The sequence below is a fragment of the Labeo rohita genome, chromosome 8 (assembly GCF_022985175.1).
Source record: "Labeo rohita strain BAU-BD-2019 chromosome 8, IGBB_LRoh.1.0, whole genome shotgun sequence".
NCBI classification, from domain to species: Eukaryota; Metazoa; Chordata; class Actinopteri; order Cypriniformes; family Cyprinidae; genus Labeo; species Labeo rohita.
The window spans coordinates 37305724-37377812 of record NC_066876.1 but is presented as its reverse complement, the minus strand read 5'-3'; the positions used below and the strand labels follow the sequence as shown (position 1 = coordinate 37377812).

General features: G+C 34.0%; 2 protein-coding genes across 5 annotated transcripts in view; both read right to left on the bottom strand.

The window, feature by feature from the left end:
* The window catches only part of abcd1 (ATP-binding cassette, sub-family D (ALD), member 1), a 32002-nt gene extending 22290 nt beyond the window's left edge, over positions 1-9712 (bottom strand). For both annotated transcript variants that reach the window (XM_051117162.1, XM_051117163.1), the window contains exons 1-4: positions 7885-9712; positions 5653-5833; positions 3863-4005; positions 3389-3560 (exon numbers count right to left, since the gene is read on the bottom strand). In XM_051117162.1, the coding sequence (XP_050973119.1) occupies positions 3389-3560; positions 3863-4005; positions 5653-5833; positions 7885-8808 (1420 nt within the window). In that variant the 5' untranslated portion in view covers positions 8809-9712. The remainder of the gene's footprint in view (positions 1-3388; positions 3561-3862; positions 4006-5652; positions 5834-7884) is intronic.
* A 9172-nt stretch (positions 9713-18884) lies between these two features.
* On the bottom strand, positions 18885-62965 carry ccdc120a (coiled-coil domain containing 120a). 3 transcript variants are annotated; one of them, XM_051117030.1, is made up of 12 exons: positions 62666-62965; positions 38929-39079; positions 38750-38831; positions 38575-38614; positions 36776-36906; positions 34432-34548; positions 34211-34334; positions 31253-31309; positions 30880-31021; positions 29130-29231; positions 25475-26530; positions 18885-23128 (listed from the first exon to the last, which is right to left on the bottom strand). In XM_051117030.1, the coding sequence occupies exons 5-12, from the start codon at positions 36890-36892 to the stop codon at positions 23023-23025; spliced, it is 1821 nt and encodes a 606-aa protein (XP_050972987.1). In that variant the 5' UTR covers positions 36893-36906; positions 38575-38614; positions 38750-38831; positions 38929-39079; positions 62666-62965; the 3' UTR covers positions 18885-23022. The 3 variants fall into 3 exon arrangements, with proteins under 3 accessions (XP_050972987.1, XP_050972985.1, XP_050972986.1); XM_051117028.1 differs by lacking the exon at positions 38575-38614; XM_051117029.1 differs by lacking the exon at positions 38575-38614 and having other exon boundaries at positions 38937-39079.
* Positions 62966-72089: the final 9124 nt, after the last annotated feature.

Here is a 72089-nt window from a genome sequence, read left to right as displayed (position 1 = left end):
TTTTTTCAGGAAAATCATTGTAAAATATTTTTGTTCAATAATATTTTTTGATTATTATTTAGAATTTTGAGGGGATTTTATGACAATATGCAATATTTATACAATTTTAATGAGCTATTTTTCTCATTAGAATTAATATATATTTATTTATATAATTCTTTTAAATTATTTCTCAATAAATGCAACATTTCACATTAAAACAGTGACTTGTGCCATTTGGTGTCATTAAAAAATAAAAACTTGTAATGTCATGTAAGCTCCTGTATATCTCCCTATACACATATTATACATATATACAGAGGCTTTTGGATTACCATTGTTTTTTTGACATATTTTATTAGGTTTTGCTTTTAGATATACATTTAGACATTCTGAAAGACTACTTTTTGTCAAGGTTTAGATATTTTTGGTTAGATAATTATCAGTTTGCATTATGATTACAATCAAACATTAAAATACAAGAAAATTGCTCTCCCCATAATCATAATCTCAAAATTTGCTGTTACAGTTTTACCAGTTAATTTCTGTGTGTGTGTGTGTGTGAGAGAGAGAAACTCTTTTGTATTTTTCCATTTATTCATTTTATTTCACATCTTCTCAAAATTTGCTCTGCTGCATTTCTGTCAGTTAATTTCTATGTGTTTTTGTGTTTTTTTTTTGCACTCTTGATATTTTAGTGTCACCCCTTGATTGCTGTGCACACTTTTTCTGCACAGCGTCTGATTTGTAGTTGGTACCATCAAAAGACTCTCTGAGTTTTCGTATTTGTTTGTTTTTCCTATTCATTTCCTATGTCAGTCATTTTTGACCGCGAAGGAGTCAAGTGTGACTCTTTTTTTGTGACCCTTTAACATATCCCAATCATGTCCATGATTTTTTTTTTGTGTGTTCACAAAGCTAATGCAACAAAAGTCACCAAGTTTCATCTCATTCCGACGAAGCTACAATTTTTAAAATTTCAAAATATAATTTTTTTTCGGTCAAAAATGACCAGAGAGGCCCAGACGGTTAATATTCAAAAGTTTGGGAGTGATGAGATTTTAGTCGCTAACGGTGCCTTTCCACTACAGCGTCAAATCTGCGCTTGGTGCCGCCGGCAACACCACTGCTTTGGGGCGTGTGAAATTTAGGGCAGAGCACGCCTCAATGTTCACACCCTGTTTGCGTTTTATATCCTTCTATTTACGGATGTTTGCAATCTAAACACTTCATTGGTGCCATCCAGGACGCCATAGCAAATACAGAAAGCATGCAAGAAGTGCATTTGCCTGTGCATGACTTGTTCAATGACAACCGGCAAACACTCGGAAACATATGTCAAAACCTTGCCTTTCTGCTTTTCAGTGCAATTGCTTGTCGCCCAGCGTTTTGCACTCGAGATTTGCATAAAGTTGGGGAATGCCCATCCTCTTTAACGTTTTCTCTGCGCCACTTTCAATCCCATAATGCACCCCGTGAGCGTTTATGCTCAACTTCCATAGGAATGAATGGAAAACGCTCGCTACGTGCCAGCGGAAATGCGCCGTTAGTCTCTGCTTACAAAAGGTGCATTGATTATTACAATTTAAAATAACACTTGTAAATTTATGTTTTAAAATGTAATTTGTTCCTGTGATGCAAAGCTGAATTTTCAGCATCTTTACTCCAGCCTTCAGAAATCATTCTAATATGCTGATTTGATGGACATTAAACATTTCTTATTATTATCAATGTTAAAAACAACAGTTTTGCACAGGTAAATATGGCATTTATTATAATGGGTTTATGTGAAGATTCTAATTTAAGTGAACTTAAAACAAAGTGATATTTTTTTTTAAGTCCAATAAACGTTCAGATCGATAGCTCTCAATTATACTGCAATGTTGAATGGCTATAGTCAATGGTTAAATATTAGGGAAAAAACATCAGTAATATTGGTATCAGTAATACTCACCTTCAGTCATAAAAAAGATGCCATTAAACAAATATTAAAAATATACTGTCTTTGTTGTTTCTACTTTAATTCGAAGATTGGATGTGAAATTATTGCAATATAAAACTATATTTAAAAACTTTAATGTTAGGTGGGATTATTCATGATTAATCACAATTAATTTCAGACAAAAATGTGTTACATTTTTTTTTAATCAATTAAAGGAGAAGTCCACTTCCAGAACAACAATTTACAGATAATGTACTCACCCCCTTGTCATCCAAGATGTTCATGTCTTTCTTTCTTCAATTGTAAAAACATTTCAGCATTTTTCTCCATATAATGGACTGATATGGTGCCCCGATTTTGAACTTCCAAAATGTAGTTTAAATGCAGCTTCAAATGATCACAAATGCGGTTGTAAACGATCCCAGCTGAGGAAGAAGGGTCTTATCTAGCAAAACGATTGGTTATTTTCATTAAAATACAATTTAAATACTTTTTAATGTCAAACGCTCGTCTTGTCTTTCTCTCCCTGAACTCTGTGTATTCTGACCTACAGTTCGGGTTTGTCCAAAAAACTCCAATCGTATTTTCTCCCTCAACATCAAAAATCATTTCAGAATCATCCTACATCGCTGCAGAAGTACAGACACAGTGTTTACAAAGTGAACATGCAAAGAAGATCAAACACCCTTAACAAAAAAGGTAAAACAGTGATATAGAACGATTTTGAAGTTGAGGGAGAACATGAGATGGGAGTTTTTCCACATTCACTGACTGACATGAACCAGAACAAAAACAGTTCAGGCAGAGTAAGACAAGACGAGTGTTTGACATTAAAAAGTATATAAATTGTATTATTTTTATTAAAATAACTGATTGTTTCACTAGATAAGACCCTTCTTTTTCGCCTGGGATCGTTTGAAGCTGCATTTAAACTACATTTTGGAAGTTCAAAATCGGGGCACCATATCAGTCCATTATATGGAGAAAAATCCTGAAATGTTTCCCTCAAAAACATAATTTCTCTATGACTGAAGACAGAAAGACATGAACATCTTTTTTATTTATTCGAGATCTGAATAAATAAGCTTTCCATTAAGGTATGGTTTGTTATGATAGGACAATATTTGGCCTATAACTATTTGAAAATCTGGAATCTGAGGGTGAATCTGAAAAATCTAAATATTGAGAAAATCACCTTTAAAGTTGTCCAAATGAAGTTCTTAGCAATGCATATTACTAATCAAAAATTACGTTTTGACATATTTACAACATATTTACTTCATATCCTAATGATTTTTGGAAAAAACAATTTTGACCCATTGTATTTTTGGCTATTGCTACAAATGCTGTGTATTCGTATACTGTGTAAAGCATACATACTTCTAGAAGTTGTATATAGTATGCTATTTCAAACATAGCTGTGAAGTAACAAAATACACAAGTAAAACAGACTAAAGTTGATCAAACCTCCGATCTGCAGCGGTCCCTCCACTCTCATGCCGTGTTTTATCTTCCGAGTCGTCCCCGTCTCTTCTGGCTTCACTTCTGTGGCCGAACGGCGGTACACGCCGTCACGTACATCCTCAAACACCTCGAACATCTCATACACGCGAGCCGTATATCCAGCCAGTTCTGTGACCTGTGAGACGACAGAGTCCTTTTCAGTCATTTTCACACATGAAACCCTGTATAAGCAGCCTCTTTGACCGAAATGTCTAGTCTAAATAATAATTTATTTAGAGTTGAATGCACAATGTCTAGGTTTGCAACATTTACATGACAAAAGATTCCTCAATTTCAGATTTACCTGCCTGTCAACATCACATAGAAAAAGCAAACTGTGTCTGGATATTTAAAATTGTTTAAACTTAAGTCGGGGTTTGTTCATATTGTAGTGCACAGCTTAAACTAGATTAGAAAGTGAGGTGAAATGCATCTCACCTCTTTGTAGGAGACCATTATCCTCTCCACCGCATCAGCTGCGGCGTTCAGGAGGTTCCGGGCCGTGGTGAAGGCCTGCGTGCGTTCACTCACCAAGTCCTCCTCCTTCATCTCCAGGGCTGCCTGTTTTACATCCTCTGAATCTGAATGGACAACACAAGAACAAGACGATGAGAGAAATATAAAAAATACACAATAAAGGTGAAAGAGCAGCAAACATGTCTATCGTATTTTAGGGATCTTGTTTTGAGGTCTAATGGAGAGCTATGGAAGTCCGTTTCTGCCACTGAATAAAAAATTTTAAAAAAGTTCACTGCAATTTTTATCTCACAATTTGTACTCTTTTCTCGCAATAAAATTAGTTTACATCTCGCAATTATGACTTTTTTTCCTCAGAATTGTGAGACATAAACTCCCAGTTTTTAAGTTATAAAGTCAGAACTGCAAGACAAACACAAATCTGATGTTTTTCCTCAGAACTGCATGATATAAACTGGCAGTTGCAAGTTATAAAGTCAGAACTGCAAAATATAAACATAAATCAAACTTTTTTCTCAGAATTGCATGATATAAACCGGCAATTGCAAGTTATAAAGTCAGAATTGCAGGATATAAACAAGTCCAACGTTTTTTCTCAAAATTGCATGATATAAACTTGCAATTATTTCCTCAGACTTGTGTGATATAAACTCGCAATTGCAAGTTATAAAGTCAGAACTGCAAAATATAAACACAAATCTTTTTCTCTCAGACTTTTTTTCTCTCAAAATTGTGAGATATAAACTTTTCCCCTCAAAACTGGACCTTATAACTCGCAATTGCGAGTTCAAATCTCACAATTCTGAGAAAAAAAAAGTCAGAATTGCGTGAAAAAAAAAAAAAGTCAAGAGACAAACTCACAAATGCAAGAAAAAAGTAAGTATTGTGAGTTTACATCTCACAATTCTGACTATTTCTCAGAACTGCAAGTTTATATCTTACAATTCTGAGAAAACAAGTCAGAATTGCAACTTTGTATCATGCAATTCTGAGAAAAAATCTGAACTGTGAGATAAAATGTTGCAATAACTTTTTTTATTTTTCATTCAGTGGCAGAAATGGGCTTTCATAGAGAGCAATATGAGGTCAGTAAAAAAATAAATAAATAATAATAATAATAATAAATGAAAAATTAATACGAACACATTAAATTGATCAAAAATGACAGTTAAGACATTTATAGTGTTACAAAATATTTCTATTTCAAATAAATGTTGTTCTTTTTTTTATTATTCATCAAATAATCCTGAAAAAAAATTAGTTTCCACAAAAATATGAAGCAGCACAACTGCTTTCAACCTTGACAATAATAAGTAATATCTCTTGAGCAGCAAATCATCATATTAGAATGATTTCTGAAGGATCATGTGACCCTGAAGACTGAAATAATGATGCTGAAAATACAGTTTTTCATCACAGGAATAAATGACATTTTAAAATATATTCAAACAGTCATTTTTAATTGTACAAAATATTTCACAATATTACTGTTTTTACTCAAATAAATAAATGCAGCCTTGCTGAGCACAAAAGACTTCTTTCAAAAACAATTTAAAAATCGTACTGACCCCAGACTGAAAATGCTACTATATAAAAGTGAACATCAGGTACAGTACAAAAAGAACACCATATCAAGACACGCTCAAGGACGTTCAGGGGAGTTTTGGACTGAAACAATCACAGAGCCAAAACGTCTGGAGCCACAGACGCAGGAGAACAGGAACTACAGATAATCATAATTGAATCCATACCATATTTAGAGTATCCGGTGGCAGTGATGATGGGCACGGCGACCATGACCAGGCCCGATGCGCTCCAGAGATATTTCATCAGGAACTGCTCCAGCATGACATACCACAGCCTCTTGAACAGGATCAGGTTAATCTGCTTGGACAGCGCGGTGTAGCTCCTCTGCAGCTGCAACATCTCGATCTACGCAGGGCACAGATGCAGGCACGCAGACACGCGTACACGCAGACAAACAGGCAACAAGATAACATCATGTCGAGCTCACACAGACTGGTTTCCACTAATAATGTTCAATCAGGCTTCCTGATTCATAATGATGTCATTTCACAACTTTTTAGTACTAATAAGAAACATGTGTTTTTAAAAATAAAATCAGAGCATATTAAAATCATCATGTAGGTTCAGGAGAGTTAAGTGCAGCGTGTGTGAGAGTAGGTCTCAGGTCAAAGAGGCGAATCAAGACTTTTGCCCCAATTCCAGGGCCTTCTTTGTATTTAGACACAGCACATGACCTCTCTCTATGAATACTTTCTCTGGCCATATGACTGTAAAGTTCAGGAACATTTCCCATTGCAGACATGGGGCACTGTTTGTTCAGCAGACACATTTGCTTAGTCATTGGGACACATGAACGAAATGACCTCAAACACCTGTTTTACAGCCTTAAAGGGATAAATTACTAATGAATGAAATGACTTTTTATACTACAGAACAAAAAAAAATGATGCTGAAAAAAAGCTTTTAGGATTCTCTGATGAATAGCAAGTTCAAGAGAAAAGCATTTATTTGAAATGGAAATCTTATAAATGTCTTTTTAATTATAAATATATTTATTATTTATTACTTAATAATAATTATATGTTTATTATTAGATTTTTATTTTTAATCACTGGAATGCATTCTTGCTAAATAAAATATTAATTTCTTTTAAAAACAAAAATCTTACTGATCCTAAACTTTTGAACCCTAGTGTATAATTGAACAAAATTAAATAATTAGCTTTTATTTTGTCAGTCTAATAACGTAAAAAAAAAAACAAGTGATTAAAACTGGAAGTACATATTGTGTTTGTTTAACACTTTATACAATAAATTTTGTTCCATACAAAAGGTGCTCTACAAAACCCCAGCAAGCAATTATATTAATATAACAACACAATATGTAATACAATTACATATGTTGTATAAGACAATATTGCATCAGTTAAATTTGTTAAAAACAAATGCATTAACATGTAATAATATCTTAAGTTAACGTAAAATAAATATAAAATAATATTCTAATAAATTAAATAATAATAAATGAAATATTTTATTATTAAATAATAATTATTATTATTATTAATTAATACATAACCTTATATTTGTAAGCCCCCAGTTTGAAAATGAAGAAAGCACCACAAAAATAGTTTTACATTACCAGTCAAATGTTTTTGAACAGTAAGATAAAGTCTCTTCTTCACCAAGTCTGCATTTATTTGATCCAAAGAACAGCAAAAACAGTAAAATTCTGAAATATTTTTACTATTTAAAATAACCATTTTATATCTGAATATATTTTAAAGTGTAATTTATTTCTGTGACCAAAGCTGAATTTTCAGCATCATTACTCCAGTCTTCAGTGTCACATGATGTGATGATTTGTTGATCAAGAAACATTTTAATTATTATTATCAATATTTAATAGAGTTGAGTACATTTTCCAGGATTCTTTGATGAATCAGTTTATTTATTTATTTTTTATTTTTGGGGCGAAGGAAATTATAGAAATTGAAATTTATTTAGCAAGGATGATGCTAAAAATTCAGCTTTGAATTCACAGGAATAAATTATATTTTAAAATATATTCAAATAAAAAAACAAAATTTCAAAATTGCACTGTTTTGTGTACTTCTGATTAAATAAATGCAGGCCTGGTGAGCAGAAGAGACTTCTTCGTTTTAAAAAAAAAATGTACCGTTCAAAAACTTTTGACTGGTAGTGTATATTTCAAACCCTGTGAAGCTATAAGCTAGCGTTGTCTGAGAAGTAGACTGAAATGTATTCACAATTACTTTTTGGTCCCCTTTGGAGGTTGATCAAAGCTTGTCACTGCCCGTTCTCATGATATGAAAAAGAGCAGCGTGAACATGCTGCTAAACGTCTCCTTTTGTGCTCCAAAGTCATGCACATTTGTAAAGACATGAGGGTGAGCAAACGGTGACAGAAAACGTACCCAAGAGGCTCTTCTCTTACCTTATGCCCTCCGTAGAAGGCAATCTCCTCTGAGTTGGCGATGATGCGAGAATGCATGTATCTCAGGTCGCCTTTCCTCCTGGCTTCCTCGGCCACCAGTTTACCGAAGCGGGGCGAGAACGCTCTCAAAATCTTGGCAGTAAGTGCCACCACGATGCCGGCGATGATGAAGGGCCATGTTGTGTTGGCACCTTTCGACTCCGCGGTTTTAATGAGCGTGTAACAGGTCACCACCACGTCGAGGATGGGCTTGGTCAGGTTCGAGTACAGATGAGACACAGAGGCGGCGAACATCACTACATCTTCGGTCAAGGACTGATCCGGGTTCGCCAGCCTGCCATCCATGTTGCTGACGCGGTAATACGTCTGATCGCTAAAATACATCATGTAGGCGTGGGTGACCAACCGGGTGCGAAAGGCGAGGGTCAGCTGACCCTCCAGGTAACGGATGGCACTGTTGACAAACGTGGCGGGAATGGCAATGAGCAGCCATCGGGTTAACTCGACCACAAACGCCCTGGGGTCTTTCTTCACAATGGTTTTCACTATTTGCCCATCCAAATTGGCGACGTAGATGGAAAGAAAGGTGCGTGAAATGAGGGCTAGGGAGTGGAAACCGAGCAGGCCGAGTTCTTTGCAGAAAAGCCGAGGAAAGAGGATTTTCAAGAGACGCATCAACCTCTCGAAGAACTCACGGTTCACAGCCGGGGAGCTTTTCTTTTTCTTCCCAACTTCCGATTCTTGGGCTCCTCCGTTGGAGGTTACCGGGTCGCCGCCCTTGACCCGTTCACAAGTCCTTCCTTTGAGCTTGCCGTATACGTACGGGGAAAATTTCTTTGCTCCGTATAGGGCAACAAGAAGGAGAATGGTGTTTCTCACAAGGGGTTTCTTCAGGTCGGACGGCAGTTTTGAATACACAGACATTTTCTTTGTAGCTTATAGATACTGAAATCAAAACTGAATGAACGCTGATGTACACAGCTTTATGCACGTATAATATAAATGTGATTTCAGCAAACTGACAGCATGTCTAACACATTCTACAGTAATGTTTCATAGACAGCAATGAGATTAAATAGAGAAAAGCTGTATGTAATTCTGTTATTAAGACCCTCACAAGTGTCTCAAAACAGAAAAACTTTTCTCATTCTAATAAACAAAACACGCCTATGTCGTACACATTAAGGCCTTAACCTATGTCAACAGTCTCATTTGTGCCTATTATTTGTTTCTGCCAAGGAGTTTCAGGAGAAACATCAGAGACTTTAATGTTATGACAGATCTCTGTGGAAAACGTTGTTTGTTTCTATGATAACAATAGTTGAATGTTAATATGTTGCACGTAAACTAACGTAAGATACACTAAACGTGGTAAATGAACTGGTAAACAACAAGTCCTTACTTCAGAGGTAACTTATAGTTCAAATGACAGCTAGCAAGTCAAGCTAATAAACTCAGGAGTACTATAAAACAAAAAGCAGGGTGATAAAAAACTATATAAAACACTAGTTATATGTTTATATCTGTACTATATTGAATCAAACAGCATGTAAACACAAATAAGTGTCGTTTGAGCCGCGGTGCTAGCGAGAGCTGCTGGCTAACGTTAATATATTCACTTTACTTCAACTTCCTCCGAACAACTTTCCGTCTGTTTTGATCCTCCACAGCAGATCGGAAGTGTGACAGACCCTCATCGTGATGAGCACATGCAGTCTCTGTCATTTAGCTCATTAAACGATCCGAATGTAGAATAAAAGCCGCCGGTGTCTGCCGAAGTCTGGGTATAAATCCATCAGCCTCACCGGGTTTCAGCAGTAGAATTATATGGGGCTGGGAATCGATTCCGAAGAATCGATTCCGAGGCGTTGGGAATCGAGAGTCGATTCGATTCCGTCAGCGGGAATCGACTCCCCATTCAGAGCCGTTTTCAGTTCAACTAAGCTTATGGGCGCCTCTCAGACGAACAACTGCAGATCTCGGATTTTTTTTTTATTAAACATTACAGATATCCAAAACAACAAGACAGTACACTTACAGACAAAATTAAAAAAAAAAAAAAAAAAAAAAAAAAAAAAAACAAATATACACAGATTTGTTGCCGGGGTAACAAACAAAGAAAGAAACAGGCTAATAAAATTAGGATACAGAGATACAGATTTCATAGCTTTCAAATTAGTAGAACTTTGGATAGTTTCCACATACACATCCAAGTCCACTTTGGACAAAGAAAAAAGGTTTAGAGCCAGTAAACTTTTGTTTATGAATGTGAAATTTAACAGAAAACACAAATTATGTAATATTTTCCTGTATTCTCTTTAGAATATTCAAATAAGCCAAACAAAGCATCTTTAAAACAAAATAAGAAGTCACTTACAAAGTAAGATTGGATAAACGTCAGAAAATCAGACCAAAATTTCTCTGTGTGGGTGCATTGCCAAAACAAATGAATGAATGAATCTTCTTCAGAAGAATGACAAAAACTGCAGGCTTGTATTTCCTAAGAAAGACTTTAGTCGGGTAACATTTGTAAATCAGCTTAAATGTCATCTCTTTTACTTTGTTGGTAAGCAGATACTTATGAGGCAAGGTCCATACTTTCTCCCATGGTATGTTCTCCACAGTATTATTCCAATACGATATTACATATGGAATTGTTGTTATCTCAGCCTGGAAGAGAGCTCTGATTTTATAGTTATTTTTCTGACGATCTTCAGAAAAGCAAACACCTCCAATCATGGTGTCAGTTAAATTCAGAGAGTAAGAACACGGCCATGGAAATGTAGAACCTTGCAACAGAAAAGACACAGCAGAGGGAACGGCATTGAAAACAATCGCATATTCATCAGCAGACACAGGAATATTATATTTCTGTAAAAAATCTGAATAATTATAAAGTCTGCCTTGTGAGTTAAAAAGCTGTCCAACTAAAAGAAGGTTGTTTTCAAACCAATCCTTGAAGAAAAGTGATTTATTCTTGTAAAGAATATCCTTATTGTTCCATAAGTAGCATTTGTGTGGAGAGAAGCAGATCTCGGCTGCTGAAAGTCGATTCACGAACATAAACCGAATGAAAAGAGTCGGTACCAGTGTTGCCAGATCGGGTTGACGATTTCCAGCCCAAAAGCTCACCAAAACCCGCCCACTTCAACAAAAACCAGCCCAAAATTTTTACTGGCAAAATAATGTGATGGAATTTTATTGCCATGTCAGTCAAGGTTGATAAGGACCATTTTTATCTCCTTAAAAAAATAAAGATGACAAAATAAAATAAAGATAAATCAGTTTCACAGGAATATGGATCAAAACAAGGCATTAAAGGGAGTCAGAAAATATGCTTAAAATGCCCAGAAATATTTTATTAATAATAATAATAATATTTTATTAATAAACAACAATAATGTGCTTACCGTTGTCTTGTGCTTTATCTTCAGACAGAACTACAGCACGTATTTCATAAAGTACACATTTTAGAACATCATGCAGAACTTTGCACAGTTAAAACTGTTCCAGTCCAGCAGCTGTCAATGCCAAGAGTAGTCTGGACTGTTTAAAAGACGTTCTGATGCTGGACAGCATCGTGTAGTCCCCATATTCAGTTTTGATTTTCATTAAATCATTCAACTGTTCTCTTATTTCAGTTACAATTATACTTAGAAATCTTTTATTCATCTCTCACTACGTGTAATCCACGTTGTGAGATTTAAGTCACTCTAAAACTTTTTATATTTATATTTACTTATATTTAGGCCACTTTGGCATCGCAATCACTCAAATAAAATGAATGAATGAATATACAGCTGCACATTCAAAATCTTGCCCTTTATAGCGCCCAAACCCCGTCACTCACGAGTCATCACATCTCACCAACATAAAATATGGTAAATTGATTGACAGGTCTCTGTTAAATGATGTTGATGACTGCACTACACATTTTTTTACTGTGATACTTTGAGCTCGAACATATTAAAATAACACGACTAAAGATAAAAGCGAAGAAAAAAGCAGCTGATTGGGCAGCTTTTAATTGTTTTAAAGCAGCCCAAATTTTGTCTACCCGCCCAATGCGTTATTCTCCGGTCCAAGCCGATCAAAAGAAGCCTAATTGGGCGGCAACCCGCCCAATCTGGCAACACTGGTCGGTACTGAGCATCTGAGTTTGAGGATGCAGCCTTCCGTTACGCACTTATTCATTTGCCTCTTGCTAATAGCAGTGTTGGGAAGGTTACTTTAGAAAAGTAATAGGTTACAGACAGTGTTGGGGAGTAATTAGTTACATGTAACGGAGTTACGTAATTTAATTACGAAATAAATGTAATTGTAATTAGTTACAGTTACTGAGAAAAAATGTGTAATTAAATTACAGTTACTTTTGAAAAATGCCAGTGATTACAAAGGGGATTACATCTGAATTTTTCACACCCCCACTTACAGATTTAACTGACTTCTTTCATAAATTGCATTGACTGCTCTAAAATGAGACACCAATGTTTCAGGAGTTTAGGACATAGAATAGGACACATGCTTATTCAATAACTGTTTTATTTCCTATTTGGGTTTATGCATAAACTTTATTTTTTAAGATCGTTTTTTCCAAGGCATTGTTAGATGCTAGTGTTTTCTGTCATAACTATACAAACATTTGATTTCAAACCCAGTATCATAGCTATTTCTTGTTATGACCTTGTTATGACATATAGCGCAAGTGCGCTCACGGTGACCCGAGTTCGATTCCCGTATCGAGGTCCTTTGCCGATCCCGCTCCCCTCTCTTCTCCCAGCTCTTTCCTGTCATCTCTTTACTGTCCTATCACAATAAAAGGCATAAAAAGCCCAAAAAAAAAAAAAAAAAAAAAAAAAAAAAAGTCTGAATTTGTGGTGGCTGTGCTTTAAATTAAATTATTACACAGCTCAGACTTATTCGGGGGAATTTAAGTCAGTGCTATATGCTTGATCATTTTTCTTGGTGGAAGCTTTGCGTTTGGTTAGCTAATAAAATATTAAAGCTTAATTCAATATTATGTGGACAATTTCTTAATTCTGTCATCCTGGTATCGTGGACTTGCTCTATTGTTTCATACATACTGCTGCCATTTTTTTTTTTTTTTGTACACTGTAGTGGATTATAAGATAACTAACAAACTAGTACTACTACTTAATTATTTATGTGGTGTAAGAAAAGTGATATGACTGCACTGTATCTGTAACAACGAGTGAGAGGCGAGAGGCGAGCGGATCCATGCGCGAGCTTTTATTTGTAGGACGTGACAAAGACATGGTCATACAGGCAGGGTCGAGACAGGAGCAGACAGGAATATAACAGGCAATTGTAGAGAATAATCCAATAAGCAAGAGCGAGAGTCCGAAAAGGCAGGCGGCGTACGGTCGAAAACGGGATGGGCCAGGCAAGAGAACTAAACACTGGGAAACTAGGAAACGCTAACGAAACAAATTACAACAATACAATCACAACAATCCGTGAAGTGCACTGGGAAGGTCCGGGGCTTTTATACAGTCTCTGATTGGACGCGGGTGACACGAGTGGTGGCTGATGGGTAATGAAGTCCGGGGTGGAATGCAACAGACTGTGTGTGTGTGTAAGTAGAGTGAGGGTGACATCTGGTGGTGAGCGGTCCGCAGAACACCGACCAGATTCGTAACAGTATCCCTCAAATGTCTAGTTTGAACTTGCCGTTTGCTAGCAACTGATTTCTTCATGGAAGCTTTGCGTTCAAATATCTCAACTCAGATCAGTGTTTCGTGTCTAATAATTATGACACGAAACATCTAAATAATCTATCAAGCAGCTGTGTAATAAGTGAGATAATGTACATTCAGCCAGTTGTTATCGCAAAATATAGATGTATATTATCCCTTACTTATTATAATCTTAATTCAAGTGATAAAGGATTTTGAAGGTCTGACAGTAATCAGTGTTGAGTGCTACTGTAAGTTTAACTCTGTCTGGTTTAAATGTTTCAAAATAATTAACAGTTGAAAATATTAGAAATTTAGAAAAGTAATCAAAAAGTAATTAAAAGTAATAAGTTACATTACTTTAATAAAGTAATTGAAAAGTTACACTACTTATTACATTTTAAATCAAGTAACTTGTAATCTGTAACCTATTACATTTCCAAAGTAACCTTCCCAGCACTGGTTACAGATTACTCTATTTAAAATGTAATAAGTAGTGTAACTTTTCAATTACGTTATTATAGTAATGTAACTTATTACATTTTGATTACTTTTTGATTACTTTTCCAAATTTCTAATATTTTCAACTGTTAATCATTTTGAAACATTTAAACCAGGCAGAGTGAACCTTACAGTAGTGTTCAACAGTGATTACTGTCAGACTTTCAGAATCCTTCATCACTTGAATTAAGATTATAATAAGTAAGGGATAATATACATCTTTATTTTGCGATAACAACTGGCTGGATGTACATTATCCCATGTATTACACAGCTGCTTGCCACAAAAGTAAATAATTAGACACAAAACACTGATCTGAGTTGAAATATTTGAATGCAAAACTTCCATGAAGAAATCAGTTGCTGGCAAGCAGTAAGTTGACAGAATTAGGAAATTAAACACATAACATTGAATTGAGATTTAATATTTTATTAGCTAACCAAACGCAAAGCTTCCACCAAGGAAAAACTATCAAGCATATAGCGCCGACTGAAGTTGCCCGGATGAGTCTGTGTTATTAGCTTTTACCAGTTGTTATCAGGGAATAACATACCTTGGAATGTCATGACTGACCAATCAGAATCAAGTGTTCCACAGAGCCGTCTAATAATTTAATTTAAAGCACAGCCACATAAATTCAGACTTAACACCTCTTATTTACGTTGAGATCATTCGGGGGTTAAATACTGATTTAAAATCATAAGAAATAGTTTAATAGCTATGATACTAGTTTTGAAATCAAATGTTCGGATAGTTATGACAGGAAACACTGGTATCTAACAATGCCTCGGAAAAAAACAATTAATCTTAAAAACTAAAGTATATGCATAAACCCAAATAGGAAATAAAACATATGGAATACACATGTCCTATTCTGTCCTAAACTCCTGAAACATTGGTGTCTCATTTTAGAGCAGTCAATGCAATTTATGAAAGAAGTGTGTGTATGTGAAAAAATTCAGAAGAACCCCCCTTGTAATTAATTGATAATTACTGATATTTTCAAAAGTAACTGTAATTTAATTACACATTTTTTCTCAGTAACTGTAACTAATTACAATTACATTTATTTTGTAATTAAATTACGTAATTCCGTTACATGTAACTAGTTACTCCCCAACACTGGCTAATAGTGATTAGGAGTCTGATTCGTTTCTACGAAAAGGTTCTTTAGGAATGATCGTTTTAATGAACCAATTCAAAAATGATTCAGAAGTTATTTTACGGTGGAACTGGGTTACATTGTCCACATGAGCGCTGCACAACAGCAGATCATGACGTGATCGATGGTTTTGATCCTATTTCCATCTTCAATAAAATGCTATTTTTGCTTATCTGTGCATACACTTTTGACACCGACTGACAGATAAACCACGAGCTGTTATATAAATGTTGTTGTTAATGTTCTGGTTATTTTGTTTCAGTGTACGGTTTGTTAATTTTGTGCAACGCATCATTCAGCTGAACTGTGCACATGCCTTGTTTCATTCATGCAATAAGCGCATGTCCACTGCTGTGGGCTATGACTAATTTTATGGGCAATGCAGATAAAAAAATAATTTGAATACAGAAATGTATCATAATTAAAAAAACAAAGCTTCATACTGTGAAAAGGTTACTTTCTAAGACTTTTATATCCTACAGTGATGGCGAAATTAAGTTCCTCCAGACAGTCTAAAAAAAACAAGAAGCGAAAAAGAATCAAAAACACCAGCGGAATCGATTCTTGGAATCGAATCCCATCGATTCTACAACCAGGAATCGGAATCGGACTCGATTCCAAAATTTTCGGAATCGAACAGCTCTAGAATTCCAGTAAACTGCTCCGATAGGTGGGGTAGACACAAGAGTCACACATTACAAAAGTCACACACGACTGTTGTTTTCATCATCACTGGCATTTTCACTATTGTGTTGTGAGAATGCAGAAAAAAAGTCTAAATGACATAATTCAGGGCGTTGAATTTAGTAGGGGCGATATATATGGACCAGTATAATTTTGATCAAACAGTTAATTGTGTGTGTAACCACTGGTGTTGTAATTTTGACCGCATCTGATATGCCTGAATACTCTTTAACTGTTTTGTGTTCATCTGCTTCTCTCTTTTGGGTTTTTACACTATCACTCTATAATATCAGATACTATAATTTCTCAAATGTTTATTACAACATCTGATCAATTTAACACACTTCAGTGGAATGATAGGGTGATTTCAACTTTTTTTTTTTTAACTGTTACCAATTAACTGAACTGCAGTGGTCAAACTGTTTTAAATATAGTGAAATAAGCTACAAATCCGCTCCGAGTGATTAAAATCATGACTTCGATCATTCAGTTCAAGTGATTCACTAGCAAACACAAAACAAAAGAGCCATTCATTTTAAAATTTCGACATTATTCGGAACTTCGGCCCGCAAATCACTTGATGTAGATCGAATTTCGGAGCGGGTTCGTGAATTTTTTATTTAGATCGAAACTTCGATTCCGGATCGCGAATCATTTAGTCAGATCGGGACTTCGGTGCGGTTTTGTGAATCATTTCGCGAACTGAATGATTCGCGATCCGCGCTCCAAAGCCCCCCTTCTGACATAGTGGTTCACGAATTATTATTCAGATCGGGAATCATTTAGGTCGAACTTCGGAGCGGATTCGCGAATCATTTTATTCAGATCAGGATGATCGGTTTCGCGAATCATTTCGCGAACTGAATGATTCGCGATCCTCTCTCCAAAGCCCCCATCTGCGATGGTGGTTTGCGATTCATTATTCAGATCGGGACTAGGGAACGCGGATCGGGAATCATTTCGGAGCGGGTTCGTGAATCTTTTGATTCATATCGGAACTTCGATCCCGGATCGCGATTCATTTGAGTCAGATCGGGACGGTGCGGTTTTGCGAATAATTTTTGCGAACTGAATGATTCGCGAAACTGGCGATTCATGATTCATTATTCAGATCGGGATGGAGCGGGGATCGGGAAATATTTGATTTAGATCGAATTTCGGAGCGGATTCGTGAATCTTTTTATTCAGATCGGAACTCGCGGATCGCGAATCGCGAATCATTTTATTCAGATCAGGAAGATCGGCGCGGTTTCGCGAATCACTTTGCGAACTGAATGATTCGAGATCCACTCTCCAAAGCCCCCATCTGAAATGGTGGTTTGCGAATCATTATTCAGATCGGGACTAGGGAGCGCGGATCAGGAATCATTTGATTTAGATCGGAACTTGCGAATCATTTCACGAACTGAATGATTCGCGATCCGCGCTCCAGAGCCCCCATCTCAAATGGTGGTTCGCGAATCATTATTCAGATCGGGACCAGAGAGGATCGCGAATCATTTGATGTAGATCGAACTTTGGGGCGGGTTCGTGAATTTTTGATTCAGATCGGAAGTTCGATCTCGGAGCGCGAATCATTTGAGTCAGATCGGGGCTTCGGTGCGGTTTTGCGAATCATTTCGCGAACTGAATGATTCGTGATCCGCGCTACAAAGCCCCCTTCTGACATAGTGGTTCACGAATCATTATTCAGATCGGGACGCGGATCGGGAATCATTTAGATCGCACTTTGGAGCGGGTTCGCGAATCATTTTATTCAGATCAGGATGATCGGCGCGGTTTCGCGAATCATTTCGCGAACTGAATGATTCACGATCCGCTCTCCAAAGCCCTCATCTGAAGTGGTGGTTTGCGAATCATTCAGATCGGGACTAGGGAGTGCGGATTGGGAATCATTTGATTCAGATCGGAACTTCGGAGCGGGTTCGTGAATCTTTTGATTCATATCGGAACTTCGATCCCGGATCGCGATTCATTTGAGTCAAATCGGGACGGTGCGGTTTTGCGAATTATTTCGCGAACTGAATGATTCGCGATCCTCTCTCGAAAGCCCCCATCTGAAATGGTGGTTTGCGATTCATTACTCAGATCGGGACTAGGGGGCGCGGATCGGGAATCATTTGATTTAGATCGGAACTTCGGAGCGGGTTTGTGAATCTTTTGATTCATATCGGAACTTCGATCCCGGATCGCGATTCATTTGAGTCAGATCGGGACGGTGCGGTTTTGCGAATTATTTCGCGAACTGAATGATTCGCGAAAATGGCGATTCATGATGCATTATTCAGATCGGGATGGAGCGGGGATCGGGAAATATTTGATTTAGATCAAACTTCGGAGCGGATTCGTGAATCTTTTTATTCAAATCGGAACTCGCGGATCGCGAATCGCGAATCATTTTATTCAGATCAGGAAGATCGGCGCGGTTTCGCGAATCAGTTCGCGAACTGAATGATTCACGATCCGCTCTCCAAAGCCCCCATCTGAAGTGGTGGTTTGCGAATCATTCAGATCGGGACTAGGGAGCGCGGATCAGGAATCATTTGATTTAGATCGGAACTTGCGAATCATTTCGCGAACTGAATGATTCGCGATCCGCGCTGCAAAGCCCCTATCTAAAAATGGTGGTTTGCGAATCAGATCGGGACTAGGGAGTGCGGATTGGGAATCATTTGATTCAGATCGGAACTTCGGCGGTTCGTAAGTCTTTTGATTCAGATCAGAACTTCGATCGCAGATCGCGAATCATTTGATTCAGATCGGGACTTAGGTGCGGTTTAAATAATAAATAAATGATAATAAATGAAATACATAAATTAAAGTTGGAAATACATAGTTTAATTTATGGAGAAGCATTGAAAAGTACTGTTTAGCCTATTAAACAATTTCTATCATGAGCTGAATAAACTCTCAGTCATTCAGTCAGAACATAGGCAGTTAAATAACAGACGACTACATATGACCAAAAAACACTTTATTAAAAACAAACTTTGTACAGTCTTGGTTTTTCATTAGATTTTTTTTCCAATAGAGATATAAAATGTTGAAAACCAAAGAGAAAACAGCAAATTAGCCTATATACAGTTGGGAAGGTTTCATCCAAAAGTGATAAAACATACGAGCAGGGAAACGGCAATTAAAAATGGGAACTGGGGAAATAAAATCATCAATAATGTCCAAAACAGGGAGGGAACATCTTAAGAAAGTTCTAACATTTGGTACCATGAAGTAGAAGCAAAACAGATACGACAAACTTCATTGGTTTTATTTGCCTTCAGTTCAAATCAGAAAATCTTTAATCAAAAATAATAGGCTGTTATCCTTCATATTCATCATCCTTTAGATCATCATCTCAACAGAAATAATCATATTTCATTTAAGTGTAACTTAACCTTTTAAAACATAGACAACCTTAAATGTCCTCAGCAACACTGTAAAAAATAAAAAAACACAATTTGTTGAGTCAACTTAAAATAATTTGTTCCCCTGCAGCCTTAAAATTTTAAGTTCAGTCAACTAAAATAAGTTTAGTCAACTTGAAATGTTAAGTTGTACTAAGTAACAACTTAGATATTTGTGTTTGCCAAACTTAACAGATGGGTAAGTAACCCAGCTGCCTAAAAATTTTAAGTTGATTCAACTCAAATATCTAATTTGTCACTTAGTATAATTTTCTTGAGTTGACTGAACTTAAAATTTTAAGGCAGCCAGGTTACAAATTATTTTAAGTTGACTCAACAAATTGTTTTTTACAGTGAAGTTTTTACGAGCATCAGAAACGCTCGGCGACCTTCTCACGGGTCTCGTGTTAACTACAAAATATAAAGAAAAGAAAGACGTTTCTATTGGTGACACTTCCATGCATCAGTGGTGTTGATTCAAATGGACAGACCACAATCAAAGCAGCTTTCAGTGTAGTCCTGAGACAAGCACGGCAGCATTTGGTGACAAAGTATCTGAGAAAGTTTCGATTGCTTCAGTAAGTTCAACTCTCAGCGTTATATATTCTACAGATATATTCATAATAAAGGCATCTGACATGTAGAAGCTTCCCAAGACCTACATCAAGTTGCCTACATAATGAAAACACAATGAACCAAATAAAAATCAAGAAGGAATAGCGAAGAACGGATACCCGCATGCACTGGTACATCAATGTTTTTTAGAAGGGAGCACTAACACTAAGAAACAGCAGACCACAGCTATTATTCAGAGTGGATTAGCCAGCAATCCAAATGCCTGTTTTTTCAATTGTCTTAAGGAGAGAATCAGATCGGTAGTTTATAAGCGGAAGCCTAATTCTTATTTAAACTGGCTGTGAGAAACACACGTCATTGTTTCAACAAGTCTTTTTCTAGGCACAATGGTCAAAGGTTGGCATCCTGGCATTAGTAGGCAACGCCACATTCTGAGTATCGTAATTCTAAAGGAGGGTTTGGGAAAATTACTAGTCTTGGCAAAGTCCTGATTTGGTTAATTAATCCTTTTCATTTCATGCAATCTAATTATCGAGACATACAGTAAACACTGACATGTGCACTCAATCCGATAGGAAAAACAATGAACAATTGCAATTAAGGCGCTATACACAAGAAGCTGGTGATTCTTGCGACAAGCACTGCACCTGGCAGGACATTTTGCATCTGCAGTGGATTCTGCTGATTTGAATGGAGCCAGAACCCCTTCAAAACAGATAATGGGGCTCCTCCTAGTGGTCGTTTCTATAAATTCCTGATACGTTAAAGACCAGTCTCTGAGAAACATGTAACACCCCAAAATCAGAAGAAAATAAGATTATACACTAGCAGTCAAAAGTTTTTGAACAGTAAGATTTTTAATGTTTTTTTTAAAGAACTCTCTTCTGCTCACCAAACCTGCATTTATTTCATCCAGAGTGCAGCAAAAGCAGTAATATTGTGAAATATTTTTACTATTTAAAATCACTGCTTTCTATTTGAATACATTTTAAACTGTAATTTATTCCTGTGATGTGCAGCTGAATTTTCAGCATCATTACTCCAGTCTTCAGAGTCACATGATCCTTCAAAAATCATTCTAATATGCTGATTTGCTGTTCAGAAAACATTTTTTATTATTATCAATATTTAAAACAGTTGAGTCTATTTTTTTCAGGATTCTTTCATTAATAGAAAGATTAAAAGTTTAGCATTTATATTTATTATAATTATAGAAATTAATACTTTAATTGAGGATAAAGACATTTGTTACAAAAGATTTCTATTTCAGATCAGTGCTGTTCTTCTGAACTTTCTATTCTACTCAGCTGTTTTCAACATAATAATAATAATAATAATAATAATAATAAATGTTTTTTTGAGCAGCAAATCAGAATATTAGCATGATTTCTGAAGGATCACTTGACTGGAGTAATGATGCTAAAAATTCAGCTTTGAAATCACAGGAATAAATTACATTTTAAAATACATTTAAATAGAAAACAGGTATTTTAAATATTTGATATTGATATCAAATATTTTGATGTGATTAAAAATATTTCAAAATTGTACTGTTTTTACTGTACTTTGGATCAAATAAACAAAACATTAAAAAACATTTAAAATCTTACTGTTCAAAAACTTTTGACTGGTAGTGTATTTTTATTATAATTTACTATAAATACTATATTTTTAAAATAAAATAAAAAGCCTATTTTTAAGACCTATTATTATTATTATTATTATTACTATTATTAGAAAAATATATGTATTTTACACAGTATTTTTCTTAATGAGTTAAATAAAATGAGGCATATTTTTAAGACCTATTATTATTATTATTTTGTATTGTGACATGATATTTATGAAAACTGAGCTAAAACGTCCCTCTCAGTTGTCATTATCATAATGCATCTGGTTGTTTTGCCTTTGATCATTTTTATATTTCTCATTATTCTTAGGGGTCGTTTTATTAAAATGTATTCTGCTCAAAAAAGATTCTTGTTTTTGTTTTTTAAATCAGCACAAATCCAGCAAAATAAGTACTATGATGATCCATAAATCCATAATATAATTATGTTTTTCTATCACGGTAATGAGAAAGTGCTTTTCTTGCCATGAAAATGTCCAAATGCAAATCTTTTTGAAGGTACTGATTTCTTTTTTTAAAATCTTAATATAAACCTAAAACAATTTCTTGTGATTATGGAGTGAAATATGTTCTTGACAGGAGTTTCAATTTTTAAAATGTCATTTATCCCCTTATTCTACCTGTGCATTTCTCTGTTTTCTGTGTGATTGTGTATATTAATACTGGTATAGTTACAGCCTGAGGAAATAGAAATCATCATAAATACGAGTGACACAGATAAAGATGTCGTTTGAGCCGCACAGCGACCTTTGTGCCATTCTTAAAGTCTGAGCACATTTACACTCCTCCATGTTTTCATTTATTAATAAAGATACTAACAGATTTATTCATTTCATGAAATACTGTGATCTCTAGAACAGTCCATCGAAGTTTACGACTTGGCTTGTTTTTGTTTGTTTTTTTTTCTCCTGCTACTCAGAATGACAAAACCAAAACTCAAATGATTCATTTTCTCTAAACACAGTCTTCTTGATTGTAATTTGCATAGAAATACTTCCATAAAAACATTGAGAAGATCCTGATTCTTTTTTCAAAGGGCCAGCAGTACTTTTGCGAGGTCTGGATTCTCACTCAACTCTTTGTGTGTATTTTGCAACAAATTCATATCGAGGCTGGAAATAGTGTGATAGAACCAACTCACGTTGTTTACTAATGTTTACTCATTTGCCAGAGCTTGCTACTACGTTTGCTGATTAAGAGGGAAATTAATAAGTCTGCAGGAACCCAGAGATGATGTGAAACTAGAAGACGGCTTGATTTCATGCTGAAAAGGGTCTTGAGTACGAGTATTTGTCCCATGTCAGTGGTAGCTTAGCATTTGTTAGTATAGCAGGGATGCTAGACCGATTTCAGTCAGAATGACTCAATTCTAATCGCTGAAGGAAGCAAAAAGTCTCCTTAATAGTCCATTATGGCATTCTCTCAGTCTGCCATTCCATACACACGTAAGCTGGTGTTTGCTGTCGTCTCTTTGTGTTTGTTTGCGCGTCAGACCAGCGTGCCTGGCGTGGGTCTGTCAGCGCTGCTCTCTGTAAGTGTCATGTCCTGCATTTTAGACGAAAAGGTATCTTGGTACAAAGAGAGCTCCATCGACCTATAAGTCACAAGAAAGAAGAGACGACAAAATCAGGTGTGATAGGTAAAATCCAAAAAAAAGGAAATACATGCATTGGTACAGAAAACCCTATTTCACATAAATGCTGTTATTTACATACGTCAAAGAAAAATGTATCACCATTTCTGCACAAATATTAAGCAACTCAACTGTTTTCAACATTGAAAATGATCAAATGATTTCTTAAGCAGCAAATCAGCATATTAGAATGATTTCTGAATGATCATGTGATACTGAAGACCGATGAAAAATTCAGCTGTGCATCACAGAAATAAATTACATTTTAAAATATATTCAGATAGAAAAAACCTATTTTAAATTGCAATAATATTTCTCAATATTAGCAGTATCTTACAACGTTTTACTCTATTTTTGATTTTTAAAAAACGCAGCATTAAGAGCAAAAAAGACTTCTTTCAAAAACATTTTAAAACTCTTACAAACTCCAAATGTTTACATGATAGTGTATAATCAATATAAATATTTAAAATATGAATTATGTTAAAATATAAATTAATTATATTAATTAATAAATATACTATTGTTCATTATTAAGTCATGTTTAAGGATCATGTAGTAAAAAAATACATTTTAAAATACATTAAAATAGAAAGCAGTTATTTTTAATTCCAATAATATTTCACAATGATATTTCAATAAAAAAATGTTAAATTAAAAAACATACCATTATTACTATTGTGTTAATTCAAAATATTACAATGAAAATTAATCCAAAAATATATTAGAAAAATTGCAAAAAACATTTCAAAATATTACTAATATCTTACAATATTTTAATATTTTTGATCAAATAAATGCAGCGTTATTAAGCATAAAAAACTTTTAAAAAATCTTACCAACCCCAAACTTTTAAATTACAGTGTTTATAATAAACATAAAATATTTAAAATATTTATTATGTTAAAATTAATTTAATTTAATTTTAAATTAATTATTAATCTTAACAAATTATGTTAATTTAAAAATATACTATTGTTCATTATTGTAACATGAAAACTTTTTAATAATAGTGTATATAATAAATACATATATATTTTAAATGTTATGTCAAAATATTAATTACGTTAATTTAAAATATATACCGTTGTTTATTGTTAAGTCATGTTCAATGATCATGTGGAAATAAATTACATTTTAAAATATATTCAGATAGAAAAAATAATATTTCATAATAATATTTCAATATAAAATAATTAATTAATTGTTAATTGAAATACATACCATTGTTCATTTAAAGTACACTATTATATATATTATATACTATACATTATTACATATATTATCATATTATGTTACATTATATATTATATTATTATTTTACAGATATCTTACAATATTTTACTCTATTTTTGATCAAATAAATGCAGCATTATTTTGCATTAAAGCATTAAAAAACCTTTTTAATGAATAATAGCGTACATAATAAATATACATTTTTTCAAATATTAATTATGTTAAGTTAAAATTTATACTATTGTTCATTGTTAAATCATGTTCAAGGATCACGTGGGAATAAATTACATTTTAAAATATATTAAAAATGCAAAACAGTTATTTTAAAGTCCAATAATATTTCATAACAATATTTTAATATAAACATTTTAAATGTACATTTAAAAACATACTATTCATTCAAAATGCATCATTATTATTCTTGTTAATTCAAATATCATAATGAAAATTAATGAAAAAATATATTTAAACAGAAAACAGCTACTTTTTAATAATAGTGTACATATGTTATTTTAAAATATATACTGTTCAATGTTGTCATGTTTAAGGATCACGTGGGAATAAATTACATTTTAAAATATAATAAAATAGAAAATAAATTTAATATAAAAAATAAATAGAGAATAATTAAAATGTTAATTGAAATCAAAACACATTATTATGATTGTTGTTGTTATTATTATTATTCATTTAAAATATATGTTAATGAAAAATCTAATTATTAATTTGTAAGTTAACTTGAAATTCATTAGCATATGCAGAAAATAACAATACCTAATGCATTAAAATTTTCTAAGATTTTTAAAACATAATATATATACATAGCAGTCTTGAACATTTGAAGTGGATCACAAAAAGGTCATCAAAGAAAGAACGGATATGGCTTTGGTTTTAGGACAATTTTGATTTTGAAAGTTTTTGATCCACTTCAAATGTTGACTACTGTACACACACACACACACACACACACATTTATGTATTTATATTACATTAATTTTTAATGTTATTTTTTACTTTTTAAAGACAAGGGCTCCTTTACCACTGTGTCTTGGTGAATGTATGTTGAATTACCTGCCGTGTAGAGGGTGTCCATGAAACGTGGCAGACTGGGGCATGTGTGGATACGACGTGTCTGTTTGGAAAGACTGTGGCTGGTGTTTGAGGGGCGGATGGGGCTGTGAGTTGTGCAGAGAGGACGTGGTACGCCTGCGCTGAGTCTGCGTCCCGTCTTTACCCTTCCCTCCGTTGGCCGTCTGCCCCAGCGCGTTCCGCAGATACCAGTCTCTCAACCCCTCCAGCGCCAGGGCCTTATGCAGGCTGCGCGTGGGGTCGTCCGGGGTGGTGGGTGCGGAGGAGTCGAGAGGGTAATGGGGCGGTCTGTGTGGGTGCTCGACCTGCTGGTTATGCGCGGCATTAACGGCGGTCCCATTGGAGGTGGTGGTTTCGGTGTAGGCAGAGAGCAGGATGGACTCTTGCTGGTGCTGCTGTGAGGGAACGAACGGGCCGCAGGATTTGGTGCGAGACACTTTGACCCTCCGTGGCTCGCCGGGTTTCCCTCTCAGCATGAGAGGGCTGTAGGCCGGAGGGCCGCTGGCCAGGATAAGCTGCTGCGACTGGGGAAAGCCGTTCCTGTAGGGAGGCGGAGGAGCACTGGGACCGTCGGGCCACGGACGGGATTTTGCATTGCTTTGCACCTGCAGTCTTTGTTGTTGCTGAGCTTGCATCTTCTGCTGCTTCCCCCACACATAATCCATGAGGATTTCACTGTAACCGCCACCTCCGTTCGTTCCTCGACCTCCCGAGGTCGAGCGAACACGGGCCAGTTCCGTGTGCCCGTTTACCTGCCGTTCGGGGCTGCTCCGCTGCGCCTGTTTTAAAGTCGTGTCCATGATGGCTTCTGAGCTCTTGTACGGGCCGTTTCGTACAGGCATGCCTGACCTTTGACCTCCGTCTTCCGCCGCGGTGCCGTGCCGGTCGAGTAACGTCTCGGAGCTATTGCTACGTCTGTGCCCTTGCTCGTAGGACCCTGAGGACGACCCCTCCTGAGACTGCAGAGGCACCTGATGGGACGCCTCGGGATTGTCTGACCACTGCTTCACGGCAGCGGTGCCGCTGGATGATTCTGACCTACACAAATAAACGAAGCATTAAAATATAGCAGTCAAAAGTTTTTTACATGTTGTTTAAAGAAACCTTTCTGCTCATTAAACCTGCATTTATTTGATCTGAAGTACAGCAAGAACTGTAAAATTTTGAAATTTTTTTTACTATTTAAAATCAGTGTTTTCTATTTGAATATATTTTAAAATGTAATTTATTCCTGTGATTTCAAAGCTGAATTTTTAGCATCATTACTCCAGTCACATGATCCTTCAGAAATCATTCTAATATGCTGATTTGCTGCTCAAAAAACATGTTTTATTATTATTATGAATATTTAAAAGAGTTGAGTACATTTTTTTCAGGATTCTTTGATGAAAAAAAAATCCAAAGCATTTCTATGAAATAAAAACCTTTTGTAACTTTATACAATATACCATTCAAAAGCTTGGAGTCAGTCAGAAAGAAACTATAGAAATTATTACTTTTATTTATCAAGGATGCTTTAAATTGATCAAAAGTGATGAAAAAGACACTAATTTATAGTGTTACAAATGACTCTATTTCAGATAAATGCCGTTCTTCTAAACTTTCTATTCATCAAAGAAACCTGAAAAAAAAATTCTACTCTGTTGTTTTCAACATAATAATAATAATAATAAATATTTTTTGAGCAGCAAATCAGAATATTAGAATGATTTCTGAAGGATCATGTGACTGGAGTAATGATGCTAAAAATTCAGCTTTGAAATCACAGGAATAAATTACATTTTAAAATATATTCAAATAGAAAGCAGTTATTTTAAATAGTAAAAATATTTCACAATTGTACTGTTTTTGCTCTCCTTTGGAACAAAAAAAATGCAGGCTTGGTGAGCAGAAGAGACTTCTTCTTCTTCTTCTTCTTCAAAAAAGTAATGTACATATATTTTTGACCACAGTAAGATTTTAAGAAAAAAAGAAATTAATAGTTCAGTAGTATGTAACATTTTTTTAAACAAATTTGACTAATGTAATATTATTGGCTTAAATAATACAGTACATAATTATTACATATTTTATATTAATATAATTGGATTGTTTACTAAGGTTTTGTAGACCACTTTTTAGTTGTATAGAATAATATTTATTTTATATTGGAAATGCATATTTTGTTTAACATTTTTTTAGTCCCTTTAATACATGGACAATATAAAGGCTAATAATTTCATTTAATTTTATTAATATTTAAATTATTTATTATTATTTATATTATTATTTAAATTACTTTTATGTAAATTTTAAAATATATAAACTACCGTTTAAAGGTTTGGGGTGAGTAAAAGTTTTGTTTTTGAAAGAAATTAATATTTTTATATTATATTAATTTAATATATTAAATTAATATATGTTATATTTTAAGGATACAATAATGTGACATAATGTTACAAAATATTTCTATTTCAAATAAATATTGTTCTTTTGAATTTTCTATTCATCAAAGATAGTAACACTTTACAATAAGCCTCTGTTAGTTAATATTAGTTAATGTATTAACTAACATGAACGAACAATGGCCAATACATTTATTACAGTATTTATTAACCTTTGTTAATGTTAGTTAATGAAAATACAGTTGGTCATTGTTGGTTCATGTTAATTCACAGTGCTTTAATGTTAACACAACTTTAGATTTTAATAATGCATGTGGAAATTGAATTTTTTTCTTGAGCAGCAAATCAGCATATTAGAATGATTTCTGAAGAATCATGTCACACTGAAGACTGGAGTAATGATGATGAAAATTCAGCTCTGCACCGCATTAATAAATTACATTTTAAAATATATTTAAACAGAAATCAGTTCTTTTAAATTGCAATAATATTTCACTGTTTATACTGTATTTTTGATCAAATAATTGCAGACTTAGTACAGTAATGACACACCTCTAAACAAGTAATATGATTTAAGCACTCATTCTTACATGCTTAAGTTTAAAATTTAGAGTTAGGGATTTGTTCACCCAAAAATGAATAACTGCTATTATTTGCTCGAAACCTGTATGACTTTTTTTGTTCTGTGGAACATAAAAGAAGATCTCTGAAAGAATGCTGGAAACCAAACCATTTCAGTTCCTACTGACTTATATTAAACAAAAAAATACAATGGAAGTCAAAGGTGAACCATCATTCTCTCAAATATCGTCTTTTGTGTTCTGCAGAACAAAGAAATGCATACAGGTTTGGAACACCATAAGGGTAAGCAAATAGTGCTAGACTTTTCACTTTTGGCTGGACTGTTTCTTTAAGCTGATTAAATGACAGCCACACAATGCATCAGTGTACATGCTGATATCAGTATCTCCCAGCGCTGTGGCATAACAAGCTGCTGTGTATGTGTAATTAAATTGAGTAGGAAATAATGGGGCTTTACACTCAACCTCCTTGGACATCCATTACTTCGTTACACATTATTGCAAATAAGTAATTTAATCAAAATGTTTGTGCCATTATCAATTCAGGGCTTTTAACTACAATATAAACCATTAGCCAAGTGTTTACTTGGCATTGATCTGAGAGAGCATTCCAGCTGATGTGTGCAGAGTTGTAATATATGTTTGTGCATGTGTGTTTTGTGCATTAGTAACCTGATGTGCACTCCTGCTATGCCATTGCGGGACAGGAGCGGAGTTGCCGGGACACTTCTACCTTCCAGATTCGACACACTTCGTGGAAGAGAGTGACTCGGGCTGGGAGAAAAATACGAGTTTAGTCATCCTGTTATGAATCTAGCGGTTAACAAACCTGAGTGTTGTAGCATTTAGTGTTTTATTTAGCTTCACATTGCTTTCTTACCAATGGATCATCTGCAGTGAATGGGTGCCGTCAGATTGAGAGTCCAAACAGCTGATAAAAACATCACAATAATCCACAAGTAATCCATGGGACTCCAGTCCACCAATTTTTGTTTTGTGAGGTGAAATGTTTGTCATGTGAATTACTTGTGGATTATTGCTATGTTTTTATCAGATGTTTGGACTCTCATTCTGACGGCACCCATTCACTGCAGAGGATCCATTGGTGAGCAAGTGATGTGCTGCTAAATCTAACTCTAAATGATAAAAAAACATCACAATAATCCACAAGTAATTCACCTGACAAACATTTCACCTCACAAAATGGATTACATGCGGATTATTGGGATGCTTTTATCATCTTTGGTCGCTCATTCTGACGGCACCCATTCACTGCAGAGGATCCATTGGTGAGCAAGTGGTGTAATGCTAAATCTAACTCTAAATGCTAAATAATGAATAAACCTCAGGCCATTCAAGATTGTTTCTTCATCTGAGCATATTTGGAGAATTTTATCATACCATCAATTTCTCACCAATGGATCCTCTGCAGTGAATGGGTGCCATCAGAATGAGAGTCCAAACAGCTGATAAAACATCACAATAATCCACATGACAAACATTTCACCTCACAAAACAAAAATTGGTGGACTGGAGTCGCATGGATTACTTGTGGATTATTGCTATGTCTTTATCAGATGTTTTGACTCTCATTCTGACGGCACCCATTCACTGCAGAGGATCCACTGGTGAGCAAGTGATGTGCTGCTAAATCTAACTCTAAATGCTAAATAATGAAACCTCAGGCCATTCATGATTGTTTCTTCATCAGAACAGATTTGGAGAATTTTAGCATTACATCACTTGCTCACCAATGGTTCCTCTGCAGTGAATGGGTGCCGTCAGAATGAGAGATCAAAAAGCTGATAAAAACATCACAATAATCCACAAGTAATTCACCTGACAAACATTTCACCTCACAAAATGGATTACATGTGGATTATTGGGATGCTTTTATCATCTCACATCTAATTTCTCACCAATAAATCCTCTGCAGTGAATGGGTGCCGTCAGAATGAGAGTCCAAACAGCTGATAAAAACATCACAATAATCCACAAGTAATTCACCTGACAAACATTTCACTTCACTAAATGGATTACTTGTGGATTATTGTGATGTTTTTATCAGCTGTTTGAACTCTCAATCTGACGGCACCCATTCACTGCAGAGGATCCACTGGTGAGCAAGTGATGTAATGCTAAATTTCTCCAAATCTGTTCTGATGAAGAAACAAACTCATCAGTAAATATTGAGCAAGATTTCGTTTTTGGAAGAACTATTCCTTTGCTGCTTAAATATCACTGAGTGGTACAGAGCCTTTATTCTGGAATCAGGTTTTAATTACAAACCACTTAAAGTGTTTTTCATCTAAACGAGGTGATTCCAGGCCAGCTAATCAATGCTGAATCACCATAAAGTGGAAAAACAGCTGTTCCTCCTTTCCCATGCTGAGCATTAAAGCAAATTCTGCTGAGTGTGTACCTGGCTGAGCTGGCCACAGAGTTGCGGCGTGTTTTCATCTCGTAATAGATCTCCACGGGGGAGAGTTTTCGAGAAAACCTGTTGTCTGGGCTCCCCGAGACCAGCCGGGGCTGTGAGGGCGACAGGCCGTCAGAGGCATCTTCTGACAGAGAGAGACAGAGAATGTGTGAGAATCACAAATGCCATAGGGAGAGGATTAGTTCAGCGAGTGTTAATAACAGGCTTTTGACTCATTGATGTGAAGACTCTAATGTCCCCCGCGGGGTCTCTCCGTCCACTCGACTCATCCCGCCATTGTAATACTGCTTCTTATCTCAGTCTCTCGAATTCATTATCCTGCTAATGTAACGCACTGATCCGTCCCATAACTCACCAGTGTCCTGATTGGTGGAATCTGAGGTGGAGCTGCTCTCTGACTTCACCGCGTTATCTGAGGATATAAATATTTACGCATTATGTAACTCAACTGTTACACACATTAAATGAAGTTACATAAACACACTGTATCGGCCTCATGCTGATAATGGATGAGGTTATATTGTAACATTGTTCATGTCATTATATGTGTTACACATACAAAATTGCACTTGGATGTCACTAAATCTGATAAAACCTTTCTTTAGGATGTCCTCAAATCTAAAGGCAATTTTTTGTAAAGAACTTCTATAATTACATTTGTATTTATAGAACTGTGGAAACAGTTACTCATGATTTTATTCATGATTTGTAAAGATAATTTGTTAACATTAGTTAATATTTCTATAGTTCAGGTTTTCTTTCTTTTTTCTTTGTTTTGTTTTTATAACTGCACTGCCTTAATGGTTTGATGCTTTATACTGTTTAATTAAAAAAAAAAAAAAAAACGATTCAGAAAAGACGCTCCAAATCTGAATAAAATGATTCGTGAACCCACACCGAAGTCCCAATCTGAATCAAATGTTCCGACCTGAATCAAAATACCTGCAAAACTGCTCAGAAGTTCTGATGTGAATTAAATGATTTCCGATCCGTGCTCCGTAGTCCTGATCTGAATAATGATTCACAAACCATCATTTCACATCAAAACTTTGCCGTGCAAATCACGAATCATTCAATTCACAAAATGACTCACAAACCTGCTACAAAGTTCTGATCTGAATCAAAACATTCGCAAGGTTGCATTGAAGTCCTGATGTGAATCAAATGATTCGTGATCTGTGCTTCAAAGACCAGATCCGAAACAAAAGATTCACCAATCATAATTTCAGATCAGGAAGTTCCGATCTGAAAGTAAAAATTTATTAGAATGATTTCTGAAGGATCATGTGACACTGAAGACTGGAGTAATGATGCTGAAAATTCAGCTTTGATCACAGAAATATATTATATTTTAAAATGTATTCAAACTCAAACGGACTCACAAACCTGCTCTGAAGTTCCGATCTGAATCAAATGATTCATGATCCACGCTCTGAAGTTCTGATCCAAATCAAAAGATTCACAAACCATCATTTCAGATTGGGACTTTGGAGCACGGATCACGAATCATTCAATTCGCAAAATGATTTGCGAACCTGCTGCGAAGTTCCAATCTAAATAAAAAGATTCATAAATCCATTCTGAAGTCACGATCAGAATCAAATGCTTCACGACCCACGAGGTCCCAATCTAAATCAAATAATCCACAATACTCAATTCTGTTGGAGTGCTACGAAACAGTGAATCAATTTGCAACGCAATTATTTAATTGATTCAGATTTTCAAAAATTCTTACAAGTGATTTGAAATTTGAACATGAATGGCTCTTTTGATCTGGTGTTTGCTAGTGAATCGCTTGAACTGAATGATCGCAGTCACAAGATTGAATCAATCTGAGTGGTTAGTAAATGATTCACTCAATTGATTCAGTTTGCCTGTTCCTCTTTTCGAGTCTTCAGCAATGTTTACACAACACTGTCCGTACTGCTACTGGCTTATTAGCTCATTAGTTCATGATATTAACTGAAATAAGCATAAAAATTATGATATTTACAAATAAAATGTTTGCATTCCAACACAAACCTACTCTACCTCAAATGCATTATGATGGAGTTTGTAGCTTAATTCACTATATTTGAAATAGTTTGAGCTGCAGTTCAGTTGCTGACAGTTCAATAGGAATCAGTTGAAAGCATCCTGTCATCTCATACAACTGAAGTGAATATTAAATTTATTAGTATATATTGTAATCAATATTTGAGAAATTTTTGGATCTGATTTTTCTGGGTGATAATCAATGTAAAAAGAGCAAATGGGAGAACCAGATGAAATTCTTCACACTTGGTTTTAGTTGTAGGTTTAACTATAATAGTAGTTAACTATAATAACCCCAGATGTCCTTATCCAGACAGCTACATCAACTTGTGTGTTAATTTTTACTGAACCTGCATCATCATTGCAGTAATAATGGCCGGCCGGTTTCTCAACACTTCCTGTTGCACAACCAACACGTCTCACGTGTTTCATTTAAGGCGGACTGCTTTCCATGTTTGCACACGAGAAAACTTTCTTTTCTAAATTTATACCACATACACAAACACGCAAACACATTCAACTTTTCCCACGGTCCAGAGCCAAAACGCCAGACTGACACTATATTGGTCTGAACCGTTGTAAATCAGTCTTTGCTCTGTCTCTCCTGCCAAATCTAAGTCTAAGTCACATGAGTTCAACACTACATATGAGGAATCTTTGTTACAGTGAGCTTTAATCAATGTTATCTTTAATCTGATATCTATAATCTTCGCTTAGTTTGATCCGTTAACCTCAGGGTGTCAGTGTGATGTCTGTTATCTCAGCACAGTCCAGCTTGACACTTATCACTTTATTTCTAATCTATTCATTACATTATCTTTTTTTACATCTGGGTCACTCATTATACATACAGTCAACTCAAACACTAATGTTCAGAAGTTTGGGGTCTATTTTTTTTAAAAATTAACACTTTTATTCAGCAGGGATGTATTAAATCGACCAAAAGTGACAGTAAATACATTTATAATGTTACAAAAGATTTCTATAATAAGTGATAATAATAAATGTTTTTTGAGCAGCAAATCAGCATGTTAGAATGATTTCTGAAGGATTGTGTGACACTGATGCTCAAAATTCAGCTTTGCATTACAGAAAAAAATTCCATTTTACAATACAAATTGAAACTATTTATTTTAAATTGTAATAAATATTTTTTACAGATACATACAGCATAAGAGACCTCTTTCAAAAACATCTTAACTTTTGAATAGTAGTGTATGCACACAAATTTTGACTCTGAAATGGTATTTTAGCTCATCTGTGTAATCTTGAAACCCACCTGTGTGGCATCCTCTGTGAACCGTTCGTTTGCTGTGTGGAGGATGCTGTTCTGAATCGGCGTGCCTGCGGAGGGCGCCGCTGAACAGAGTTTTCTTTGTCTTGCGCTGAGAGACGTCCTCTTCCTAAGCCAGTACAAACATTGAGCAACTTATGATATTTATTTATCATGTATCCGTTATCAAATTAGTGGCCACCCGTATCACCTCAAAATGCACACACCTCATTTTTTGTGTTATGTTTGGACCCGCTGCGGGACAGACCAGCCCTGCGCCGCACATGAGGGACTTTCTCTCCGGTTTCCAAAGGATAGTCATGAGGAACTTCACCCGTCAATTCCTGGAAAAAATTAATGAAGAGCAAACATGAACAAGCATATTTCACCTATAAACTGGTTCTATTATTATGTTAAAGGAGAAGTCCACTTCCAAAACTAAGATAATGTACTCACCCCCTTGTCATCCAAGATGTTCATGTCTTTCTTTTTTTAATCATAAAGAAATTCTGTTTCTAGTGGAAAACATTTTAGGATTTTTCTCCATATAATGGACTTCATTGGTGCCCCGATTTTGAACTTCCAAAATGTAGTTTAAATGCAGCTTCAAAGGCTCTAAACTATCCCAGTCGAGGAAGAAGGGTCTTATCTAGTGAAACGATCGCTCATTTTCTAAAAAAATTACAATTGATATACTTTTTAACCTCAAACACTCGTCTTGTCTCGTCTGCATGAACTGCATGAGGACAGCTAGGGTATGTAGAAAAATTCCCTTCTCATTTTCTCCTCCAACTTTAAAGTCATCCTACATCCCTGCAGAAGTACCAAACTAATGTGAACAGGCAAAGAAGATCAAACACCCTTTACAAAAAAGGTGAAACAGCGATATAGGATGATTTTGAAGTTAGAGGAAAAAATGAGATGGGAGTTTTTCCAGTATATTATTCAGTTCAGGCAAACGAGACAAGACAAGCGTTTGAGATTAAAAAGCTTATAAACTATAATTGTTTTTAGAAAATAACTGATTGTTTCACTAGATAAGACCCTTCTTCCTCAGCTGGGATCGTTTAGAGCCTTTCAAGCTGCATTTAAACTACATTTTGGTTCAAAGTCCATTATATGGAGAAAAATGCTGAAAGGTTTTCCTTTCAGCATAATTTCTTTACGACTGAAGAAAAAAAGACACGATCATCTTGGATGACAAAGGAGGTGAGTAAATTATTTGTACATTTTTTTGTTCTGCAAGTGAACTAATCCTTTAATTTAGATTAGTTTAGTCAAGTTTTTGCACCAACAAACAGTGAACATTTACATTTTAAGCCCATTTTTCACCCTTAGAATCAAACAGGTTGTTTTGCTGCTATACCTTTTATATGCAAATGAGCTGTTATGATTGGCTAACAGTGTTTCAACTTAGTTTCACACATGGTTTTAGATTATTAGTTCACTTGTAAAATAAAAAATTCCTGATAATATACATCTTGAATCACCCCCATGTGATTCAAGATGTTGATGTCTTTCTGTCTTCAGTCGCAAAGAAATTAAGGTTTTTGAAAAAAAATATAATGGACTTCAATAGGGATCAATGGGTTGAAGGTCCAAACTGCAGTTTCAGTGCAGCTTCAAAGGGCTCCACATGATCCCAGCTAAGGAATAAGGATCATTTCTAGCATAATGATCTTTCTAAAAACAATAAAAATGTATACATTTTTAACCACAAATGCTCGTTTTGCACCAGCTTGACTTCACGCATTACATAATCATATTGGAACGGTCACACGTGACGTAGGCGGAAGTACCGACCCAGTTTTACAAAGCAAACATGCAAAGAAAGTCAAACACCCTTTACAAAAAAAGGTAAAACAACCATGATTTTGAAGTTGGAGGAGAAAATGAGATCGAGTTTTTCACCCTAACCGCACGTGACTTTTCCAACTTGATTACGCAATGCGTGATGATGTGCATGCACATCGCAAAGCTAGTGCAAGAAGAGCATTTGTGGTTAAAAAGTATATACATTTTTATTGTTTTTGAAAATTACTGATCATTATGCTAGATAGGACCCTTTTTCCTCAGCTGGGATCATGTAGAGCCCTTTGAAGCTGCATTGAAACTGCAATTTGGACTTTTAACCCGTTTGCTCCCATTGAAGTCCATTATATGGAGAAAAATCCTGCACTGTTTTCCTGAAAAACCTTAATTTCTTTTCTACTGAAGACACAAAGATAGGAACATCTTGGACCACATGAGGGTGAGTAAATTATCAAGAAATATTTATTCTGGAAGTGAACTTCTCCTTTAAGACCCAAAGCACAAAACACATACTGTGTAAAACCAGCATTTCGAAAGCCAAGCTTGTTGAGATACAAGTATGAGCAAAGATTAGCCGGGCATGTGGCGGCATCTCTGGAGCGTCACGTGATCTGGCAGCTCACTGCTGTGTGCTTCGCCAGTGACACCATGGAGAAATACAAAGCTTATCGTGTCAAGCTTTCTTGTTCTAGTCCTTTATTAATAGAACAAGTTCTAAGGAACTACTTCATTAAATTTAAATGCCTTTCAGACACTGACCGCTTCCTGCAGACACACGCGTTTGAGTTCTGCTATTCGAGTGTTGAGCAGCGTCTGAAGACTCCTCCGGCGCTCCTGCAGCTCCACCATCCGCTCCGCACGCTGCTTACTGTCCATAGCGGCCTGCAGCTCTGTGAAAACACACACGTCATGTTATTAATCATAGCAGGGACCTTGAATCAACTTATTTTAAATTTAAGATGTTTTTTAAAAGGCACTTTTATGCTCACTAAGCTGCATTTATTTGATCAAAAATGCAGATGTAGAAAAATGTAAAAACAATAGTACTGTAAAATATTATAAAAATGTAAAATAACAGTTTTCTATTTAAATGTATTTTAAAATGTCATTTATTCCTGTGATCAAAGCTGAATTTTCAGCATCATTACTCCAGTCTTCAGTGTCACATGATCCTTCAGAAATCATTCTAATATGCTGATTTGCTGCTCAACAAACATTTATTATTATTATTAATGTTGAAAACAGTTGTGCTGCTTCATATGTGCTTTATATGGAAACAGTGATACATTTTTGTCAAGATACTTTGATGAATAGAAATTTATTTGAAATGCAATATAAATAATCTCTGACACTGTTACCTTCGTTAAATAAAAGTATTAATTTATTATTAAATTTTACTGACCCCAAACTTTTGAACTGTAGTGTACAGGTTCTCATTTTTAATATCAATTAAATAATTCTAATAATAAATAATTTTATTTTACAAATTGTTCCTACATTACCATTTTAACTGTTTTTAAAGTCTCTTCTGCTCACCAAGCCTGTATTTATTTGATCCAAAGAACAACAAAAACAGTAAAATTATGAAATATTTTTACTTTTTAAAATAACTGTTTTCTATTTGAATATACTGTAAAAAGTAATTTATTTCATGTGATCAAAGCTGAATTTTCAGCATCATTACTCCAGTCACATGATCCTTCAGAAATCATTCTAATATTCTGATTTGCAGGATTCTTTGATGAACAGAAAGCATTTATCTGAATTTATCTGAAATAAAAAGCTTTTGTAAATTTATACCCTATACCATTCAAAAGCTTGGAATCAGTGTTTTTTTTTGGAAATTAATTATAGAAATTAATACTATTAATTAGAAAGGATGCTTTAAATTGATCAAAAGTGATGATAAAGACATTTAGAACGTCACAAAATATTTCTATTTCAGATAAATGTTGTTTTTCTGGACGTTCTATTCATCAAAGAAACCTGAAAAAAATATTACAATTTTTTTTTTTTTTTCGAGCAGCAAATCAGAATATTAGAATGATTTCTGAAGGATCATGTGACTGGAGCAATGATGCTGAAAATTCAGCTTTGAAATCACAGGAATAAATTATATTTTAAAATATATTCAAATAGAAAACAGTGATTTTAAATAGTAAAAATATTTCAAAAGTTTTTTGCTGCACTTTGTATCAAATAAATGCAGACTTGGTGAGCAAAAACAGAAAAAAAAAAACATTTGACTGGCAGTGTAGAATTTACCACTGTCAAGATTTTCAAAATAATAATTTGTTTAAAGGGCTAGAAAAGGAATGAAAACTTAAAAAAAAATCTAAATAGTTTAAGTAGTTCTTAAAATCTTTCATTCTTTAAATTCTTAACCAGCAATCATACATAACTGGGAAAGGCATGAAAAACACACTCTTAACCTTCCCTTTTTGATCAGCTCTTGGCCTTTTAACATGTAAAATATTTAAAGATTTATAGTTTTAAAGGTAAACACAAACTGCAGTTTCACATTTAATAAGATTCAGTCCCTTTATGACGTTGCTCACCTCATAGGAATCCCCCAAATGTCCCCCGTTTTTGTGGGGTCTTTGTGAGGACATTTGGTTGCAAAAACAAAACACACAAGCTTGACAGATTAACAATTTACAAAGTACAGTTCTTGTGTAGAAAGACAAGTTCTTATCAATAAGCAAACACACACAGACACATGGAGGTGCTCACCAGGGCCTGTTATCAGGTGACCTTTGACCTCCATGTCATACGTCTTTTGCGTCACCTCACTGCCTCCTGATTGTAAGTTTACCTACAGAGAGACAAAGAAAACAAAGAAAACATGAGTGAAGAATTTTTGTGCCAGCAGACTCTGGGTTTTGTTAAAATCAGACAAGCGTGTTTCCTACCTTCCCACCTTTTGTTAACAGTCATATGTACTGCAGCGTTTTGGACTTGTGGCCATGAAGCAGATTTGCGGCTGGGTGTTGCTGCGGTGCTGCGACTGGCCTGAGGGAGGAGCCACTGTGCTGCTGCGCAACGCTTCACAAACTCAATGCCCTGAAACATAAAACAAACCACATGAGACACTGGAGACCGTCCGCACATAAGAGCACTGATCTAGAGACAAGCTTTGAAGACAAAATATCAGACTGACTACAAAGTTGCACTTAATCTAGCTGATAGGACAGGTGAGGTTTACGAGATGTAACTGATTTCTCAGTTATGTTTCAGTTACGTATTCATTTTGTCTCAGGAATTCCTTCCCTAGGAGGATAAAATTAGATACAGATGAGACCATTTTTGATCAATTTGATTACAGAGCTATAAAATTAAATAAACAGCAGCTTAGATCATTTGATCTTGGAGGAATTTGATGAGAAATGATACTAAGAGGACTTTTTATTGCAAGTTTTAGTATCTTGGAAAAATGGATAAGAGTTTTTAGACACTGAGATCTCTGTAAGACCGACATGTGAAAGTCTTTATATCGTGCACACAATCTGAAACATCAGCAAAAGTCTTAATCTATGAGAAAAAATTGAGATATCCAAACTAAAAGTTAAACAAAAGGTTTGTAGGTTTCTCAGGTTTACAAAATGAAAGATTTTTTTAAAGCCTTCAATACATTGTTGCTGAAATGAAAACTATTAAAAATAAATAAACCATACGTAGTTTTTTTAACTTTTTAAAATTTTTTTAAATAGTTTTCATTTCAATTCAATGCTAAATTTTAATACAAAAATACAAAAATATAGTTTTTTAATATATATATATATATATACACTACCGTTCAAAAGTTTGGGGTCAGTAAGACTTGTAATAGTCTTTAAAGAAGTCTCTTATGCTCATCAAGGCTGCATTTATTTGATTAAAAATAGAGAAAAAAAACAGTAATATTGCAAAATGTTTTTACAATATAAAATAATGTTTTTTATTTTAACATACTTTAAAATAGAATTTATTCCTGTGATGAAAAGCTGAATTTTTATCAGCTGTTACTCCAGTCTTAAGTGTCACATGATCCTTCAGAAATCATTCTAATATGCGGATTTATTATTAGAATGATCAGTGTTGGATAATATCAACAGTTGTGCTGCCAAATATTTTTTGGAACCTGTGATTTTTTTTTTTTCAGGATTCTTTCATGAATAACAAGTTTAAAAAGTACAGTGTTTATTCAAAATATAAATATTTTATAACAATGTAAATTATTTATTATTAACTTTTAATAAACTTTTAATGATTAACTTAATACATCCTTGGTAAATAAAAGTATTAATTACTTTAAAAAGAATAAAAAATATAAAAAATATATATATATACACACACACACACACATATATATACATATACATATATATATATATATATATATGGTTTATTTATGTATATATAATGTTTAGTTTTATATTTTCTGGTTTCATTTTAATTTTATTTTAAGTTTTAGTATTTTTGTTTTATGCATTTGTCATGATTAGTTTTTGTGTATTTAAATATTCTATTTAGCTTTAATTTATATATATATATATATATATATATATATATATAATATTTATAAAAATGACAATTTAAAAAAAATATAACTGAAAATTATAAATGTTGCTTTTACTAAAATTACTAAAACTGAAATAAAAATAAATTAAAGCAAAACTGAATATTTAAATAAAGAAAAAGTAACTTATGAAAAATGCACACACACACACACACATATATATATATATATATATATATATATATATATATATATTAGGGCTGTCAATGATTAATCGCGATTAATCGCATACAAAATAAAAGTTTGATTTTGCCTAATATATGTGTGTGTACTGTGTATAATTATTATGTATATATAAATACAAACACATTCATGTATATATTTACGAAATATTTACAAGCATATGTATTTATTATAATTTTTATATAATTTATATTATATATAAATAAAATCATTTTGTATATTACTAACATATTTCTCATACATATACACATTAATTTGTGTGTATTTATATATACATAATAATTACACACAGTACACACACATATATTAAGCAAACTTAAACTTTTATTTTGTATGCGATTAATCGCGATTAATCGTTGACAGCCCTAATATATATATATATATATAGGGGTTATGAAAAATGCATAATTATGAAGAATGCATAAAACAAAATTACCAAATTACAAGAACTAAAAAACACTTCTAAAATAGCAGACACATATGTAAGAGATTTACGATTTTATTTTTAGTTTATATTCACTTTCAAGATCTTCGTTTGACCCCAGTCACATTTCCACGTAATACAGTGTTATTCCCCCTTTTCACATGCAACTGCCTGTGGGAACTCCGGACAGGAAGTGTACCGCTGCGTTCAGGAAGTGGCTCGTGAAGCAGGAAGCGGGTACGGGAAACAGAAATGGGAGGCTCAGACTGACCTATAACAACAATGCCGGCAGAAACCCTCACGCACAAAAACACTTTCCTAGGGCACGAGTCATTTCCTAAGATCGGCCGTAAACAAGGAGGCACAGACAATGAGGAGAAAGGCCAAAAAACCTCAAAAACTGCAACTCGCACAGTTTCCCGTCTGCAACCTAAATAAACACCAAAAAAGCCAAACGTTTCAGTCTCGACGCCCAGTGGTGATCTATCCTTCATGCATCAGAAAGTAGTTATTATCTCCGCTGCATGACATGGGCGGCGCTCGGGATGGCCCGACGCGGCTCTATCATTGAGATGGCGTGAATGATGGGTGTCTCTGAAAAAATGCAGAAGGTTATAATTATAAAGAAAGATCAATAGGCCCATTTGAGTCATATGCGGAACTAACTTGGAGAAAGGAGCAGCAGATGAGTGAAGCACGCGTCCAAATTAAGGAAAGCTACAGCACAATGCGGCTATTGTATGTTGCCGTGACCTAATCGTGCCCATCACACACACTCGAGGGTCAAGGGAGGACAAATAAAAGCGAGCGGGTACGATAACGTAACACAAATATGTGCATATTGCTAGAGCAAACACGGCGTCTGTGCCTGTCTTGGTTCGCCCAGTGTTGGGTTTCAGCTAATGGAGTCACGCTGTTGTAGGTTTGAGCTTGATAAGATCCCTGATCTTCAACAACTCACGCATTTACTGTTGTGTTTAGCCGAAATCTTCAAAACCCTTTCACAATGTTTATCCTTTCTAAGTTGGCTGTGAAGTTGTTTTTCATAATAGCAGCATGATATATTGATCTAATATTCATATTGAATAGTTTTACTCATTTTGAGAGTGCTTTCGTTTCTTTAGCGTAGGGCTGAAACGATTCCTCGAGTAACTCGAGTAACTCGAATACAAAAAATCATCAAGGCAAATTATTCATCTTGAGGCTTTCTTTAGTCCATTTAGCTGTTTTGTAAAAGACTAAGTGCTATTTATTACCTCATTCTCTCTCTGTGACACAGAAAGTTAGTGAATATCAAACTCAGAGTGCCTCAGCACGATCACAAATGTGATACTGATTTTATGCAACAGTTCATCAATAAACGAAGTTAATATTAAGGGACTTACGTTTTAGACAGCATATTGCCTGTTTTTGCTCCATTTCGTCAACAAATAAGCATTACAAACAGCCACAGCACTGTTTTGCGTCTTTGAGCAACATGACCATGTTTAGTTTGTGAATGAATCACCCGTTAAATGATTCAGTTCAATCGCAATGACTCACTTATTTAACAGTAATTTTGTGGTTTTGATTTCACATTAAAGGAGAAGTCCACTTTCAGAACAACAATTCACAGATAATGTACTCACCCCCTTGTCATCCAAGACGTTCATGTCTTTCTTTCTTCAGTCGTAAATAAATTATGTTTTTTGAGGAAAACATTTCAGGATTTTTCTCCGTATAATGGACTGATATGGTGCCCCGATTTTGAACTTCCAAAATGTAGTTTAAATGCAGCTTCAAACGATCACAAATGCGGTTGTAAACGATCCCAGATGAGGAAAGAAACAATCGATTATTTTCATAAAAATAATATAATTTATATACTTTTTAATGTCAAACGCTTGTCTCGTCTTTCTCTGTCTGGACTGTTTTTGTTCTGGTTCATGTCAGTCAGTGAATGTGGAAAAACTCCCATCTCATGTTCTCCCTCAACTTCAGAATCGTCCTATATCACTGTTTTACCTTTTTTGTTAAGGGTGTTTGATCTTCTTTGCATGTTCACTTTGTAAACACTGTGTCTGTACTTCTGCAGTGATGTAGGATGATTCTGAAATGATTTTTGAAGCTGAGGGAGAAAATACGATTGGAGTTTTTCAACAAACCCGAACTGTCTTGAGCCAGAACACACAGAGTTCAAGGAGAGAAAGACAAGACGAGCGTTTGACATTAAAAAGCATTTAAATTAGAATTTTTAAAACGAAAATAACTGATCATTTCGCTAGATAAGACCCTTCTTCCTCGGCTGGGATCGTTTACAACCGCATCTGTGATCGTTTGAAGCTGCATTTAAACTGAATTTTGGAAGTTCAGAATCGGGGCACCATATCAGTCCATTATACGGAGAAAAATCCTGAAATGTTTTCCTCAAAAAACATAATTTCTTTACGACTGAAAAAAGAAAGACACGAATGTCTTGGATGACAAGGGGGGGAGTACATTATCCGTGAATCTTTGTTTTGGAAGTGGACTTCTCCTTTAAAGTATCTTCATTTTAAAAGTACATATAAATATAAGTATTCAATGTTTTGTTTAAAATAAACAAATATTATTTATGCATTTGTAACTCAGTTTAATGCATTCATGTCCCTCTGAGCTAAATTAAATAGTCTGTAAATAGGCCTACATCTAAATGCCTCATATTTGTATTTGCATTTTGAATGTAATTTGGCAAAAAATGCATTAAATGGGTTTAGTTTTCATGGTCATTAATGTATGCAATTTTAGCAATAAAAATGTTAATTTTTCTAAAAAGGAAACAAATTAGAGAAAATCTTATTTTCTCTTGTACATTTAGAATTGCTCTTTAAAAAAGAAAATTACTCGATAGAATAATCAGTATAATACTCGATTACTAAAATAATCGATAGCTACAGCCCTACTTTAGTGGTGTTTGCTAAGGAAATAATGAGTATTAGTGTAGGCTAGTAAAGGCTCTTTCACAGTTTTCAACAATAAACCAGACAAGCTTGTCTCACAGATTTATGCTGAATGAGGGATTTGAGCCATTATCTAGAGAGCATAATATCATTTTTTTTGACTTGGGCCACCTAGAAACCTGCCAGAAACCTCACAGCAACACCTTGACAATCATTCACTACTCTTTAGCATCATGGCGGGACGTTCTGCACAGCCAAACACTTCTCACATTGTCTGGAAAATATAAAATCTAGGATACAATTCAGATTTTGCAAGCCAGCATAAATATGCAGCAGACAAGCTGTGCGTGTGTGTGTGTGTGTGTGTGTGATTCACCAAATGTCATGACAAATGTTCTGCGGTCCTCACAAGGTTTGCCAGCATTCCACTCTCTCATGTCGGAGCCTGTATTATCACTCCCGTTCAGATGTTCGCAGAAGTACGATCTGTCCATTTTTTAGACTTCCCGCATGTGTTCCTCTAATCATCTCTATTATGTTCTCTCTAAACCTTAACATGTAAAGAGGCCGTATTGTACACATTTGTGGCATATTTTTTCCCTTAAAGTTCAGTTGTATTTAATTAATTTAAGGTACAATTGTATTTTTTGGGGTTTACACCAATACAAAACATAATAAAATTTGTGCTGTCAAACGATTAATTGTGATTAATCACATGCAAAATAAAAGGTTTTGTTTACATAGTATATGTGTGCGTACTGTGTACATATAAATACACACACATACAGTAAATATCTTGAAAATATTATATTTTTATTTACATGTATATATTTTTATTCATATAATCAATATTATATAGAAATATTTTTAATATATAAATATAACATTTTTTCTTAAATATATACATGCATGTATGTATATTTATATATACATAATAAATACACAGTGTGCACACACATAAATGATGTAAACAAAAACTTATTTTTGATGCAATTAATTGTGATTAATCATTTGACAGCACTAAAATAAACATACATAATCATAAAACTAAATAAATAGGCATATATTATGTAGCATTATATAATTATACATACACACACACACACACACACATATATATATATATATATATATATTAGGGCTGTCAAACGATTAATCACAATTAATCTCAAATAAAATAAAAGTTTGAGTTTGTCTAATAAATGTGTGTGTATTGCGTGTAATTATGTATATATAAATACACAAATTAATGTATATATTTAAGAGAAATATGTTATGTACAAAATATTTTTATTTATATATAATATAATTATAATAAAATTATAATAAATACATATAATCCTTGTAAATATTTTTTAAATTTATACATGAATGTGTTTGTATTTATATATCCATAATAATTACACACAGTACACACACATATATTAGGCAAACTCAAACTCTTATATAGATAGATAGATAGACAGATAGATAGATAGACATATTTATAATAATAAAAATAAACCTACATATATAAAGAGAGAAAGAGAGACAGAGATACTTTTCAAAAATTTAAACATATATTTTTAAAAAACATTTTAGAGTAATAAAATAATAAAATAAACATTTATGTTGATCAATTTTGAAAAAGGTTTTTTAATATATTTACATTTAGACATTTAGCAGACGCTTTTATCCAAAGCGACTTAGAAAAGAGCAATAACACGCAAGTGCTATGACAAATTAGTTAGCCTAACACAGCACATGTAACAAGGGTTTTTAAAAATTCTAGAATAAATAAAAAGAAAGCAGATAGAATAGAAAAAGAAAAAGCAAGCTAATGTTAGAGGCCTTACAAAAAGAACAGAGTGTTTTTTGTTTTTTTTTAAAGAAAACAAGCAACATATATTTTATAATTCATATTTTTCATTATTTTTTAAATTTTTATATGGCTGTGTAATGTATTGGCAAATTAATCAAACATTATGTAATATACAAAAAATATAGTAAAATATCTAATAAGTATGTATATATATATATATATAAGATTTTTCGGCTTTTCTGCTCATCAAGGCTGCATTTATTTGATTAAACATACAGAAAAAACAGTAATATTGTGAAATATTATTGCAATTTAAAATTGTGGTTTTCTAAGTTAATATACTCTAAAACAGAATTTATTCCTGTGATGTGCAGCTGAATTTTCAGCATCATTACTCCAGTCTTCAGTGTCACATGATCCTTCAGAAATCATTCTGATATGCTGATTTATTATCAATGTTGGAAACAGTTGTGCTTAATAATTTTTGTATTTTTTTTTGGAAACTGATACTTTTTTCAGGATTCTTTGATGAATAAAAGATTAAAAAGAACAGCATTTATTTCAAGTAGGAATATTTTCTCACAATATAAGTTTTTACTACAACTTTTAATCAACTTTTTTTTCAACATTGATATAAAAAAAAAAATCTGTATTTTTCATGATTTCTGAAGGATCATGTGACACTGAAGACTGGAGTAATGATGCTGAAAATTCAGCTTTGCATCACAGGAATAAATTATATTTTGCAATATATTCACATAGAAAACACATGAAATATTTTACAATATTACGTTTTTTTTTTTTCTAGATTTATGATCAAATAAATGCCGCCTTGATAAGCAAACGTAACTTCTTTAAAAATCGTACTGATCCCAAACTTTTGAACGGCAGTGTAGGCCTATTTATAGTGTATATACAGTACTGTATATTTATGTATGCGCTTTTATAAACAAATATATCTTTTTAAATAATTGTATAAAAATAGTAATAATATACAAACACATACATCATACACTGCCAGACTGTAAAAGACAGCACATCCATCTTTCTGTTTTCTTTCCTCTGTATTTCTTCCCTCAGCAAGATTCTCCTGACTGATCCCTGCAATCACGACCTTGATATTTCACACAACATCAACAAATTGAAACAGAACTGCAACTTTTTTCCTCAGGACTGCAGAACGGTCTCCTCCGGGGATCACGGTTTGTACTGAATCTTTCCTTCTCGCAGAAAGCGCTGAAGAGCGAGGGGTCAGCAGATTTTTTTGCTCCCTGGACTCTCTGCGACCTCTCTGATCCCGGCGGGATTTGACAGACGTGTTTTCTACTGTTCTGTGCCTCCGGTAATTAATCCCACACTAACGAGGAAGTGTGGACACAGCTGCGTTTCCACATCACCGGACTGCACTGAAATCATCTTACTCTCTTCCCTGCAAAATTAAATGCAGTCACACACTGTGTACGGGTCACACTAATGACAAATACACCTAGTCGAAACGGGTTTTTCTAAACCAGAATATCAGAGAGACTTGGGCTGGGCTCTTTTGAATCCTTTGGGCCTGTAAGCAACTCAGCAGCCACCCAGACTACTAACACTTTACAACAGTAGGCGAGTTTTGCACGGACAACCATAACTCACATTTCCTGCATTAAAACATTAAATGTTGTTTATAATTATCTACATCTTGAAACTGTCATGTAAAATCTTTTTCTCCATGTGCACCAAAATCCAGCTGTCCAAACGAATGCCTGCAGCCATCCTGATTCAGATAATGGTGCTAAACAGGGGCATGTGTGGCGTTGCTTTTCCATATGAAGGTCAATTGGGACCAAATGGCATCGAATAAGGTTTGTACACGGCCTGGAACATGTAAGTTATAGTAAACATCTTAAAGGGATAGTTCACCCAAAAATAAACATTCTGTCATCATTTACTCACACTTTATTTCGTTCCAAACCTGTATGACTGACTTTCTGTTGAACAAAAATGAAGATATTTTGAAACAAATTTGGTACTAAACTATTAAAAAGCCTGTTTCCGTCACTGAATAAAAAAATTTAAAAAATGACTTTTTTTCTCAGAATTGCATGATAAAAACTTGCAATTCTCACAATTGCAAGTTTATATTGGGCAATTCTGACTTTTTCTTCATAAACTCGCAACTGCAAGAAAAAAGTAAGAATTGCAAGTTTATATCTCACAATTCTGATTTTATAACTTGCAATTGTGAGTTTATAAAGTCTGTATCTCACAATTCTGATATTTTTTCTCAAAATCATACTTTAAGTCATACTTGCAAGAAAAAAAGTCAGAATTGTGTGATATAAACTTGCAACTGGAAGAAAAGGTCAAAACTGTGAATTTATATCTTACAATCCTGACTTAATAACTTACAATTGCGAGTTATAAATTCGGAATTGTGTGACATAAACAAATTTTTCTAGAAAAATTTGTTTATATCTCACAATTCTGATTTTTTTTCTTGCAAGTATGACTTTTTTCTCAGAAGTGATATAAACTCTCAGTTGCGAGTGACAAAGTCAGAATTGCGAGTTATAAAGTCACAGTTCTGACTTTTTTTCTCAGAATTGCGTGATATAAACTCAAGTGAGAATTGCAAGTTTCTATCTCACAATTCTGGCTTTTTTTTAAAATCATGAAATATAAACTCGCAACCGCTATCTCAGTATCTGAGTTATCTCAGAATTGCATGATATAAACTCACAATTCTGACGTTTTTTTAGAACTGTGAGAGGTAAACTTGCCATTTCAAGTTCTAAAGTCATTTTTCTCACAATTGCAAGTTTATATCTCACAATTCTGATTTTTTTTCTTGCAAGTATGACTTTTTTCTCAGAAGTGATATACACTCTCAGTTGCGAGTGACAAAGTCAGAATTGCGAGTTATAAAGTCACAGTTCTGACTTTTTTTCTCAGAATTGCGTGATATAAACTCACAATTCTGACGTTTTTTTAGAACTGTGAGAGGTAAACTTGCCATTTCAAGTTCTAAAGTCATTTTTCTCACAATTGCGAGTTTATATCTCGTAATTCTGACTTTTTTTCTCAGAATTGCATGATATAAAAACTGTTTCTGACGTTTTTTTAGAATTGTGAGATGTAAACTTGCCATTTCAAGTTGTAAGTCAGAATTGCATGATATAAACACATTTTTCTTGCAATTTATATTTTGCGATATATTTTATCTCTCGAGTTTATATCTTGCAATTCTGACTTTTTTTTTCAGAATTGTGTGATATAAACTTGAGTTTATATCTCACAATTTGGACTTTTTTTTAATCGTGAGATATTACCTCGCAATTGTGAGTTATATAGTCAGAATTGCATGATATAAACATTTTTCTCGCAATTCTTACTTTTTTTTCTCAGAATTGTAATATAAACTCACAATTGTGAGTTATAAAGTCAGAACTGCAAGATATAAAAATCACAATTCTGCCTTTTTTCTTGCAATTTGGACTTTTTCTCTCAGAACTGTGTGATATAAACTTGCAATTGTGAGAAAAAAGTCAGAGTTTATATCTTACAATTATGACATTTTTTTTTTTTTTTTCCGCAATTTTGACTTTTTTTTTCCTCAGAATTGTGCAATATAAACTCAGTTGCGAGTTATAAAGTCAGATCTGTGAGATATAAAGTCAGAATTCTGACTTTTTTCTCAGAATTGTGTGATATAAACTTACAATTGCAAGAAAAAAGTCTGAATTGCGAGTGTATATCTTACAATTCTGACTTAACTCACAATTGCAAGTTTATATGTCATAATTCCGACTTTTTTTAGAATCATGAGAAATAAACCCATTATGAAGTCAAAGTTGCGTGATATAAAGACATTTTTCTCACAATTCTGACTCTTTTCTCAGAATAGCGAGCTATAAAGTCCCACAAAGACTTTTTTCTTTCAACAAGAAAAAAAGTTTACATCTTACAATTTTGACTTAATAACTTGCAATAGTAACAATTCTGAGAAAAAAGTCAGAACTGCAAGAAGAAAAGTCAAGAGCAAGTGTGAGAGAAAAAGAGTTGTGAAATTTTCTCTCAGAATTCTGCCTTAATTTCTTAATAAACTTGCAATTCTGAGAAAAAAAAGTCTGAATTCTGATATAAAAAGTCGCAATTACTTTTTACATTTTTAAACGCTTTTACACTAATCAGTAGTTGATGGCCATTGACTTCCACAGCGAGGGAAAAATACTATACAAGTTATAAACATTCTTCAAAACATCTTTTGTGCTGAACAAAAGAAAGAAACACATATAGGTTTGGAACAACATGAGGGTGAGTAAATGATGACAGATTTGTCATTTTTGGGTGAACTATCCCTTTAATGTTGTCTATTGCTCATGAAAACACACCAAGCTTTGATGAAATAAAAACAAACCAACAATAAACAAAACTGAAAGGGGCATAATCAAACACACAATCCTAAAAATTTTGAGGTTTTCCATGAAGACACCATTTCCCAAGATCCAAAATGTTCAAAACAGTCATTTCTCTTTTGAGGAAGACAGGAAATTTGGTAAACCAAGCATGTTATTTTACTCCTGAGAGCTGCATAATTGATGCCCTTTAAATAAAAGGGGATGTCATTCAACATACAAATTAAAGGTGAAGTGTGTGATTTCTGCGATTTGGCAACAAATGGTACTGCAAAAATAATGATTGGTTTTAAACAAGTTTCAAGAACATCTTCTGTTTTCTTACTTAAAGGAGAAGTCCACTGCCTGAACAACAATTCACAAATAACTTACTCACCCCCTTGTCATGCAAAATGTTCATGTCTTTCTGTCTTAAAGAAATTATGGTTTTTGAGGAAAGTATTTCAGGATTTTTCTCCATATAATGGACTTCATTGGTGCCCCAAATTTGAACTTCCAAAATGTAGTTTAAATGCAGCTTCAAAAGGCTCTAAATGATCCCAGCCGAGGAAGAAGGGTCTTATCTAGCGAAACGATTGCTCAATTTTTTCGGAAAATAAAAACGTGTATACTTTTTAAGCACAAAAGCTGGTGTAGCACAGGCTCTGGGATGTGCGTCCACGATGCTACGAATTAGTGATGGGTCGTTCTTGAACAATTCTTTTATTTTGAACGAATCTTCAATGTGACTCTGGAAGAGCGAGTCGTCTCGGGGAGTGATTCGTTCAGTCGCGCATGTGCAACATCCTATTAGGTTCTGTACTGGAATTAGTTCACCTGTTTTGAGTCTTTGTGTTTTTCGAGTGGTTCGTTCATCTTATGGGGCGTCACGTGATGAACGAACGACTCAAACCCGAAAACTTGTCAGATAAGAGGCGAGGTGAGCTAATCACAGACTAAAGACCCAGGCAAACAATGGTTGAATATTTTCTGTTTCTTATAGCATTATAGTTTTGTCTTGTTTGTAGTGTGATCAACGTTTGTGTAAGCAGTAGATGTGTTAGGGAAGTAACACGTAACATTTTAATTATATTTTGCTAAAGTGAACGAAATGATTTGAAAAAAGATTTGTTCATTTTGCTGAACGAGACTCAAAGATCCGAGTCAGTAAAATGATCCGAACTTCCCATCACTACTACGAATCACGTCTAAGTTGATCGTCTGTGTACTGAGTATGGTGAAAAACTCCATCTTATTTTCTCCTACAACTTCAGAATCGTCCGACATCGTCGTAGCTTTTTGTTTGTAAACAGCGTTTGACTTACTTGCACTTTCTTAGTCTTTGCACGTTCGCTTTGTAAACACTGGGTCTGTAGTTCCACGTGACCTTTCGACCTGATTCAATAGTACGTAGCGTCGTGATCGCACATCCCAGAGCCTGTGCTACACCAGCTTTTGTGCTTAAAAAGTAAACAAATTTTAATTTTCAGAAAAAAATGAGCGATCGTTTTACTAGATAAGACCCTTCTTCCTCGGCTGGGATCGTTTAGAGCCTTTGAAGCTGCATTTAAACTACATTTTGGAAGTTCAAAATCGGGCACCAATGAAGTCCATTATATGGAGAAAAATCCTGAAATGTTTTCCTCAAAAACATAATTTCTTTAAGACAGAAAGACATGAACATCTTGGATGACAAGGGGTGAGTAAATTATCTGCATTGTTGTTCTGGAAGTGGACTTCTTTAAGGCATGTTCACACTAAGAACGATAACTCTAGAGATGATTACAAGAACCATCTTAGCATCCAGTCCATTGGAAAATAATGTTCTGTTTATCTACTCAAGCTTTTTACATTTCTAATTGGTTGACAATGTTTTTCACACTTCACTTTAACAGTACTGAACCAATCAAATTCCACTTTGTTCTCTACTGATTTGATCTGGTGCACAAATTACCACTGCAGAGACTCAGGATCAGGTTTTCTCTTTGGTTTTATGTGGTATGTAGTAAACTCTCGCCACTTTGGCCTGACCGCATGTTTCTATGTTTAACAGCCAGCAAGTCTCTCCAAAACCAAATTCATAGTACCAGTGACTAAATTTCGTCTCAAGAGACTGGGAGTTTTCTTCACGGTGAACATCAAAACACAATGAAAAGAAAGCAACCCAACTTCCGAGTCTCGTGAGGCCATTGGTTTCAGTTTAACTCATGCATGAATCAGGTCCTGGCCTCGCACAGGTCAGGTGACGCCGACGAACCTTTCGGTCATGTTGAACTTTTGGCACAGTTCGTAAAGGAAACACGGGCCGTTGAATGCTTACTGCAACGGTGACATCACGCACCATGCGGCTACAGCTGGTCACGAAACCAGTCCAAGGGGTCTCCCGAGGGTCCCGAAAGGAAACACTAGTTAGTTCACACCTTGATGCTTATTGCTTTTCAGCACACCAGTAACTTAATGATATCTCATATCCTTCTCTTTCTCACCGCTTTTAAAAAATCTGCTGGGCGGGGGCACATTTCCTCTGACTGGCAGCAACAACAGCTCCGGCTGAGAGGAGTCAGGACGGCTGCAGACAGCAGATGGTCCCAACATATGAACTAGCTCCCCCCTATTTCACAATCCTAATCTGAACCTAAAGCAAAGACCACAGATGAAAAACTAGGAATGATGCAAAGATACTGCTGAGTTACTGAAGGTGATGATATTTTGAGGAGCTGAGACTATATTTTTTGCTGATCCAAACCATCTGCAGCCGGACACTGCAAAACTCCTCCTGGGTGCTGATTTCATAATACGTAAAGGTTTTGATTTAGTACTTTTATTCAGCAAGGATGCATTCAACTGATCAAAAGTGAGAGTAAAGACATTTGTGATAATACAAATGATTTCTATTTCAATTAAATGCTCTTTCTATTCATCAAAGAATCCTCTTGAACAGATGATTTCTGAAGGATCATGTGACACTGAAGACTGGAGTAATGATGCTGAAAATTCAGTATTGCATCACAGGAATAAATCACATTTTAAAATATATTCACATGGAAGTCAGTTATTTTAATTTAAAATATTTTTTCACATTTTTACTGTATTTTTGATCAAATAAATGCAGTTTTGTTGTGCATAAGAGACTTCTTTAAAAAAAAAAAATTGTAATGGTAGTACAGTTGAGGTTAAAAGTTTACACACACCTTGCAGAATCTGCAAAATGTTAATTATTTTACCAAAATAAGAGGGATCATACAAAATGCATGCTATTTTTTATATTTTTAGTACTGACCTGAATAAGATATTTCACATAAAAGATGTTTACATATAGTCCACAAGAGAAAATAATAATTACATTTACAAAAATGATCCCGGTTAGATTCTTAACACTGTGTTGTTCCTGAATGATCCACAGCTGTGTTTGTTTGTTTAGTGATAGTTGTTCATGAGTCCCTTGTTTGTCCTGAACAGTTAAACTGCTGCTGTTCTTCAGGAAAATCCTTCAGATCCCACAAATTCTTTGTTTTTTCAGCATGTTTGTGTATTTGAACCCTTTCCAACAATGACTGTATGATTTTGAGATCCATCTTTTCACACTGAGGACAACTGAGAGACTCATATGCAACTATTACAGAAGATTCAAACACTCACTGATGCTCCAGAAGGAAACACGATGCATTAAGAGCCGGGGGTGAAAACATTTGATTTTTAAAGATGTGTACATTTTTCTAATTTTGCCTAAATATCATATGTTTTTCCATTTAGTACTGCCCTTCAGAAGCTACAGAAAACATTTACATTGTCACAGTTAAATTTACCGTGATCTTCAAATTCGGGCTCTTAATGCATTGTGTTCTAGTAAACAACTGCTTGGCTACATATCTTTCCACAAATTAACTGTAAATTTGCTGTAGTTACACAGTTTTTGCATGTGCATGTGTATCAAATTTTATTTTTGGATCTGTTATGCCGCTCTAAATCATTCTGTCAGATGCTTTCGTCACATTTAGGATTTATAGTGTATGCGTATGCTCTTTATAAAAGATGTTTATGCGATGTGCACACAAATATGTAGTTAAAACAGAGCGCAATGCTTTCCAGATGATGCACTCAGTCCCTCTGCATGTTTATCGACATAAACAAACATGAAAAACGAAGCTTGTTGGACACACAGAACAGGTGTGAGGGTAAACACGGTGTCCAAATTTAGTGCGAAGAGAGCCAAAGCACTCATTGTGCTGGCACAATCACGACCAGACGCATTCATGCTCAAAGGTCACGTTCGGTCACGATGCTGCTTTCATCATAGCGCAGTTTAAACATGCAACGATGAATTTCTTTCTGTTTGCAAAGCCAGCAAATGTCCTCATTCAAATCAGAGCATCAGTGGAAACTAAGCAAGAAACATGGGTCATTCAGAAACAGATTTGGAGAAATGTAGCACTGCATGAGTGAATGGGTGCCGTCAGAATGAGAGTCCAAACAGCTGATAAAAACATCACAATAATCCACAAGTAATCCACACCACTCCAGTTCATGAATTAACATCTTATAAAGTGAAAAGCTGCATGTTTGTAAGAAACAAATGCATCATTAAGGTGTTTTTAACATCGCTTTCTTACAAACACACAGCTTTAAACTTCATAAGATGTGAACTGATGGACTGGAGTGGTGTGGATTACTTGTGATGTTTTTATCGGCTGTTTGGCCTCTCATTCTGACGGCACCCATTCACTGCAGAGGATCCTTTAGTCATCTACTAACAGTGATTCATGCTGGTTGCCTAAATAAAAACGTACACTGGTATCTTGGCTTCACAAAGCGCTGAACACGTTTCTCCAGCATGCTCGTAAAAGACAACAAACAACAAGTGCACCGTAACAATTACGTCCCCCACATGAAAACCTAATCATAGTGCTTTTGTTAGGCCACGGATGATAAGTGATGCTTTTATCTCACATCCAAAGACCTCTATGCACATAAAACTCTTTCAAGTCAGATGATGGGTAGGAAATGCGGTCCCATGGGGGACGGACCGCAACAACTACCTGTACATCTGGAAGACACATGTTGCACAAACATTCATCTGAGGGCGTCTACAACATCCGTCCACCGCTGGACAGCACGAAAACCATATTTCGGGAGGTTTCTACAACAAAAGCCCTGCCTCTGAAATTTGTTTCACAGCCAAGGCATCTTACTGAATAAGCATTCTAGATAACAGCATAAAGCAGACGGCCTTCAGAGGCTCGAATCTGGCACCGACGGTAAGCACTGCACTGCTGCAGCACATAAAGACCACACAGGGATTGAGGAATCTATCCCAAGCATCAATAGTCTAATTCAGGCTTTCATAAGAGTGATTTCGAATGCAAAGGCTGCTCGAAATCAGAGCACTGTGTGTGCGGCAACATTTTTTATGGGCTCCTGATGCCCGGAGAAAATTTACAGCTTTCTTTGAAGTCTTTGAACTCGGGAGCGAAAATTTGAGCAATGAATCAATGCAGGTAGAGCAGAGCACGTTAAAAATAATGACAACTACTTCAGCAACAAGTAAAACTCAGAAAACACAATGTCTAACATTTTTAAAGATTTATTTTTGGTTGAATTACTGGTTTTAGAAACTAAAATTGAAATAAGTTCAAAAATCTTTTTTAAATGATATTTTAAAATAATATTTAAAAAATAACAATAATAATAATAAAATTAAAATTACATTTAAAACTTAACTCTAAATACATAATATACAACTACATTGTGAAATTTAAAAACACATAAAATAGCATGACAAAACCTTTTAAAAAACCTAGAATTACACCTACATTGTAAAAGAAAACACATAACAAAATAACATAAAACCCCAAAATGTAATTCAATTCCAAAAAGGCAAAACAACATAATTTTTTTTTTAAATAAATAAATAAAATTACAACTATATTGGGATATTAAAAACACATAACAAAATGACATAAAACTCTAAACATAATAAAATTTAAAAAACTGAAATTACAACTACATTATGATATAAAAAACATAACAAAACAACATAAAACTCCCAAAAGTAATACATTTACAAAAAAAGTATATATATATATATATATAATATATACACAATTACAATGTGATATAAAAAAAACATAAAATAACAAAACTCCCAAACAAAATTAAAAAAACTAAAATTTCAATATAATAAAATAAACAATAAATAAATAAATCAAAGTAGAACTATAAAATTAAAATTAAATAAATAAAATTACAACTATATTGCGATATTAAAAACACATAACAAAATAACATAAAACTCTGAAGCATAATAAAATGAAAAAAACTGAAATTACAACTACACTGTGATATAAAAAAACATAACAAAATAGCATAAAAATCCCAAATGTAATAAATATATAAAAAAAAATATAAAATAACAAAACTCCCAAACAAAATAAAAAAAAAACTAAAATTCCAATAAAATAAAATAAAAATAAATAAAACTAGAACTACACTACAATATTAAAAAACACATATTTTAAAAAAAAATTAACGTTACAACTACATTGTGATTAAAAAAAAAAAAAAAACGCATAACAAAATAAGAAAACTCCCAAATGTAATGAAATTTGGGGAAAAAAAACTTACAACTACATTGTGATATTAAAAAAACAACATAATATAAACAAAATAACATAACAAAACTCCCAAACGTAATAAAATAAAAATAAATGAAATTACAACTACACTGTCATATTTAAAAAAAAAAACACATACATAACAAAATGACCAAACATTATAAAATGAGCAATAAAAAATCCATTAAAAATTATTTAAGAAATATAAATAATAAAATATAAAATAATAATAATAATAATGATAATCATATAATAAAATAATATAATAATAAAATGACACTGATTCGTAAAGGTTTCGAGCGTGTTGCTGTCTAGCTGCTAAGGTGTTTTGAGTGGTTTCTAGGTTTCAAAAATCTCTGCAACAGCTCAGGTGCCACTTTCAATATTAGTGTATGGGATTAACCCCAAATATAGGGTCTAATCCCCTAAATTTGGGGTTAGTGATGCAACCAAATCACCTGAGCATAAGCACTAATATTAGTGGCACGCATCCTTTGCTAAGGTTCATTAAAATATTAAATAACACAATTATTTGCAATATTCAAAATTAGAAACACAAAGTGAGAAGATATATCCAGAAGGAGAAAAATGAAAGAGCATTGAAAACACGAGATAATTATGAGCGGATTAGACCTCAAAGAGAAACACGCAGCACACGGCCTTTAAAGAGACTGGGCTCATTCAAGCAGCTGGAATCATCCGGATGCAAATCGGAGCCTCATTTGAATATTCAAAGCCAATGGGAAGGATTTTGTATGTTTGTGTGTCTGTGTGTGTTTGCATGAATGTGATTGTGTGTTTGAAGGTGATCTCATCCTCTTTCAGATCAACGCTCCACTTCTGACAGCTCATGACAAGTTCACACTCTACTTTATAAACATCTGAGGCTCTCGATTTGGCCGCAAAAAGATTCTGGCTGTGATGGTGGTGAGTCAAAGAGCCATGCGGTTAATAGTGCACTCTGAGATCATTCTGGGTTGGGCTGGACTATTGGCGTCAGCACTTTTGTGTGCTGTGCATATACACCCCATTGCTAAAAGTCACTCCACCCGCCAAACACAAAACCACACCGAGAAAACGTGCTTTAATTGAGGTGCTGAATGGGCGCAAAGGTGGAAACCGCCCTGTCCGGAAGTGCTAGTGACAGAAACACAGCTAATTATGACTGCACGGTGATGTTTTAAGGTTAAATACTTAACATGCCAGCTCAATGTGCAGCAGCAAGTATAAGTAATTTATCTATTGGCTGATTTACACTACTAGTCAACGGTTTTTGAACAGTATGATTTTTTATGATTTTATAAAGAAGTCTCTTCTGCTCACCAAGCCTGTATTTATATGATCCAAAGTACAGCAAAAACAGTAAAATTTTAAAACATTTTTACAATTTAAAATAACTGCTTTCTATTTCAATAGATTTTAAAATCTAATTTATTTCTGTGATCAAAGCTGAATTTTCAGCATCATTACTCCGGTCTTCAGTGTCACATGATCCTTCAGAAATCATTCTAATATGCTGATTTGTTGTTCAAGAATTGTTTTTAGTAATTATAACCAATATTTAAAACAGTTGAGTAATTTTTTTCAGGATTCTTTGATGAATAGAATAAATAGAATAGAATATAAATTTATATTTAAATTGAACAAAAGTGACGATAAAGAAATGTATAATGTTACAAAAGATTTTTATTTCAGATAAATGCTGTTCTTCTGAACTTTCTATTCATCAAAGAAACCTGAACAAAATATCTATCTATCTATCTATCTATCTATCTATCTATCTATCTATCTATATATATATAAATATTTTTTGAGCAGGAAATCAGAATACTGGAATGATTTCTGAAGGATCATGTGACTGGAGTAATGATCCTAAAAAATCAGCTTTGAATTCACAAAAATTAATTACATTTTAAAATATATTCAAATAGAAAACAGTGATTTTAAATAGTAAAAATATTTCAATATTTTATTCTTTGTACTTTGGATCAAATAAATGCAGGCTTGGTGAGCAGAAAAGGCTTCTTTATAAAAACATAAAAAATCTTACTGTTCAAAGAGTTTTGACTGGGAGTGTAGTTCAGGGTAACTAATAGTGGATGAGTAGAGTATTCGGGAAACCTATTTGGAAACAGTCATTAACTGTAAAAACAAATTGCATACTTCATATCTAAATACTCACGAGACGAAGCAACTGCATGACTTATTGATGATGAAGACTGACAAGCAAATATGTGAGTCAAAAATAGATCACATAGTGCTTTAACCTATGATCATAAATGTAAGTAATGAATCACAAGTTCAGCATTTTTTAGAGTGAAGTCAACGGTTCTGTCACGTACTGGCATTCCAGCAATATATGCACATAATAAGTGATACGGTACACTAATGTGGCATCTTTGGGAATGTCCCACATGGCATCACAATGAGATCACATTAAACAGTTTCCTGGTTTCCTGGTGTCTGCCTAAAATTTCATTTGCTTTGCTTCCTTTAAGGTCTGTGCTCAAAAGTTTGGGGTCAGTAAGATTTTTAAGTTTTTTAAATATTCATCAAAGAATCCTAAAACAATTCTCATGGTTTTCACAAAAATAATAATAATAATGCATGTCTGTTGAGCAGAAAATCAGCATATTAGAATGATTTCTGAAGGATCATGTGACACTGAAGACTGGAGTAATGATGCTGAAAATTCAGCTTTGAAATCACTGAAATAAATTACATTTTAAATGTATTCAAACAGAAAACAGTTATTTTAAATTGTAAAAATATTTCACAATTTTACAGTTTTTTACAATTGACTTGAACTTTATGTTAACATACACTTGCGAACATACAAACAGCATTACTAAATACAGCACAAGAACATAAAAACTCCAAAAGCAGCCTGTGAATCACATAACTTCTTCAGCAACTAGTCGGGGCGGAACCACAGCGTGAACACGAGAGCGTGTCATTAAATCAGTCAGTTGTCTCACATGTGGTCACTGGACTCACACCCATCAGCAGCGTCACTCCCGTTTATCACATTTGCTGGCGATCCGGTGAGCAGCTGATTATGGCAGGCATGAAGCCAGAGTCCAGCACTGTTGTCTTGGCATCCAGATAGTGACAGTGACCCATAAACCTGACAGAGGTGGGGCTCACACAGCTGTGTCTGACACACATGTGCTGATGGCAAGCTCAGCTGAACATGACGATGGCACTGAAGCCAACTGAGCATCAACAACAACTACATACATGTAAGCATGGGTAGTATCAATATTATAATATTATAATAACATACATACTTATTAAATATAATTATTAATATAATAATTAATAACAGATAATTATCTATAGATAGATAGATTTTTATATTTGTATCATTTATTTTCACACACACACACACATATATAACTTTTATATATTATTTATATTATTTGTATACATACATAAACCATATTTTCAAACATTTTTTGTGTGTATATACATATACATATATATATATATATAACATTTATATATATATAAATAATTTATATATATAAATAATATTTTATTATTTATTTTATTATATATAAACTTTTTATTGTTTGTATTATATTATTTTTTATTTGTATACATATATAAGCCAGATTTTAAATATAAAAATAGAATTACTGTCCAAATTATATTCAATATTTTATTACTTTTTTAGTATTCATGATTTTTTATTATATATATCAAAGCATTTAATTAAAAAAACGTTTATATATATATATATATATATATATATATGTGTGTGTGTGTGTGTGTGTGTGTATAATACTATATCATTTCAATATTTTTATATATATATTATTTATATTATATGATTTTTATCACATTACTATTGTTTTATTATTATTAATATATAAACCATGTTTTACATAAAAAAAAATATATCTACTGCCCAAATTTGTAAAATATTTTATTTCATATTTATATTTGTTTGTTTATAATTTATTATTTTTTATTACACACACACACACACATATATATATATATATATATATATATATATATAATTTATTTATTTATTTTCATTTGTATTTTATTATATATAAAGTATTTTATATTACTTATTTTAGATTATTTTTGTTTTTATACATATTTAAACCCTATTTTTAAAATAAAAATATAACTATTACTCAAACTATTTTAAATACTTTGTTTAGTATTTAGAATTGTTTTATAATTTACTATATTTATTTTATTACATCTAAACTGTGTTATAATATTTATATTAAATTATCTGTATTTATTTTTCTTTGTATACATATATATTTAGTATATATTTACATACAAGATACCTACAAATTATATTCACTCAAAAATATTTCAGTCAAATCACTGATTTAGATCACTAACTCTAAGTGAAGAAATCATAATTGTGATGCTTGCCTTTGCAAATAATACTAATAAATAAAACTAATAATAACAAATGAATAAAAGTAATCCAGTGGTGGCATCATTAGTTTATGTTTTAGTATATTTAGTTTAGTTTTATCAACATGGGTTTGTAGCTTATTTTTGGATACAAGACACATTAAAACACATCACAGATTCAGCAGAACAACATTTGCTTAAAGTGAGGAAGTCAACGGGAAGTTAAATTTAACCTTGCTCCGACGTGAAGAAAAGTTAATTTATATCTATTCATTAACCTGATTGATTATAAAGACTTGCATTAAATCAAGGTTTTGTTTAGGTCTTGTTTTTAATGAACAGACTATTCCTGGTCTCAAGAGGTTATCAGCGTGCTCGAGTGTGTGTGTGTGTGACGGAGGCTGGTTTCTAGGTAGCTCTACAAACACTTCAATAATCTCCTTCAGCACAAAGCAACAATAAACTTCTTCAAGTGACACTCCAGGCAAGTCAACTCAGACTTCACTGGCAGATTTTTGCCTGGAGTGACGGCTTATATACAGACAGCTTCAAAGAGGTAGAATACGTGTTTCTTACAGCTTAGATCACCTACAGCCAAAACGCAGATGATTAAACAATATACGACTGCAATGACAGCTGCTCAGTGCAGAAATCAATATTGTTGCATAAAAAAGAAGACAGCTACAAATAAACCTATTGATAAGGTAACGCCTGCTGATCAATCTTTAGAAAAGTTGGCAGTCTAAAGTCTAACAGATCTAAGATAAATCTTCAAGGAGGTTCACCTCATACCAAACCACACAAAGGCTTTCTGTGTGAAAATCACCACTTTGGAAACGGTGAGCAAATGCTCGCGTGCTAGCGCTCAAAATGGTCAGTGTGAAGTCCAAGTCCCTTAAGGTCTTGTTAGTGCTGGCCAACCACTCCAACCAGTCCAACAGACACAACACGCCGGACCCGAGCGCCTAATAAATTAAATAATAATCCTGTCATCACATCCTCCTCCCCGAAGGGCTGCGTTTTCAGAAGTTTGGCATCCTAATGGTTTTCTACAGATGTATCCGGAGCTCATACTCATGCAAACATGGGACTGTCATCAAACTTTGCAACATATCGATCACATATCTATGCAAAATGTGATTATTCACATGAGAAGAGGTTGCAATAATCACTGAAAATGCAAAATACAACAATGCTGCCAATATAACACTCCTCTCATAAGATGTTTAACAACACCACATTATACATTACACAAAACAAAAATCACAACAAGCTGCTATTATGAAAGTAGCAATGATAAAACGTCATGAAATGTGGTAATAACATGATACATGTTCGTTTGTTTATTTCAGGCTTGTTTTAGAGGTGTTATATTAGAAATCTTACCTGTGGCATTAAATGTTTAGTCGTGATCTGCTGCTCTGTTTGGGTTTAAAGGGAAGTCAGTCTGTTTACAGTCTCTCGTGCATCAGTCTGTTTGTTATCCTTATCAGAGCAGGTAAAGCCGGCAACTGCATCGCTCAAATTCGAGGTGGAAAAAGCAGCTGTCAGTACTGAAATAACTCCACTGATGAAGTTACAACGGATAAATTGTCGCGTTTGACTGTTAAACCGGTAGTCCAACGCTGAGCCATTCAGACCCGGTGACTTTTCAGCGCAGTTTTTCGCTCTGAACTCAGCGCACTCCAGCGGACCGATCCAAACGCACGCGTACGGGTGAGTCTTAAAGGCTCGGCTTATGAATATTAATTACGTAACACGACGCCCGCGCGGGAGGTCGAACTGATTGGCTGAAAGGGAGCCCGGACGGAATATTTAATGAGATTACTTAACAAGACGCTCTAGGAGAGTTACCAAGCAACAACTGAATAATTAATATTTATCAGGTAAATATACTTTCGCTACAGTAAATTTACTGACAGTTTTTTATTTTTATTTAAATTCATCTCCATGTCTTTACACTGAAGATGTTTAGCTTACATTTAATTGGATTGCATTAAAATAAATAACCTCAGTTTCTTTTAACTCTTTATATTGCTGTGTTTAAAATGCACACTACCAGTCAAAAGTGTTTATATAGTAAGATTTTTAATGTTTTTTAAAGAAGTCACTTTGGCTCACCAAGTCTGCATTTAGTTGGTCCAAAATAACACCCAGCAAAAGCAGTAATATTGTGAAATATTTTTACTAATTAAAATAACTGATTTCTATTTGAATATATTTTATAATGTAATTTATTTCTGTGATCAAAGCTGAATTTTCAGCATCATTACTCCAGTCTTCAGTGTCACATGATCCTTCAGAAATCATGAAAATATGCTGATTTGCTGCTCAACAAACATTTATAATTATTATTATAAATATTTTTTCAGCAGTTATCTGGAATAAAAAGCTTTTGTAACATTATACACTATTCCGTTTAAAAGCATGAGTTTTTTCAGTATCAGAGTCAGTATTTTTTATTAGTATTATTATTATTTTTAATAATACAATAATATATTAACACTTTTATTTAGCAAGGACGCTTTAAATTGATCAAAAGTGATGATAAAGACATTTATAATGTTACAAAAGACTTCTATTTCAGATAAATGCTGTTCTTCTGAACTTTCTATTCATTAAAGAAACCTGAAAAAAATGTTTTCAACATAATAATAATAATAATAATAAATGTCTTTTGAGTGCAAATCAGAATATTAAAAGGATCATTTCTGAAGGATCGTGTGACTGGAGTAATGATGCTAAAAATTCAGCTTTGAAATCACAGGAATAAATTACATTTTAAAATATATTCAAATACAAAACAGTTATTTTAAATAGTAAAAATATTTCAGACTTTTACTGTTTTTGCTGTACTTTGAATCAAATAAACGCAGGCTTGGTGAGCAGAAGCGATTTCTTTAAAAACATTAAAAATGTTACTGTTCAAAAACTTTTGACCAGTAGTGTATAATAATAATAAAATTTAAAAAATAAATACTGTGATTTTGGATCTGTGGTTCCATTAAATATTAAACTTATGAATCACAGTTTCAGTGTTCATATTGCTGTTTTTAAATAATTGATATTTAATACTAAATAAAATGAACGAGTAAAAATAAAACATTGCTGTAATTACAGCACTTTTTCACACTCCGTCTCCTATTAAATGTCTCCAACACAGCTGCTGAGCTCTCCATTGTATATGTGTTTGAATCACTCATGACTCTTGAGGTTTCCAAGACGTCTAAAAGAAAGTAGAACAGCAGCCTCATGGTAATCTAGGTGGTGAAAACCGAGACCGTGTTTCGGCTACCTTCAGTTTCCCTGAGGGACAGAGCTGCGCCTTCATTTGCAAACCAATTGGCTTTAAAACAGGATTTCTATTCACATGTAAAAGACGTCATCTACATGAAACAACAGTTTGATCCTTTAAGCTGCCCACGGCTCATATTACACTGAAAAAAATGGCAATAAAAAGGTAAATAATAGACAGTTGGGTTATACATTGCACAAAACGAAACCTGTTTTTGTCTATATATTCAATGCAATTATGTATCATTAAAAATGCATTTGTTAAGAATTGAGACAACAGCCACAGCTCAACACGTTTGCTGTTAATGTTCCTGAACTTTCACAAGTAAGTGACGAACGCTGAGCGTCGGCCATTAAAAGTAAACGCTTTAAACCAATAAAATTCATTTGAGTCATTTGTGAAGACCCTGATAGCGGCGATGCATAATTAACATCTCATAAAAGGCTCTCTGAGCAGTTTTTCTGCCTTTAATCCATTAATTAGGTGGTTTGATCTTAAGCGGCTACTTTATTATACTTGACTCCCACCGTATAATTAGACATGAATTAAGGCAGGATTACAGATGGCTCGGCTTCTAATGGTCAGCGCGGTTAGCGAGCGCTTCTGTACAGGAGAAACCCGTCATCTGGGATTTACATCAGCGCCGCAGTTTAATTTGAGAGCGAGGATTTCAATGAAGGGAAGTTCAGCTGGAGATCAGAACAAAGTGCATCTCCTGCCCTTCCTGGAATTCTCCGCAAGAACGTTCTCACAACGAGTCCCGCTGAAGGAGAGAGAGACTTAGAGAAACCCTGCTGGGAGCAGACCCCTCTGCCTCTTCATCAATCACTCCACAGGACGGGACACCGGTCTCCTCCTAATGAGACTGACAATACCGCACCGGTGTCTGCGCTGTCACGGCTCCTGCCTTGTGCTTATCCAATTAACCATTACCAGAGGCTCCAATCAACATGACAATTTACAGCCTAAAATACACAAACTAATGTGACACTAATGCAAACAAATGCAGTACATGCTCTTATAGGCGGCAAAAAAACAAGCCATTTCTTAATCCATGACTGTAAGCTCTGGGGAAGTCTATATGCTCGATTTCTCCAAATGTGAACCTGTAAGCATATGCATTTCAATTGCACTCTTGTGGTGAAAAAAGGCAAAAATGATTGATGAGTCATGCCTGCGCTCAGTGTTATTTTAGTATCATTGATATATTATAGTTTTTATTATTATTTTCAATTAGTTTTTATTTTCGTATTTTCCATTTTCTTTTTAATCTTAGTTAGAATTTTGATATGTTTGTGTGTTTTTGCCATTTTGATTAGCATTTTATTTGTATTTGTTTTTTAATCTCTATATCATTTGTATTAACTTTTTATACATATTTTATACTGTTTTTTAAATACATATTTTATTTTAAAAATCTAAATAGTTTTTATTATTATTTTGAATTTGTTTTTTTGTATTTACCATTTTCTTTTTAATTTTAGTTAATTTTTTTGTTTTTGCCATTTTTGTTAGTGTTTTATTAGTATTTGTTTTTAAATGTCTCTATAGTTTTTATCAACTTTTTATATGCATTTTTCTAAAATTACATGATAATATTTTTAATTATTATTTTGAATTAGATTTTATTTTTAAAATTTTAGTTAAAATTTTGGTATTTTTGTGTGTTTTTGCCATTTTTATTAGCATTTTATTTGTATTCGTTTTTTTAATGTCTATATCATTTGAATTAACTTTTTTATACATATTTTATTTAAAAAAAAAATCAATTTTTTTATTATTATTTTGAATTAGTCTTTTGTATTTTGTATTAAAATGTTGGTATTTTTGTGTTTCTGCCATTTTATTAGTGTTTTATTAGTATTTGTTTTTTAATGTCTGTATAGTTTTATTACCTTTTTCGTATATATTTTATACAATTTTTATACAAATTTTATTAAAATTATATATTAATATTTTTATTATTCTTTTGAATTAGTTTTTATTTTCATATTTTCCATTTTCTTTTTAATTTAAGTAAAAAAAGTGGTATTTTTGTTTGTTTTGCCATTTTTATTAGTGTTTTATTAGTATTTGTTTTTAATGTCTGTAGTTTTATTAACTTTCTTATACATTATTTACTAAAACTATATATTAATATTTTTATTATTATTTTGAATCAGCTTTTATTTTCGTTTTTTCCATTTTTTTTTAGTTAAATGTGTTTTTGCCATTTTTGTTAGTGTTATTAGTATTTGTTTTTTAATGTCGACATTTTTTATTAACTTTTTAATACATATTTTATTAAAATATATATCAATATTTTTATTCTTGTTTTGAATTACTGTTTATTTTCATATTTTCCATTTTCTTTTTAATTTTAGTTAATATTTTCGTATTTTTGTGTTTTAATAGTATTTGCTTTTTAATGTCTACATAGTTTTTATTAACTATTTTTAATAATTTTTTTTTATGCAACAGTTTATATACATATTTTTTATTATTATTCTGAAGTAGTTTTTTTTTTCATATTTTCCATTTTCCTTTAAATTATAAATATTTGATATTTTTGTTTTTGCCATTTTTATTGCCATTTTATTTGTATTTGTTTTTTTAATGTCTATGTAATTTTATTAAGTTTTTTATACATATTTTAGACTTTTTATGCTATTTTATAAAATCATTTATGAATATTTTTGGTTTTATTTCAAGTATCAAAATTTCTAAAAGGATGATTTACATAACCTGACAGCTCAAATAAAAACCGTTTCGAATTGAAAAATGTAAATAAGCATTTTATCCAAAATTAGCAAATTTCTGAGGGAAAAAAAACCCTGAAAATAATTTCCTGCAAACATAATTTTGTTTTTTTAAAAATAATTTTATGCAAGTCAATATAATTTATATTGAATTATATCAAACTTATTAAATAACTAGTAAAATAAAGAAAGAAAGAAAGAAAGAAAGAAAGAATAATCAATATTTCCAACACGGCAGCTACAGCCTCAGCGCTTGCACTGTTTTATCTGTGTCAGCACATTAAAATGGGGTCAAAAGTATTTTAACATTGAAATTCTTTTAAAAAAGTCTCTGTTTAAGAATCAGTACCTGTTAAGTAGATCAGTGAGCTCTTATCTGCAGTGCTGTGACCACACAGATAAACCCAGCGCTCTCCCCACTGTGAGCGTGAAGCTGTGGATTAGTGTAGAGGAGCATTTAGAGTTTGGATCTGAGGGCTTTTTCCCCCAGATTACTCCTGAAGGGGTTTAAGAAAAGAAAGACGGAGAGAGGAGCGAGCCAACTGGCGTGAAACTAAAAGAGCAGCATTAAATATGTCAGAATCAGCTGTTACCCCAAGATCTCCCTCCTACGCTGCCTGGCCGCTGTGGATCTATTGTCTTAGACTTAGTAAATCTCCTGCGCTCCTATGAAAACTCACACATCAAAGAAGTGAGAGTGCGTTTGTTTGAATCTGCTAAAAAATGCAGTACGAAAACACAACTTTATGTATAGTCTGCACTTAAGTCTTGGTGTACCAGTATATGAATAATTAAAGTTCTTTACACATCATTACGGCTTGGGATTTAGATGTTATAATGAGCAGTTCAGCTCGCAGGCCTGGAAACACGGCTTTGTTTCATCTCATGCCAACACTTAAGGAGCACCACTGACAATCCCTCTCAGTCCGTTTCTTTCAGGAACGGATGGGCACCGATGTTGTTTTTGCTCTGTTTTATGTTGGGTTCTTGAATGGGCAGCTGTTGGGTTTAAGGTCACTCCCTTTGGGCAGCATTTGTGGTCTTGGCTAATGACAAACACCTGTGAAAATCGGGAGGGGGGTGGAGAGCGTTTATGTCACGATTTGTTAAACAGATGGCAAACATCTCCCTTTGGCCGTCCCGATCACCGGATTCTCTGTCCAACCTTAAATGAACCTCATCTCCTCTTATGACGTACAAAATCAATGTTTTCTTTTGAGGAATCGAAGACTGGGACTTCAGAGTGGGTTTGCAGATCATTTGATTCAGATCGGAACTTTATAAATGGGAATCATTTGACTTAGATCGGAACTTTGGAGCGGGTGCGAATCTTTTGATTCAGATCAGAACGTCACAGCGTGGATCCTGAATCATTTGATTCAGATTGGACTTTTGAAGTGGGTTCACAAATCATTTGAATCAGATCGAAACTTCAGAGCACAGACTGCGAATCATTTGATGCAAATCAGTAATTCAGATTGGTTCGCGAATCATTTGTTTTAGATTGGGACTTCAGAGTGGGTTTGCAAATCATTTGATTTAGATCAGAACTTCATAAATGGGAATCATTTGACTAGGACTTTTAAGGAATCTTCTCATCATCTAATTTTTCAAGCTAAGTCAAGTCAAATGTATTTATATAGCTCTTTTCACACTTTCAGAAAAAAAGGTACAAAAGCTGTCACTGGGGTGAAATCCTTTCAAGAGGCACTATTAAGGTACTATAATGCAGAAATGCACTAAATCTAGACCTTTAGGTCATTTGTTTCAGATCGGGACCTTGGACCGGGTTCGCAAATCATTTGATTTAGATCAGAAGTTCGGGAATCGGGAATCATTTGATTTAGATCGGAACTAACGGAGCGGGTTTGCAAATCTTTGATTCAGGTCGGAACTTCAGAGCACAGATCACGAATCATTTGATTCAAATCAGGAATTCAGAGTGGTTTGCAAATCATTTGTTTGAAGTTTCCATCTGGTTCGTGAATCATTTGATTTAGATCGGAACTATGAGAAAGTGCAATTTGGAGCAGGTGCGAATCTTTTAATTCAGATCAGAATTCCGGAGCACGGATCCTGAATAATTTAATTCAGATTGGAACTTCAGTGAGCGTTCGTGAATCATTTGATTTAGATCGGAACTTTGGGAATTAGGAGTCATTTGATTTAGATCAGAACTAATGGAGCAGGTTCACAAACCTTTTGATTCAGATCAGAACTCTGGAGTATGGATCATGAATCGTTTGATTCAAATCAGGACTTTGGAGCACGGATCCTGAACCATTTGATTCAGATCAGAACTTTGGTGAGGGTTCGCAAATCATTTGATTTAGATTCAGAACTTCGGAGCACAGAGCATGAATCATTTGATTCAAATCGGGACTTCAGGGTGGTTTGCGAATCATTTGATTCACATTGAAACTTCGGTGCGGGTTCGCAAATCATTTGATTAGATTGTAACTTCGGGAATCATTCGATTTAGATCAGAACTTTGGAGCATGGATAACGAATTGTTTGATTCAAATCAAGACTTCAATGCGTGTTTGCAAATCATTTGATTCAGATCGGGACTTTGGAGCACGGATCCTGAATCATTTGATTCAGATCAGAACTTTGGTAAGGGTTCGCAAATCATTTGATTTAGATTCAGAACTTCGGAGCACAGAGCCTGAATCATCTGATTCAAATCGGGACTTCAGGGTGGTTTGCGAATCATTTGATTCACATTGAAACTTCGGTGCGGGTTCGCAAATCATTTGATTTAGATTGTAACTTCGGGAATCATTCGATTTAGATCAGAACTAATGGAGCGGGTTCGCAAATCTTTTGATTCAGATCAGAACTTTGGAGCATGGATAATGAATCGTTTGATTCAAATCAAGACTTCAATGCGTGTTTGCGAATCATTTGATTCAGATCGGGACTTTCGAGCACGGATTCGGAACTTCGGAGCACAGAGCATGAATCATTTGATTCGGGACTTCAGGGTGGTTTGTGAATCATTTGATTCACATCGAAACTTCGGTGCGGGTTCGCAAATCATTTGATTTAGATTGTAACTTCGGGAATCATTCGAGTTAGATCAGAACTAATGGAGCAGGTTCACAAATCTTTCACAAAAGATTCGCAAATCATTTGATTCAGATTGGGACTTAGGAGCGGTTTGCAAATCATTTTTTCAAGTTCAAGTTCCCACCTGGTTCGTGAATCATTTGATTTAGATCGGAACTTTAGGAATTGGGAATCATTTGATTTAGATCAGAACTAATGGAGCAGGTTCACAAATCTTTTGATTCAGATCAGAACTCTGCAGCATGGATCACGAATCGTTTGATTTAAATCAGGAATTCAATGCGTGTTTGTGAATCATTTGTTTTAGATCGGGACTTTGGAGCACGGATTCTAAATCATTTGATTGAGATCGGAACTTCGGTGAGGGTTCGCGAATCATGTAATTTAGATTGCAACTTCAGGAATGGGGAATCAGCTGATTTAGATCAGAACTTAGGAGCGGTGTGAATCTTTTGATTCAGACTGGAACTTCAGAGTGCAGATCCTCAGTCATTTGGTTCAGATCGGAACTTCAGTGCAGGTTTGTGAATCATTTGATTCAGATCGGGATTTTGATGTTGGTTCTTGACTCATCTTTTTCAGATCAGAACTTCGGAGGGCGTACTGCAAATCTTTTGAAAGGTACCGCCCCAGTAACAGCTTTTATACCTTTTTTCTGTGAGTGCACATATAGATTCAAAACAGCTTTACAGACAATCATGATATTAATGTTTATAATATCCGAATGTATTCAAGCCTTTAGTAGATTAGAGCTGGGTGATAATATAGTTTTAAAGACTTTAAGGTGATACAAAAATGTATTTCTAACCTGCCTCACTGTTAACACTATTATATGTGTGTTAACACATTAAAATGTGGTTAAAGGCATTTTAACATTGAGGAGAAAAAAAAAACAAGTGCCCTGTTTAAGAATACATTTTTGCATTTTAAATCCAGTTTTGTGCAAATATGTCAATAATGAGAGTCAAATTTTACTTTAGCTTGCTCCTAAGAGGTGCGTTATTACTTTTCTAAGCAATCTTAGAAATATTACCCCCTGGAGGATGAAAATGCATAGCAACACCCTGGCAACCATCTGCAACTCCTTAGTCATTTCCACAGCTGAAGTAAACACAAAAACTACCTTTTTTACAATTCTGTACATATACTGCAAAACCATTAGATAAACTTTGCATTATATGTTAATCAATACAAACTTCTGTGTCCTGTGTCTTTACACAACGATTGTGGAGTTGCAGATGTACGTCCCCTCAACAGGACACCACTCCACACAGGATGACAGACAAGCGTACGGTCATATGAACATCCCTGGGCAAAGCTTCCTCTACTTCCTCTTACAGTCATGAACCACTTGATGAACTGGCTTTCCTGCGACAAAACACAAACATACATTCATCCAAGCTCATAAACGACTAGTATGAATGTCAGCATCCTACAGGCTGGTGATTCTAAATGGATATGATCCATAAGTGAGTGACAAAACATTTTAAAAATGTACATGCTATAAATGCTATAGATAGATAGATAGAATTAATGATAAAATATATAACAAAATATATCAACTGTGTGTATATATAGAATGCAAATCAGTCTAGAAATGCAAATAAACTATTATAAAAAATATACAACAAAAATATAAGTAATAAAACAATATTTTGTAATTCATTATAAAATATATGATTTAAAATGCAACATACGTACGTAA

What these genes read in the sequence shown, in the direction of transcription:
- ccdc120a (XM_051117028.1), bottom strand. Translation starts at nt 38,783, where the DNA reads ATGGAGGTCAAAGGTCACCTGATAACAGGCCCTG. An exon ending in TCACAGAGGATGCCACACAG is followed by an intron (nt 31,310 to 34,210) that starts GTGGGTTTCAAG and finishes TTATATCCTCAG; the next exon opens with ATAACGCGGTGAAGTCAGAG. An exon ending in TCTGTGGCCAGCTCAGCCAG is followed by an intron (nt 29,232 to 30,879) that starts GTACACACTCAG and finishes TTTTTCTCCCAG; the next exon opens with CCCGAGTCACTCTCTTCCAC.